This window comes from Python bivittatus, unplaced genomic scaffold (genome assembly GCF_059951505.1).
Source record: "Python bivittatus isolate LINGU-HERP-01145 unplaced genomic scaffold, Pbiv_v1 ctg000200_np1212, whole genome shotgun sequence".
Lineage (NCBI taxonomy): Eukaryota > Metazoa > Chordata > Lepidosauria > Squamata > Pythonidae > Python > Python bivittatus.
This window is the reverse complement of record NW_028277040.1, coordinates 6,521,916-6,582,863: the sequence shown is the minus strand read 5'-3', so window position 1 is coordinate 6,582,863 and position 60,948 is coordinate 6,521,916. Positions and strand designations below refer to the sequence as shown.

Sequence of the window (60,948 nt, the reverse complement as noted above, 5' to 3'; positions counted from 1 at the left end):
GGTTGCCTTTCATTTCCTCCCTATTCCGTGTAGCTGCTCTGCAGTTTCCATCAAGAAAGGCGCACACTCTTGCGTTCTCTGTTCTCTCTGCATCCTCGTGCCACAGAGTTTGCGTAACAGGAACAGTGAACTGGTTAAAATTGCAGGCGCAGGCAGCCTCTCCCTTGCCTGCTTCGGGCTTTGTCTCCCTCCGATGTGGATGAGCAGCTGATCATCTTCGGCAAGAAAACCAATTGCGGCTTTGGCTTGCCTATTCCTTTTGCCCCAAATTTCTTAGTTTGCTGCTATGCTGAGAACATCTCAGAGACTGTCTTTGAAGAGGAAAACCTTCATCTTGAATTTCCGCTGTATATTTTTGCTGCCTCCAGAGCTAAGTCTTAGCTATTTGGCATTTCTCCCAGGTATTATTTTTTCTGAGCCATCTATCTTTTCCTGCTTCTTCCAGGCACTGGCTAGAGCAGCCGTGATTTGGGTCCCTAACCTCTTAGCAGAGGATCAAGCAGATGCAACCTAGTGACTTAAGAATCTGACAGACTTAACGTGGTGTAGAAGTAAATCAGGCTCAATGGTTTCAGGGCAATGGAAATAGTATTAAAACAAAATCCTCTGGAAGGCAGGCTTGTATACACAGCAGACTATATTAAGCACCTTATACCCATAAAGGAGGCCCTGAAACTCACTTGGATTCCAGCTGTTTGCCCAGGAGCTTTGGTTCAGACTTTTAAGACCCCAAGGAGGAATGAATCTTTTCAGGATTTCAGGGGAGGGGCAATTCCCCTTCCAATTTACCTAAATGTCTTCTGTCTGATCAGTCATTTTGTGATTAAGGGATACTGATACCACAGCTGCTTCACGGGTGCTCTCACCATGAGGTATCAAGATCCCCAATGTGTTTCTGCACAAAAAGGTGCCCACACCTTCTCTAACAGAGCACCACAACATCTGGAAAAATGCATTTCTGGTTCTAGCATGGTACTTCTTATGATTCTTTGCTCATACAAAAAGATAGAGATGAGGGCAAAACAATCAGTCAGGCAAATAGGTTGACAGTAATACTGTAATGACCTCACTGCCTTATTTTCACATGAAAGCACATGGGTAATTACAATTTGCTGAATTATCTTTGCCATCCACTCCACCCTGCACTTATTTGCTCTATAATATTAAGTTTAATCTATCCCACCTTGGCTTCTAAAGCAGGCCTGTTTCTTAAGTTGCTACAAGTTCCCTTACAAAACCAAAACAGAAATACATCTATGCCTGTTTTAGAGCAGCTGCAACTTGAAAACTTTTAATATTGCCCGCTGAAACTTGATTCAAAATGATGGAAGGGAAGAGCGTTCTGGCTTTATGTTAAGGTGGGTGAGTCTGTGTAGCCCTGGCTTTTCAAGTTTTTTCTCCTGCACGAAACTCTTTCTGCATCACTTTGGTCCACTGAAGAATTGATGCACGCCCAAAGGATTCTCATGCTAAAGCCACAGGGCAGAGATCTCCGGCCTGTGTGATCAACTTTGTTTTTATACAAACCCAAAGTCTGCAAACCAGAGCCCAATGCAAGATAAAATTCTAATGTATTTGTGTTTCATGCATCTTCTCCTTCTTGCAGCTGTTAACCAGAGAGGAAGCAGAAGGCTTGTTCATCAGTTACAAAAGGCCCAACAATCTAGAAATGAATTCTGAGCTCCTGTCCTCTTCTGTCCTAGGCTCAGGTCATGTGTACAGTGGCCGAATTGGCTGGGTCCAGCCGACTGCCCTTGCTGAAGTCAGTGTTGGTATTCTCTCAGACATCCATATAATTTTATATTGCTGGGGAAGATAAGCAAAGTCAGGAAAGATGCTATAAACTGACATTTAAACTCTTGAAAACTGATTCAAGCCAGCCTAAGAAAATATCCTCTACCACTCTAATGTCTCTTAATGGAAGGACATACGACAGTCTCAGTAAAAGATAGTAAATTGTCACCGACTGGCAATTTGCCATTGTTTACAGAAACTTCTTTTACCAATTGAATTCCCTTTTGTTGTTTTGAATCATGTTTTGGGAAACCATACAGGAAGAGATAGTCCTTCAGATATCCTGATCTTAATCATGCTATGGAAACTTTTGGGGATAGGGACTATCTGTGGCTTTTGAATGGCATGCTGAGGGCTACATACGCAAAGGTTATGTGGCCAAGATAAAACTATGCTTGGTATAATTAAGTTAAATTAAATTAAATTAAGTTATCTAAATACATTTAAAAATAGTTAAGGGTGATATTGTGCTACTGGCTGGACTTCACTTATTGAGAATAAGCAACAAATAAAACATTTATATACACACGCAAGGAATGCTTGGAGGCTCCCAAACAGGGGGAAAAAATCACCCTATTGCTGGTGGTTCAAAGATTCCTTCTATCCCTCAGTAGGCTCAAAGTAGCCTTTGTGGATCAAAGTCAGGGACCAGTTTGGGTGAATTTAACCAAGGCTAAATATTGCAAACAGATGTGTTTTTTCTCGTCCTTCCCCTTGTTAGGATTGCAAGTAAATTAGTGTCTGACATGCCACTAGGATTCTTTGCTCAAAATTTCATCAAGAACCCTCTTGGTTTTTAAACGTTCTGCTTATTTTATATAAGAGACCTAAAAGTTTATCATTTTCTACCGAAGTGGGGAAGCTAGTGGGCAGTAGCTGTCTGCCTGCTTTCTCTGGGAGAATCTTCTTCCTAGGACTGGTTCCCTCTGAGACAAAAGGTTTTGTTTTTGTTTTTTGTTTTTCCTTTATCAGCTGAATTCTCTCTCAAAAGGGTCTCCATTTCCAAAGTTTGGGGTAGACCAACAGATCTTTGAACTACTTTTAGTCAATCAATAGCTGGGATGGGATCTCAAGCCACAATGGTTCAGGTTCGATTCCCCAAATTCTGATGCGTGATGAAAGCAGTCATGCCATAGCAAAGAAAATGTTATGGCTGAAATAAAAAGATAATTTATTTTTAGGACATCTCCCTCTGTCCCTGTGGACGTGACAGAAACCAGGTTCAACTTCTCTGTTTGCATAATCCCATCATACCTAAGGAATCTATTCCCTTCCAGAACAAAGCACCCCCTGCCTTTCCTTGCCAGAAAGAAAGAAGTATTGCTCATCTTAACAAAAGCAGAATGAAAAGCCCCATGCAATTGTCTAAGGCAAACCTAATAAGGAAGAGGCAATCGTTATAATTGGGCCAAATTGCAGATGTTCTATAGTCAATTCAGGGCATGTGCCTAACCCTATCAATGTTCCTCTGCTCATTAACAAGAGATGATGGCTATTTCCAGTGCTGTTTCTGTCTCCTAAAAGCATGGTTTTCCTTAACAATAAAACAGCTGTCCTCACACAATCAAACTTAACTGGGTTTTCCCTATATGATCCTGACCGCAGATCCGAGCTCTAGAATTTCCTGCTTTACAACTCCATGATAAAGGAAATTTCATCTTTCTATTGTTCACAGTTCTTCTTCTGTAAGTTGGAACCCACCCATCCTTGTCCCAGTGAAGTATGTGATCTTCCTCCTCAGTGTTGTACTCCATTTTGTCTTCTTCTATGACAAGAAAAAAATGGTCAAGATAATCTTGAAATACCATTCTTCATGGATTTAATAAAAACAAAACAAAATAAATGTCCTTCTTGTCAAGGTTGTATGGGTATGGATGAATGTGTGGATGTGTGTATGGGTAGATGGGAGGAATACAATTTAAAGGAAAAATAATGTTTTGGAAATAAGTTTCTTTCTGAACAACGTCATCAACTTTGAGAAGTTCACCTCTGGTTGGATTGCTTTGGTCTGGAGTTACTGATACTGAATAGTCCAGATGTTGCTTTTGGAATGTATTTGCGAATGCTAGCCAAACCTGCAGATTAAACCTGCAGGACAGAGCAATTTAATATTTCTTCTGCAATCCAAATTAGGTAAAGGGATATCTTAAAACAGTTTCTTGCTACTCCTTCCAAAACCAAAATGGAATTTATCATATGTTTAAAACAATGTATTCAATATTATGAATATATTAGAGGCATTTGTAGAGGGCAACTAGTGGACAGGAAGTTTGTATGCAACCCTGTGTGCCCAACCCTTTTCATTTATAAACTTCCTCCCCCTTTTAATTTTCTTTTGTATACTCTTAAGACAAAGCACTGGAAAAACAGAATGCTGTTGAATTATGGGATAACAGCTTCAAGGTTTCAGAGTGTATAAAAGTAGCATTTCCTAGCTGTCACAGTTTTTCTTCTAAGAAGCATCTTGACAGTTGTCCAACTTAGTTTTATATGTTTAGATCAGACTTGGAAGCTGAAGAAACATGTCTAAGAAGGGCAATGGCAAACTGCTTCCATAACATTACCTTGAAAATTATTTGGACTGGTCCAAGTAGTCACCAATAAGTGAGCTTGATCCAAAAGAATATTTAACATGTTTATGGCTACTTCTGAGACTTTCAAGCACACTTTTTGGACAATTAGAAGATAAAGGAAAACATCTGTTCTACAAGAAAACTTTACAAGCCTAGAGTACAATGAGTAAAAATATGTGAGACATGATCTACTTGAATTCTGCAAATAGAATATGCCCATGTACAAAGATCTAAGACCCAAAGAGATTTCTTTTTCCTCAATTATTTATGAAGAAGTACCTTATGCTGTGCAGAGAGGTAGGATTGGATGGAGATGTTGGAGTCATGCGCAAACATCCTAATTGTTATAATGAATCATGTATGAACACTATTTAAGGGGTGTGTATATGCAGGGGAGGGGTAGGCAGAAGCAGGACATCGCTTTAATACCATGCAGGGGCAAAGATTGGATGGTACCTTTGGTCAACTAACCAGTCCAATATTACCAAATATTAACCAAGAATTAACATGTTAATTCATTATAACTGTATCCCTGAACGAAAGGAATTGTATTGGTTAAAGAGAATTCCAAATATGTTCATCAACTCCCCATATCTCTAAAGGTGGTGTGGACACATTTGGAGTTCCAAGGAAGTATTGTGAATCTCTTCATAAAATGCCTGCCACTTGTACAGGCCATTCACAAAATGGCTGTCATTGGATGCAGTCCATCACAACTAGGGTTGCCACATCTGGGCTGGTTGACCACTAGATGGCAGCAGAATTCTGCTGTTAGTCACCAAAAACATCTCACAGAAAGGAAAAACGAATAATGAATGGGATAAAATAAGTAACTCCTAAGATCTTGAACAAAGGTCTGGGCCTCAGGCCATTTTTTTCTACAAAGGCTTCCTCTCAGGAAAATTTACTCAGAGAAAAGCGTGTGGCTTGATAAGTGCTCCAAAGCATTGTGATAGCTGATTTCCCTTGCCACAGCCAAGACTTCATCCAAAGCACATGCTGAATTTATTTTTTCTTCCCATTTAGATGGAAGAATGTGAATGTGTGCTTGTTGGTTTGGTTTGATGTGGTGTGTGCTTTATCTTGTTTGAGTGTAGTGTGTGTCTAATTTTGCCTTTCTTGGGGCAGAAGTGACTGTGTGGGTCACTTAAACAAATGTGTGCATTTTTCCAAGCATCGTAAGTTTGCTATCTATAAAATGGATGTTTTGTTCTGCTTTGTGAGGCTAAGGGCAGATCTGCACTTTGTGCTAAGCTGATCATCATGGACCATTCAACACTTCCTGAGTGCAGGAGAGGGTGCCATCTTTCATTCCAACCCATTGCAAAAGCACCCCATGGCCGGGTTTTCCAGCTTTGATTCAAAACTGCTGTGTTGACTGGTGCCGTCTTCAGCCTTTCAGAGCAGATGGTCTCCAGCACTTCATTCCATTCGAGTAGCAGCCACGGTTTAGTGCCTGGCACGTCCCCTTCCCTCCAGTGGCTGGTCACTGCCCTGGGCATTTTTCCTGGCCGCTAGATTGTCACATCCTCTGCTGGTTGGCAATTGTTGGTTTTTGGTTTTGTTTTAATGCTCCCACAGTTGATCCAAATATGGTCTATTAAGCCAATGAACTATCTTCAGTCCTAGAAGCTCTTGCTCCACTCAGCCCTTACCTCTAGTGGACACCCTTTCAGTTTTTGTCCATGGATGAAGCGTGCTCCCTTTGCTTTCCCATCCTCTGATCACAGTCCTTCCAAGCTTCCCTTCCCTGAATGTTTTTCTAACACAATTCAGTGGGAAATAGGAATGTTGCTATTCTGTTTCTACAAAGACGTTGTAGGAGGAGAGCCATGTTAATTTATGGTGGCAAAAAATCAGGAGTGTGGTAGCACCTTTTTGACTAACACATTTTGTAAATAGGCATAAGCTTTCATGAGCTGCAACTCACGTCATCTGATGCACAGAGCATTTAGGCTGATATAGGATTTAAACTGGGTGAGATGGAGGGGTAAGGGAGGGGAAGACGGGTTCTTTCTGCAGATGTAGGTTATATGTGAGACAGACTGCAAGCCCCTTATCAATTAACAATTGTAATGTTTTTTAAAAAATCCATTGTGTTTGCTGAGACTTTCTGAGATGGCCTGAAACCAATTTTTCACTCAATAGCTGTTAAAGTCTTCTTTTTTCCAAAACGGTCACTTCGAGGTCTGCTGTAGAGTGTCCTGGGAGGCTGAAATGCTCTGACATTACTTTGTCCTTGTTTTGGGTCCTGGTGTCAAACTGCCTATTGCTTTGATTATTGTAGCATCAAAGTAGCCATGGTACTGGAAGGGGAAAAAGGAAAAAAGGAAGGGTCTGTGTTAGTGTCAGTGGAAATCATGTGGGAAGGTTGTGTGTGTGAAGGCCTCCATACCCTTCATAATACTTTTAACAATAAGGATAAAAACCTATATGACTGATAAAAACTTAATATAGATTAAACATCATCTTAGGAAAAGCCCTTCTCAAAAGTAACCATGCTTGGTTGGCAAACTGGGAGGGTTGTTGTTTCAATTGGGCCTTCCACAGGGGTATGTCCTGTAGCAATTGTTTTGCAGGTCAGAGGGGCTGTTCTCCAGAGAAGAAGAGCTCCGTTGTTTTACCTCCAATTTTCCTGGTTCTCACTCCGCTACTCCAGAGACTGAGCAAGAGGAAGTGCGAGTGTAGGGCTGTCGTGTTTTAGAGCCACAGTAGCTATATAATGCTATGCTGGTTAAGTAGAAACTGTTGGGCATCATTGCTTATTCTCTAGATTTATCTACAGGACCTTGGTTTTTTTTTTCCCTTTCCTTACTAGGATGCATGGTCACACAGGTCAGTCTTGTGTTTCTGTACTGCATTTTTAAAATAAATTACAATGTTGCTAAGTTCTGCATGGTAGTATGCAACATTTGATGGGATCTGATTGCTGGGAAGAGTTAATAATTCAATATACATTATGACTACACTGACAATTATCTATAATTTTTAATAATTAGTGTTATGGTTTTCATGGTGTATTTTGCTTAGACATTTTTAGATACCACTGTATATTATTTTATTATACTGTAATCTATAGTATTTTACCACTTTTATTATAGTGTATAGTCAAGTTGGAACCTTTAATTGTAATTAAAATTTAATTATAATTAGTTCTATTGTGATTCGAAGATTCTAGTGTTATGGTTATCATTTAATTCCCATGTTATTACTTTGTCATTTTACAATCACTTTTTATAGCTTTAAGGAAGAGCTTGTTTCTAATGATATATTGTTAATGTTACTGTTTCTACATCTTATTTAAAAGAAAAAAAATAGGGAAATACCAAATCCACTGATTGGGAATGGAATATTCTACAGAATTCCCAAATGTTCCATTCCTATTCCATTCCATTCCATGCCGTCCCTCCTTTGGGTCATGCAATTCTTGGGGACAGTTTACCATTTTCCAGTAAATCCTCTGGACAGGAAGTCCTTTGAGGTCTTCCAAGCATAGCATTCTATGCACAACAGGCCTGTTTGGGGCTGGGCCACTTGTTGACCACCTTGAACCATTTCCAATTTGGAAGGTTGACACCCCCAAATCACCAAACTGCAGCAGGTTTAGCTTGGTCCCAAGAGAAAATGGAACAATCCAAAATTCTTTGAAATGTTGCATTCCTGAATTGTTGAGCTTTGCACATCCCTACTCTAAATTCCTCTGGCAGAGAAGGAGCTTATCTTGGACTGAGAGGTGCCAAGAAAGAAACAGGTAAAGAGTCAGAGAAGCAGCTTACTAAAACAATCCAGACGTATGTGCCTTGAATCTTTGGACTGTCCCACAACTGCTGCCTAAAAAATCCAAGATGACCCATAGCCATATTGGATTCTTTAGGCAGCAGGCAGGTCCAAGAAGTAAGGAGAAAGGAGAAGAGACAGTTGTGGGAGTGTCCAAAGCTTCAAGGCACATGGGTCTGGAGTCACATAGTAAAGATTCACATGGGTTGGCATGCTTAAATCAGCCAGGCAGGGCATCTCCCCCAGATGTGAGAAAAACCTTCAAAAATATCAACAAACATCCCAGCAAAGCATGCTGCTGGGGCTCTTAGGTCAAGGCATTTCAGTATTAAGTTCACAGACAAAGACAGCACAAAACCAAAGAGATACCAGTCTGAAGATGAGGAGATGCCAAGATTGCTCGGGGAGAAGCATTAGGAGAATCCACAGTCATGCAAGTCCAACCTTCAGGAGGTTGGGTGTAGACATCATACACAAACCAGAAGAGAATGACCTGCAGGCTTCACTAACCCCTAGGTTGGGTGAAGTATAAGAAATATCCCACTTCCGTATTTGGAGGTTAGACTCTAAAAATGCAAAATGAATAAACAAACCAGTCCAGGAATCTAAACAAAACCCTTTCCAAATCTCACACCAATTGTGGAATAGCATTGTGGCCACTAAAAAACAAACCAAGCAAAAAACTTCAGTGGAGAAGCAACCATCTTAATTTGCTGAACTTTGGAGAAACAGTGTCCTGATAATATTCTTAATGGATTCTAGAGATCACAGCATGGTGGATTTTGTATTGGTGCCCCTGCTGCGACCTCTGGAGAATGGTGATGGTGGTGGCCAACTAGCTCTGACTAAAGAGCTCTGAAAGACAGAGTTCTTGGGGAGAGAGACAAGCTGCTGTTTTGGAGAGAGAGAGAGAGATACACCCTTTAGGAGTGAGTACAAGGAAATAGAAGGATCAGTGCAGCACGTGCAGGGAACATACAAGCATCTTTACACAGCCTCTGTTCTAAATAACTGCCATGGGAGGGGGCAGGTCATCACATCAACGAGGTCCGTACCTGCTGCCTCCCTTTCTTGTAGCTCTTTTTCTCAATAACTTTTCTCCCCAAAGGAACCCTTTCCCCACTCCAAACTAAACCTCTCTCCCCACTCCACTTCCCTCTTGCTGTGAAAAAAGAAATTAACTTCTGCTGCTGCTAATTTTCACTTCACATCTTTTCGTTCCTGGGAAAGCAAAACCTGGCTTCAGCAGCAAAGTGGGACTTTCATACACTGGGACCAGGGAAATATACCTCACTCAGTACTGATATTAAACCGAATCTTGCCATGCCACACCCCCTTCAGCCTGCCAGCCCTTTCAAACCCATTTTTTTCACTTTGTCCTTACCAACTTCAGATCACAAATATTCTCAGGAGATTGCTACTCCCTACCTGCTGAATGAACATGAAATGTGAGCTGGTACGGCAGAGGGCACGACAGGCAGTCAGTCTCACCAATGAAAAATCAAAGAACGCGAGAAACATACCGGAATGTGCGTTCCACCCAGTGCACAAGTGCAGACTGAATGATGGATTTTCAGCCATCAAATTGGTGTTGACTCTTAGCGACCACAGAGATAGATTTTCTCTCTGAGAAATCTGTCCCTAACCTGGTTAGAAGTGCAGGAAAGAGGGGGAAAAGGCTGATTTCCTGTTGCACAGCAACAGTATGTTTTGTTGCTGGTAATGCACCATTTGTGGTTTGGAACTAGTGCGGTGTGATTGATGAGAGTGCTTCCAGTAGTAGATGAAGAGAAAAACCCTTATGTGGTAGGTCTGAGAATGAGGTGGGCAGCTGAAAGTCATTCCACTGTTGACAGAGGCACTTCTAAAGCTCAGTACAGAATGGAATGAGTTTTCTCCTTTGAACCAATTTACTTGTATTATTCCTATAACTCCAAAAGGCAACTATTAGGAAAATTTATCTCTTATACACCATTGTATTATACAGAATGAAAGGGTTTGATATGTCTCTCCATACACATTGATCTCTATAAGGAAAACAAATAGTACAAATTCAATCATATTATACAGTATTTGAACTACAGTAAGTTACTACCAATTATAATAGCTGGAATAAACCCTAGAGCAGATTTTTACATGTGAGGTGGTGGTAGCAAGAAGAATCTGAATACAATGTACGTTATGAATGTCTATCTCATGAACTTATTTGATGCTTGAGCATTATCTCCTGGTTGGGCAGGTTCTCAATAATTACAGACTCGAGTCAAACATGTTTAGAATTCATGTTTGATTTAGAAATATTGTCCAGTTATTCATTAGGGGTTTTGTGGATGGAGAAGGATGTAAAGAGTTTGTCCCAATAACTATGTTGCAGTAACTCAAATTTAACTTATTTTGCACTATGGAGGCATCACTCAGATCTACCAGTAGATCTGGGTGTACTTTAGTCAACTCCTGACCAAAGTGCATGTCAAGAGCTTCAGTTTGTTATTATATTTTGTGTGTGTGTGTGTGTGGTGGAGGAGAAAACTGCCCTGAAGAACAGCTTTGGTTGTACTTGTAGAATATTGACCAAAATGAGACAAAACTGATTGGTATTGTGTCCAATCAGCAGGGAATGCTGCATGTGGCATGGGTACAACTAAAGCTGTTATTTTACTATTTACTACTTATTTTACTAAAAAGCCATGATGGCAGTGGAAGCAAATATTAGTGGGCCAATCTGTTGAAAACCATGGCATGTAGAAGATTGTGATTAAAATGTAAACAGCATGAATTAACGAAGGAAAGGAAAGGAAAGGAATAAATAAATAAATAAATAAATAAATAAATAAATAATAGATAACTTCTAAGTTTGTGAAATGAAGAAAAAGATGTAACAGTTCTGAATAAATATAGTCTGCACTTTTGGAGTGGAGTTAAGTACATGCAGGAAAGTGAAGATGTAGGATAACCGTGAATGATATGTAGGTTTAATTACTAATGAAAGTGCTAAAATTCATGTTAGAAAGTATGAATGGTGTTGGTGTCATCTAGATTGTGGTAGGTGCATATGAAATAATGAATTCATTGTGTGGCGATGCTTGGACATTATGCTTCAGTGAATTGTGGTAATGAAAAAAACAGGAATGAGTTTAGGAGAAAATTGGATAACACTTGGGTCATTCAAAAAACCCAAGAATAAATGCCTCATTGACTGAAGTGACTCTTTGATGTATCTGCTTTGAAAAAAGATCTGTTGGTTTCAAATACATGGCTTGAACATAAGTCCATTATATATACACACGATAAACGAATAGATAAATGGAAAAGCTTAACATTTATCTATGATGAAAGATTGAATGAATTAGCAAAAGATACAAAGATGATGAGAGGTTCTAAATCAAAATGTGGACCATTTTTGGGTAGTGTCAAAAGCAGATCATAAACAAAAAATGAGGGAAAAAGAAAGAAGGGAGAACAACTAAAGTGAAAGCAGAATAACTGCAGGAAGAGAAGGTATGAGTTCTGTATAAAACTATGAATCTCCCAACAGAATGAATGGAAACAAGATATACAGAAAAATTTAGGTCCTGGAAGCCTCATAGAATAGTGAAAAGAATTATATTATACAGTGCTACAGAAATAAGTGATAAAGGGAAGTAGGAAAAAGGAAGTTTGTCTGAATGATAAAGTGAAAGAGACTGCAAATAAGGGGGAAAAGTGCGTATAAGAGAATTATTACTGCAGACAATGAAACCAAGAGAAGGATATTGTATAATGTGGATATAGAGGAAAAACACAGTTGACAATAATGTAGTCAAGTACTGGTTAAGATTAAAAGAGAAAATGCAGAGCAGTTCTAATGGAAATAAAACAATATTTTGGAAGTGGGTGAAAAGGGCTAAACAAAGACTTTCCAGGAGAATAAATGACAATAGAAATAAAATGATGAAATAGTTTGGGTTAAACCAAAATAGGGAATGCTGGGAGGAGTATTTTAGAGATTTGTATGGGACTGGGAGTGATATCAGAAAGAAAAAAATGGAAGTGAATGCGATAAATGTTAGTGTCCAAGAAAAACAAAAAAGATAAAAAGGAAGTATAAATACTGTGCGAATGTTGAAAAGTGATACGATTGCAGGTGTAGATTGTATAATTAGAGTGTTAAATTATGGATATATTTTCCTAAGGGACTTTGCAACTTGCTAACATGTGTGGAAGAATGTTGTTACTGTTCCCTTATACAAAAGGAAAGCTAATAAGTGAATTCAAAAATTTGTATGTGAGAGATAGTTTGTCAAGCATACCTGCGAAGGTGTTTGGCAGAATTCTAATTGAAAGGGTACAAAAGTGTCAGTGAGCAAAAGTTGGAAAATTCAGTGCACTGTTAGGCCAGGCAGAGGGTGTGCAGACCAAATTTTTGCTCTTCAGCAAAAAGTCATTAAAAACTGATGTGTGTGAGAAAGAAAGTATTCCAAATTAACTTAGAGAAAGCATATGACAGAATGAATAGGCTTGAATTATGTACATTTTGTGTTAATATGGAGATGAAGGTTACTTGCTGAATGCAATAAGGGTGGCAATGTGCAGAAAGTAAGGAAGATGATTGGATGGAAATATGCAAAAGCTATTGCCTAGGCAAAGGGGGCTGAAACATTTTTGTAGTCCAGAAACTCCAGATAATGGTTGGCCATGTCTCAGACAGACACCTCCCTAATTCACTGGAGTATAAGAAAGAGGAGGTGGTCCAGCACAGTCAGACTTGCAAGATTCTGTTATTATAGCCACTCTCAATAAAAGTAGTTTTAGCCTTACTGTGGAGTTGATTTCATGGTCTGGTCTACCTACTGGGGCTAATAGTTTGTGATGTGAAACAAGTGGAATGCTTAGCCAGTATTCAAACAAGGATGGGTGAAGTCCCCCTGGTTGTTTAACATATTTATGGATAAATGTATAAATAATGTTTGCAATGACGTTAGAGGTGTCTTGGTTGAGGATATGAATGTGTGTGTACTTTTGCAGTGAATGAGTATATGATGTAATGAGGAGTATGGCTCTGAAATTTAATAAAGCAAAGTCCAAGATAGTTGTGTTTGACAGGGAAAATGGAGTGAAATACTTCAATAGTTATACCTAAAGTATAACTATAAAGTTATACCTAACTAGAGAAAAACTAGATTAGACAGATTAATTGGTAGAATATTTACTAAAGATGGGAAAGTACAGTGCATGTGCAAATACTAGTAGAAATGTAGTAGGTCATATGTGTTGTGAGGCAAGGAATGAGTGTTGAAAGAAGCAAAACCGGCTATGTATAAGGGTGTGCTTCTGCCTACCTGGTTCTATAGAAGTGAGAGTTGGGTATATCAAGAGAAACATTAAAGTAAGTTGAGCGCACTAGGAATGAAGTACTTGAAAACTGTATGTGGAGTGGCGTAGTGAGTGTTGTTTTATAGTAGATTCCCTTTCCTTTCTGTTTATCTCTTGCCTGTAATTTCTTTTACATATTACATGCTACTTCTTTTCCTTTTCCTTTCTCTTATCTCCTTTCTTTTCTCATTATTACTTCCCACTTTTTTTCCTGCACTTTACATAATTTTGCTTTCCCCGAAAGGGAATAACATTATTTGTATGTACATCTGTAGGTCTATATGGGAGAGGCTGTCTTTCCAGTGTCCTTAATGCTTTTGAGCAGTTTCTATCATCTCAATGGGGTTTACAGAAGACCATTTCCCAAGAGACTGATTCATTATTGTTATATTCCATTACCTTCCAGTTCTATGATTTGAAGCATGTAACAAACCATCCAGTATCAGCTGTTAATGCAGTCATCCAAACCATGTCCTAGTAAAACAAAACAAAACACCCAAGCCCGAATTAAAAGATTCACATTACTTTTGTACCAGAATCATAATTCTTTGGAGAAAAGAATACCCTACTGGAGAAAAAGTGATAAAATGATGCTTCCCAACTACTGGTATGCATACCACAGAAGGGACTTAGAAGTCCTATAGATGGAACTCAGCTCAAGTCACTGCAACTTTAATTAACCCCTTTGAAATCTGCAGTAACTGGTAATAATCTAATGTTATAATATCTGTATGTGTATAAAATATCATTGGAGAATGGGCTTTTTGTTGCTCTGTTGGTGGGATTGTGGGATTCAGATTCTTTGACACAGTGATTGATGGGACTTAAGATAGAAAAGATTGAAAACCGCTGCCCCAGAACACATTCTCTGGAACATCGGCCTCCTTGCCTTGCTATGCATTGGACAGACTCTTGGGGGCGCTATTAGCTACCTAAAGGAATCATCTCATGACAGTCTCATACTGCAACTGCTTTCTTGCCTCAGCAGCCAGAGGAAAGGGGCAAGCCAGCTCTGAGTAGAGAATCCTCACAGTATTTGGAAGAGAGGCAGGACATTATCTGTGAGAGATACACAAGGGGAGAGAACCAGCAAGGCAGCAAGCTGTAGAAAATTCCTCGGGGGCTCTGGACTCCTGATTATTTGATTTCTCTGTTTGCTTCAACTGCATCACCATCTCTGCTATGTTTTGGAGTCAAATAGCCCCAAATGCTGTAAGCTTCCTATGAATTCCTTTCAAAGGAAATAAATTCTGAAAGAGTGCTGGGCTCCTTGAACTTTTCATGGTAGATAGATCTTAGGCAAATCTAACCCTTCATCATTATGATCAGGACTGTCCCCCAGAGAACTTCTAGCTATTTCTGTGGCTCTGGCTGCATTTCTTCCAGCAACCACAATCAAAGAGTCTGTGAATTCTAGGATGTATAAAATGTCCAAAGTATGGTAACCAGGGAATTTCATTCTACCAATTCCAGATCCTTATGTTGGAGACAGTGAAGTATCTCTAGAACTGTCCTGTAATAACTCTCCTGAATTATACCACTTCTCTTGACCCAGAAGAGTTATAAAACTGATTAAAGAAAGTCTTCAGTTTGAAGTGCTCATCCCCAACTTTTCCGACTGACTTAAGTTTTTTATTGTTTGGTTTTGATTTTGGTTTTGGTTTTACTATATGGAGCAAGCATTTCATTGTACAGTGTTTTGGTAATAGCAACATAGAAATTCATTCTCTTGGCTGGAATATGAAAACGCTTAATATACCAGAAATAGTTTTACTTTTAAATAGCTTCCCCATGATTTATTAATTGCTTCAATTGTAAACAAAATACCTGAAGTAGAGAATTACTACCTGTCCTGAGTGGGAAAATTTTCGTTTGTTGTATGATTTCACCGAATTGAGAAATTTCTCAAATCAAAATTTATCAAATTGAAAAAAGGGAATCAAGAAGCACTGCTTCACTTAGCTTTCCCTATAACATAAAAAAGATGATGCAAATATGATATTGTTGATTGTTATTTTTAAATTAACTTAAAGAAGGAATCAGGTATCTTTTCCTTTAAGCAAAAACATCAAAACTTGTAATCTAAAGGAAAAGCTTACTCCACTTGAAATTTATTGTGTGCGAGTCCATTGTAATGCCAAGGAGTTGCACAACTGCATTATTGTTGGATGCAAAGGTGCTATGGACAGGCTTCTGGAGTGGGTCCATAATGTAAGTTACTTACCTACTTCATTTATTGATTTACAATCAAAGATCCAGAAATAAAGAAGTAGCAGTAGTAATAAACAAAAAAACGAAATAAAAACATATTGCAAGGCACAATGAAAGAAGCAGTAAAATCAAAGGGAGATTGGAGAAAACGATCTAGTACAATTGAAATTATCCCTACAATCCTATAAAGTAATTACAGGATAGTGTTCTAAGAAGACCCCAATTCTCAACAGGCTGGTGGCCTCTGCTCTATTGCAACGAAATCTGTAGTTGCAGTAGAACAGTGTCTGAGTGAAACAATGATTTTTTCCCCCTGTTTACCTCTTTCTCTGCACTGAATTTAGCTCCGGGTCCTTACTGAGCTGACAGCGTCAAGAGTTTGTTCAGAAAATATATAACACAGTTCAGCAAGAAAAAGGGGGCAAATGTTATAAACAGGTAATGCAAATAAATGAACAAGTAGTAGAGGAGGTGCAATTATACAGTATCAACCCCCATCTCACAATCTGCACTCCAAGCTTCATATTCATTTGCTCCCCCACCAAACAGAACTTACCAGGCATACAGTATATGGCATCCCATCGGTGGGTCAATAAAACTTCCTGGAGCTGCTGCATTCTGGGATCCTAAAAACAGAGGGTTTGCCAAACAGCTAGCAGAACATCTACATTCAGCTTGGTGGGCCAAAAGTTGCATAGGTGTCCCTTCGGAAATAGGTGAGTCTTCCTTTGTCTTCAGATACTCTTATCATTCTAACTACTTTTGCATATCATCTCCCATGTTTTGGAACTCTCTAGCCCCTCATAAAGAGGGAAACACCCACTCTGAATTTTCTGATGGCTACCAAGTGCTGATTTTCTCTCCGAACAAGCATTTTCAATTGTAATGATCTGGTTCAGTCAATAACTATGAAGGAATGTGCCCCTTTCTGCTCATAAGGGAAAATTCTATGGCAGAACTGTGTGCTAGCGATTCAGAAAATCAGCACAGAAAGGACTAGTAAGAGCGTGAGAGGGAGGTGAGATGCCGAGGGTAGGGAAGAACGTAAGATGGAAGCAAAGGGCATGAAATGGGATCGCTAAGAGTGAGGAGCAACTAATGCGAGCCTTAGAAAGGAGGTGAGGTGAAGATCAGGGATTTAGGGAACAGTAGGTAGACCACAGATGGGATAAAGAAGCAGCAACAATCAGAAGATGAAGGTGTTATATAATTTTATCCAGGAGGCAGACGTCTAATCTGTCTTCCCCAGACAATTATCTCTATACTTTTTTCCCTCATACTTTAATTGCACTAAATGTACAGAAAGGAAAGCCTCCCCCCTCAAAACAAACAAACAAACAAACAAACAAAAATAATAAAAAAGGGAGGCAAAAAACATAGAAACATGTTACAGAGGAAGTCACTCAACCCAGTGTTTGACTACATCATTGAACCCTCAAACTGTAGAACCAGGTCAGCTATCCTCTGTCTGGACATCTGATCTGAATGGGATAAAAGCATTTGCTGGCTAGACATTTGTTTGTCTCCTCCATTTCCTCCTCCTCTTCTTCTTTTTAATATACTGAGATGGTCGATCTGGCATTATTATTTTGAAAGATGAATTTTGAAGGACAGTTACACAGCGGCAGAATTCGGAATAACTGTACAGCTCTTGTTTTGTTTTGCTTTCCAGCTGTAAGGCCCTCCCTGCTGCAGAAGTGCTGAGGTTCATAGACACCAATTAGACTTTAAAACAAAAAGAAATCCGAAGCAGCCCATGTGGCTTCCCACTTCTGCAACTGCAGGAGGCATACCTGTAATGTGGAGTTACATTAGAATCCAAAGATGCTGCTCTGTATTCATGAGTGTGTAATCACAAATCATGTTTTCTATGAAAAATTATTAGCATGCATGACTGAGGAAAAATGGAATTTCTGAACTCTCCTGGAGAGAATCGTAGGCTATGAGGAAACAGGTGGGGCCTTTTGGCAGGTGAAGGAACTGGGTTCAGGAGACAAGAACCTGGCACTGAATTGCAAGTTAGATGCAAAGGTTCACTCCTGATTCGTTAAAGATTGTTACATGGAGAAGTCCATCAGGGTTGGATTTGCCAATTATCATGACATTATTGATGGAAAAGCCTACCAAAGTGAAATCAGCATTTCTGCAGATCTCTCCAAATACATGACTAGAACCTGAAGACCTTCTGGGGACAGCGATGCTACAGAATTTCTGGAACTAACTGGTTAGGATTTTTACCCATTAGCTTAAACCGAGGCAGCAACCCTGTCCTTTCTGGATGTTTAGGAATATAATTCTCATCTGATGAACCAGCATGGCCAAAAATCTGGGGTAAGGGGAATTTTAATCTCAGGCATGGCTTATTCTTGGTCTAAATAATGGATAGGCAATTCACAGAGCTCCCCACCGTCCAGGCTTGGGTGTGGGCCCTAAACATATTCCTCATTTATAACTAAACACTGGTTGCTGCCAGATTTAAAGCTGCCTGGAAACATTTTCCCTGCATCATTAGAAACCAAATATTGACTAATCATGATAAAGTTCAGAAATAGTTTGGAACAGGTGTTTACTGAAATGTCTTTTTTATCTTCCCTGAAGCTCCACAGTACCAAGCCACATGCTCTTTCTTTGTTTTGAAACATACAGCTTCTTTGAAAAAAAAAATTCAGTTTTAAGGAGAAGAAAAGAACAATGGTGGCCATAGCATGTATGAAAGTCTGTTGGCTTATTGGCCAAGGCTTGCATGCCATTACTTGGACCTCTTGGGAGCATTTAGTTCCTGCTGGTGTCAAATACTTTTTGAATGTATTTGTTTATATTTTTATTTATTCCATAGCAATATTTAATATTGAGGATTGCACACATTTTTTCCTTGACGATGCCTACATTTTTACAGATGGCCTCCAGACCCCGCCCCCCCATAACTTAACTGAACTTTGGAAATGTGCCATGGAAAGACAGAGATGCAGTCATTTCTGGATAAGCCCATTTCCAATAGTGGGGCTCTTTCAGAGGGATGGAGGCTGCTTGGCCTGTTTTTATGGTGGTAGTAGCAGCTCTCTTTCCATGATGCAGATTCTTCAGAGGAGGGCAGATGAGGAAAAAAGCCTTACGTCTGGCCCATATATGGCTGGCTGAATCTCGGTGGCATTTTTCTCTCACCTGGCAGCCGTGTAAGATTCAAACTGGATATTGATCCCTGTTCTCGTTCTCAGCGGTCGAGGGCTGGCATTTCTTTCCCGCGAATGTCAGGGCAGAATACTACAGTGCTTCTGAGAGTACAGCAATCAAAGTCTAGAAAAGGCATGAATAAACAAAGATAAAATGGCAAAGTCATCAAAGAACCTGATTTCCTGTTTGCAGCAGAGTGGTTTGATACTTCTGCATTTTATATGCTACTGAGAGGAAAAGATGAGAACAACATCTGTGAAGTACCTGCTTGACCTGAGGTGTGGATTTACACTGATACCACTACAACTTTCTGCTCTGTTCTGTATGAGGTCAAGATGTCCACTATACCTTTTACCAGCATGATCGCCTGGATTGTTCTTACTGCATTTCATGTTATTCAGAACCCCAGTTCAGCAGGTAATTACCTCTCTTTCTTTCTGCCTCTTTCTCTCTCCCCCTCTTGCTCCATCTCTCTGATTCCTGTGTGGAAAATCTGTCAGGCAATTGTTAAAGAAGATTGAAACCAATGCACAGCAATTTGGGTATAAAGGATAACGTTCATTCATCCAGATGGAGTTCCAACCTTCCCCCCACCAACCCACACATCTAAGATTGGGCTGCCCTGTTACAAAAATAATGGGGGATTTGAAATAAGATGCCATCTGTGGGAATTACTGTAATAAATGATTTATAACAAGGTTTGTTTTTATAATGGTTGAAGTACATGAATGCTTCTCTTTTCTTTCCTTTTGGCTGAAGCTGACCAAATCTTGGCCCAAAAGCTGTCCAGATGAAACACCTCTAGTCATTACAAAATTGGGGCTCTTAGTTTCTTGGAGAAGGAGCAAGGTACTACTGGAATAAATGTGGACCTCATTGTCCTGCTTGGCATATGAGGGTTCTTTTCTTCTCTTGTTAAGAATATATATATATATTTATCTAATGGCTCTCAATTTTTCATATAGTCCCACCAATCACACTATCAGAGAACTTGGGTTCTAGTAATGATGGAAGCAAAATGCCAATTCTTTTCAGGAGAAAGAAGTACATGCACAGGCATTCCATTATTACTATTATATATCATTTATGGAAATTTTAAGGATTTAATTAAATGTTCAGTGATTTACCCTGCATCGCATCTAGACTGAATCCCACCTGTGTGTATACATAGCATTGGTTGAGAACCACCATTCTATTCCATTGATATATCTTATTTTATCTTATCCGGAACGTTGAAAGTTAAAGTTACATAAAACAGTATTTGCTAAATCAGTGTTTTTCCATTGTTGAATTTATTTTGACAAAGCTGTAATTAGAGAAAGGGCTTTAGAAGAGATTTTTTTTTTTTTACAGTTTTGGCACACCCTATACCCCTCTTTATATTTCTCTTATAATTAATAATTCTATCTGTATTTATTATTTTTAAATTATATTTCTTAAGTGCTCATCTGCTTGCACTTTTTATTCCTTCCCAAGGGCTGGTGATGTTCACCTTGCTTCAACAAAATCAGCAGCAAATAGTTAAGATGTCCTAAATGAATAATAATAGTCTTACAGAGAAACAGGCTTGTAACTTTAACATTAACCAGCTTGCAGTAGTTTCACAAAATAATATTCATAATGGTAAATAAGTCTTCTCTAGTCTGTTGGAGGCACCAACATGGCTATCATGTAATAAGCACACTGGAAAACTACCAGACTGGAGAAGGCTATAAGAAACAAGAGCGAATGCTTTTACTGATGATGTTGACAGAGCCAGGTCCACTGTAACAAGGTGGATGTTGCACTGAACCTTGTGCCAAGATTTAGATCTCAGTACATATTATCAGATAGACAGTTTAATTTTTCTGACTGCGAAACTGAACTTACCTCTCACTAGTCTTTGGATATCTCCTTTACAAAGAAGAAGGTTAGACATCCTAAATCTCATGAAGAATATAAGTATTTATCTTTATGGGTCAAATCAAGGTCTATCTACTTGACTGACCTATTTTCAATAACTGTTTGTGGGTAGGATGCCGCCAACCTTCTACAAAAGAGATGAATGTCCTCTGTGGTATGTTCCCAGCACCTATTACTCGGTGTAGTTCAGGGAAAGGGCAGTTCATTATCTCTGCTCTACCATCTGTTAAGTCTAAATTGCCCTCCACCAAGCTGGCATTTGACTTGCTGGTGAAAACAAGCAGGCATCCTTTAGTTATCTTTTCCTTAGCAGGGCAAATGGCAACTTAGAAGAACAATTTCAACGAGGAAAATGGTTTGGTTCAAAAAGTACCTACCATATTCCTATTCAGTAGTCACTGGCTCAGTTGGGGCCCTATCAGCACTCAAAAACCATAACCTTCCTTGGCACATCCATTCCCTATGAGCAATCCACTGCATTTCCCCTCTTGCCTATAGAGCCTGATTGACTGTCTCTTTTAGGGTTATTTCATTATCTTTGCTTGCTTGTTAAATCAAGAAGGACTCTTTGAGGAATTTTTTACAATAAATAATGATGCACATCGTTATAGTCAAGTTGAAGACCCCAGCTTATGACACTCCTTCCTTGCCCTTTTGCTACTTCACTTCCTTAAATATGTGGCAGATTATTAACAGCATAGGTTCAGAGACAGACAAGGGCTTCGTTGTCTGGATAGCAGTCAAAAATAGTTTAGTCTTTATTGGGGATGGGGGAATTTGTTGTCCATTCGGTTTCCCACAAATTCCTAAGTTCAGTTTGTTACATTCCATATTAGTTTGAGAATATTTTTAAGTAGTTGCAATTAAAATTTATTAGTATTTTTGTGCACATCTTTTGAAATACATTTTTGTTATAAATGTATTTTTATACTTGTGTACAGTTTTGGCAAATAATTTTCTCCTCTAATGCATTTTATACATCATTATCATGAATATATACTTTGTGTGTGTGTGTGTGCCTTCAAGTCAGTTTTGACTCTTGGTAACTGCCTGGACAAGTCCCTGCAGATTTTGGCAAGATTTTGGAAGTGGTTTGCCATTGCCTGCTTCCTAGGGCTGAGAGAGAGTGACTGGCCCAAGGTCACCCAGATGGCTTCATGTCTAAGAAGGGACTAGAACTCCTGGTCTCCCAGTTTCTAGCCTGATGCCTTAACCACTACACCACACTGATTCTCTCAATATATACATGCCGTACATTTCTCTAATACATGATTACGACTGGTAAACTGCACCACAGTATTCAGAGACGTGTACTGTATGTTTGAAAGGATGATGACCTTTGGGTTGTACAGTCATCTGAAAATGTGAAATTAGGTAAATTTATATTCAGATGTGTCTGGCTGTTAACCAGTAACAGGTGCTGGGATTCCATGATACTCCTGTTGAAAGATAGGTTGTCTGTTGTACGCTAGGTACAAAGAAAAGTGTGGCACTATAGCTCCAAACCCTACAGTGATGTGTCACATAGTCACCAGCTAGGCTTGAGGTCTTTTCTTTATTGCCATTTCAAGTCCTTAAAAGCCTAATGGCTGGCTCTCCCATTAAGAACCTATCCAGAGGTGAAGCCAACCAGGGATGGTCCGCTGTATCAGAGGTCCACCTTTCTGGCTTCCAGGAGAGAACCTTCTCCTGTATTGCTCTCTGAAAATGAAACACACTCTCCTGGGAGTTGTCTTTGAGCCTATTCTCTCCATGTTCAGGAAATTGGTAAAAGCATCTCTCTTTTGCTGGGCTTTTAATAGTTGATTTTCAACATTCATTGTATGGTTTTAGTCTTTTGTAATGAATTTTTAAAATGTGTAAAACATATATTAAATAAATAATTATTTTAAAAATCCAAATTAAATGCTTTTCTACTAGGCCCTGCTCCCTGTATGTTAGACCAACATTGTTGTCTTCAATAACCTGATTTTAACTTTCATTAAGATAACAGAACTTCTTTATCTACCTCTACCTCTGCCCCCCTCCCATCTACCCTTTATGACTATTCTATTGTGGAAAGTAGACTGATGAAAAAGTGGGGAAAATGGAAACAAAACCTTCATCAGAGAATACTTCCCACATTATTTGTGGAAATATTACCAATGTAAACAAAATTAAGCAAAAAAAAAAAAAAAGAGGGAGGAAGAGGAATTTTTTGTTTGTTTGTTCTTTAGCAAGATATTTGGAAAGCAAACAGAATATGCACTAGGAGGTGAGGGACATGACTTTACATAATTAGGTTTCTTCTGGCCCAGATCTTTAACTGTGAGATAAAGCCTAAGGTGAATAACCAGCAAGTCATGGTCAGAAAGCATTGCAATTAAGCTGAATCAAATAGAACAAAAAATGGTAAGAAAGGGAAGCCAATATAACATTCCATGTCTCAGTTCAGCAGAAGCCAGGCTGTATTTAATTAAAGAAGAACTTGGTGAACGGCATACTAGGAGTTGCTTAATCTACTCCCAGTTTATAGATTATCTACATGCACCAGTGAATCCCATCCTTGACTCTGGGCATACAACAAGGCCCCATCCCCTAGGTACAACATGTTGCACTGGTGATGCCTGCAAAGGGATAACTCCTTGGATTAGGCGAACAAGAACCTTGTGTTCAATGTGCAGATGTCCAGGAGATGGAGCTAGTGGAGGGTGGCAGATGGGGAACAGGACCAGAATCACTGCTCCATTCCTCTTTGTCCATATATATCTCGTGCTGTAGAGGTTCCTGCAGACATCAGGGAGTTTTAAGCAAGATGGACTTATGCAAGGCTACTGCTTACCTGTTACTTTATGGAATAGCATGATTTGCATTATTTCCCTCTGAAGTGCTTAAATTATGAAAAAGCCTTGAATGGATGACCTATAAAAAGCTAGATGCCAGTGAATGGCCAGTTAGCTAAAGCTGCTGCACTGATAACGAAAACAGCAATATATTTTGACAAAGAATGAACTTTGATAACTTCATTCAAGAAGGATCACAAAGGCACTTTTAAGGAAGAATGTACTGCTACCTAAAACAAATAAAAATTAACAGGTGGCTGGTGTGGGTCTTCCGGGCTGTGTGGCCGTGTTCTGGAAGTTTTGTTTCCTAACGTTTCCCCAGCACCTGTGACTGGGATCTTCAGAGTGCAGGAGCACAGACAGGAGCAGTTCTCTCTGTGCCCAGGGTGATGTGGCCCTTTTGTGGGTATTTATAGAGATTGTTCGATAACAATTCAATAGAAGAAAAAACCCTGCCTAATCCCCAGGAAGATACACACAGATTCTAACACCAAAACAAGCAGCCACTCAGTAACCCCCCCAACCCCAACTTCCCCCCCCCTCAGATCTCTATAAATACCCACAAAAGGGTCACATCACCCTGGGCACAGAGAGAACTGCTCCTGTCTGTGCTCCTGCACTCTGAAGATCCCGGTCACAGGTGCTGGCGAAACGTTAGGAAACAAAACTTCCAGAACACGGCCACACAGCCCGGAAGACCCACACCAGCCATCGTATGCCGGCCATGAACGCCTTCGACAATACAAAAATCAACAGGTTTATGAGCCTGCTTTTGATTTGAACATACTTTTATATATGAATAAGATGATTGCTACAGATTTGCTTAGGCAAGAAAGTAATGAAGCAATGTTTAATTAATGCTCATTCATAAAATGAGCTTATTTTTAATGTGAAATCAGTGCACAAAAATTTGGTTTATATTATGTGCATCCTTAAATGGAACTCACGCATCTTATAATACGACATTTAAGGCTTTAATTCTCAATGGATTAGAATGGGTTTACACTCTTGAAAACAATTAAGAAAGTTATCAGAATGAATAACTTTACAGTAATTTGGTTACTTGTTTGTAATGTTGCATCTCATAACCTGGCATTGTTGGCTGGCTCACAGCAATGCCATGATTTTGCATACACCCCAAAGGATTTCTGACAGACTCAAATATAATTGACTACCTTTGTGAAGATGACTGAAAATAATCCTGAAATTCATAGTATGGCCATTTTTATCTTGCTTTCTAGCCGTCCAGTAGATGATCCCTAAGCCTTTTGTGCAACTCCTCAAGCTCTCTCACCAAAGTTGTCACCCAATGGCCTCAGTGCAGACGTGTGCCCCTGAACTGCAGGGAGGGGGTGCAGGAAAGAAGTAAATCTCTCCTGTTGCAAGGACCCCTTCTTCTGACTTAGCAGCAGTGATCTTTATTGTACACCGCCCGGAGTCACATTTTGTGAGATGGGTGGCTATATAAATAGGATTAATTAATTAAATAAATAAATAAATAAATAAATAAATAAATAAATAAATAGCACTCTGCCTGCAATGCCTGTTCACCGGCATTTTATTTCAGACTTTACGTAAGAGGGTCTCAAGTCACCTGTAGATGAAGAGGTGTTTGGGGGTAGAACCTGAAAGGTTCTTGGTTTCTGACTTCTTAGTTTCTGCTGCTGCTGCTGCTGTTGCTGCCACCTTGAAGATCATGAGATCTTGTGTGTAACTCTAACCCTTTCCACTCCAAGGGCTGGCTTCCCTGCTCCTCATTTTCTAGGCCAAGCCAGAGGACAAACAAGCATTCAGGTGCCTCTCCGTCCACTCCTTGCTTCTTTTGCTATGACAGATGTGGGGAAGATGGAAGTTGCAGCACAGGCACATTCTATGTGAACAGGCCTGCTCATATAGCTCAGGCAACTCCACTTTTTAAGGCTCCTCCTAATGTTAATGAAAATAAATTATGACAACATACAAAAAATGGAGAAAGCTTGCCCTTTCCTCTCAGTAAAAAGACTACTGTGCCCAGATCTGAGATTATCGCTTCAGGTCCTAGTCATACAGCTTCTCAATCCCCCGTCCCCTCTGGTTCTGTAGAGGGGGAGGAACTTTTTTGCCCACCTGGTTTATTCCTTGAAAATTTGAGTTTCTCAATTCTTTCAGGGCAATGGTGGAACCCAACCAATTTGGCTAAATATCCATATGTTTTTAAAGTGTGATCCCAAACTATGTGGGGCTCTCTGCGGGGTCTGCTGGATCTAGCCGTCCTTCTAGGACAGTTTAACCATGTGGTTTAACATAGTTCTTGCAACATTCAACACCTCCAAGGAACTTACATCACCTGTTTGATGGTGTCTATAATTCACTGGTATAAGAAGGAGTGAGGATCATGAACCTAGCTGATTTTTGTTTAGGAAGGTTCTATTAATGGCTGCAAATTAAACTAAAAATTAACACCCTATTTCTGGGCAATTTACCCTTGGATACTAGTTGAGAGGGGAGGAGGGAGAATGAAAGCCAACTACTAAAGCCTTGATGCCCTTGGGATCTTCCTGGAGATACCTTGATGGCCATTAGTGGAAACCAGGGCTTTTCTAATGCAAGGATTTTGAACATCACAATTGCAGCAGTTTTCTCCACTCCACTTTGGTGACAAACTTTTTGATGTTTTACTGAAGGTGAATAGAAAGATCAGCACATTAGTATAACCAATGCTTCTTACATGCATGAGAAGAAGAGGCTTTTTCATTTGGGCAGCTTTGCATCGGGAACATGCTGGATTTTAGGAGCACAGGCAGTATTGAAAGCCTTGGTGATACTGAGATCTCAAAACCTGCCAAGTACTTCCAGTAGTAGAGAAAACTGAAGCTCAAGTTTGAACAGTTGGGTTTTTGGTGTTCTTTGAGTTTAGCTATCTTCTTGCAGATATTTCATTACCTAGCATGGCACGTGCATCTGGAAGTCAAGGAAAGAAAGCCCAGTCTTGTCCCCTTCCAGAGGTATTGTCAACCCTATAGGGCAGAACAGACTAAGAAACCAATGCCATGTACGTCTAGTATTACTTTTATTAGGATAGCTATAGTACTAGAATCTTGCATGTCTGAATGTGCTTCCCCCTTCCCTCACTTTATCTTTGTGTGAATTAGAGAGAGGCCTGTCTGAGATGTTTATGCAATGGGTTTCTTGGAATAGGCTCGAACTGCGCTTGTCTGGTTTTTGCCTTGGTAGAGACTCTTCCTCCTATCCTTCAAGGCCATTCCTTCTTCCCTCTATAGGTATGAACCAGTTGGGAGAAATCTGGCTCCTGACTCAGTTCTATCTCTTGGAGTGGGGGCAGGGGCGGGGGCAGCTTGCTGATGGCCTTATTCATGTGAGCTAGTATTTCAGAGCTACTCTGATAACATCTATGGTCATTGTCCATGGTCTGCCACGGACCGCACATTTTTAGAATAGATGCAAAACAACCAAGTTGAATTTCAGACAGCCCTGCATCTGCTTCTGTTATGCAATTGGGATGGCTCTCATTTTTAATTCTTCAAAAAAAAAGAAAAAGAAGAGGTACACTATAATCAAACACAGGGATAACATATTAATTAATATAATTAAGGCTGAAATCCTATAATGTTTAGGAGCAACTTGTTTTGTGAAATACAGCAGTGTGTCTCTTTGAAAAAATTACAGTGAAAGGGAGCCATCCCCAAATAATTTTGCTAAGATGTCGTCTGCTCTCCATGCCAGCCTACTTATTCAATTGTTTCTCCCTACCAACAGCAGAAACCATTTCAGAGCAACAGAGATTCCTACACAAAACTGTGCACGAAAATGCCAAGGTGCCTTGTGACTTCCCAGTTCACAGAGAAACTATTACAAAGTTAAATGCCTACCTGCTGAGAGGAGTAGAAAGAGAAACACTTTATGAAGTAAATTGGAACAACTCCAAAACTGAGGTCAAGATAAACAGCTCTGAATACAAGTTCGACATCACTATTGCAAACAAAGAATATTATGCAGTGTTTCACTTGAGGAACTTGCAGATCAGTGACACAGACAGTTACATCTGCAAGATTGACGTGATTGACCCACCACCATATGGAACCAACAGCAGCAGGACTTTAATTTATGTGAAAGGTAAAATCCTGAAGTTCATTTCTAATTGGTCAGCTAGACATATAACCCTTATTAACTATAGGCCTGCCCATATTTAAATTGTTGCTTAAGCTGGCTTCTTTGATTTCAGAGCCAAAGACCCCTGATTTAGATGGCTGCCCCTGCACTGAGCCATTGCCTGCCACAGCCACCCCACTGCAATGCTGTTTGCCAGCAACTGGTGGTTAAGAAACAGGTCCTAGACAGGAGTTCAGCAACTATTTTCCTTCAAAGTCTAGGTGATGCTTTTGAGCAAAACATTTGAAAATAGCATAACAATAAACCAGGCCGTTTGAATTTCAGTTAGTTGTGCATCCAGTTAATTTGTCTTCTGGCATTTGTGGAAGATGACATACCTAAATGAATGTGAAAGGATACTTTGTTTTGAAGTGACTGAGCTCACTGTGTTCCTGTCAATCCTCAGATCTTCCGCAGTCTCAAGAAAAGGCAGATTACTTGAACGTGGCAACAGGGATTCCACTTGGATTTTTTGTTTTGTACAGTGTGATAATCACAGCAGCCGTTTGCTACTGTTGGGTAAGAAATCATTCTTTCTCACTATGTTATCTACATTTAGTACTACTCAGATGTAGCCAGTGAGAAAAATATTACCCGAGGGAATGTAAAACTTTCCCACCTCTGTACGCGTGTGATATAATGGAGCAATGCACCTGCCAACATTTTGGATTTCCCTTGGGACTACGTTTATGGGGGCTCTCATGGTGGGGTTGTGTACTGGAAATATTACTATTAAATCGAGTCCCCTCAACTTATAGACAGACGAGCAAGCAAGCAAATTAAAAAACAAACAAACCATTATCTGCCTTTTATACGGTCCATATTTCTCTTCCCTTGCTTGGAGTCTGGCTCTAACTAAAGCTCAGGGCAATCAGCATTGCCTAGCAAGTATATCTGCATTTGCGGGCATCACACTGCTGGAATGGAACAAGGATGCCCATGAAGTGCCTGTGATAAACCAGATGGCACATCTCTGGGAGGCTGATTGTGCTTGACTTTTGAGCAATGCGTTGGGAGGCCTCTCCAAAAAGCAGCTGGGACCAGGAAGAAGGAAGAAGGACTTGCTTGGCAGGGGAGATACCTTGATCGTGATTATGTGATCGGTGACAGTTGCATCATGACATATGGTATGAATACCTAAATCATATCATTTGCAGACGAGATCATGAAGCAGAGGTCATCATTTGCCCTCCTGTGGTCCCATGCTCTTCCTTTAAAAAACAAAACAAAAACTTTAAAGCTTTTTACCAGTGTCACCCCTTGGCCCTATTAAAAATTACATGGTTTCAACTTTTGGAGAGTCAGGGAAGTCTCACTGAATTTGTTAGGAAGTTGCACATGGCCCTGGGGATTGTACCCCCTGCGTGTAACCAAATGCATGTTATTGATATGTTAAAGCATACTTTTCTGAAATTCATGTGTGCCCATTTATAAAGACAGAGGCAATCTCTTCTGGCTCCTATTGCACATATTATAACGAAGCCAGACTGGAAAAAGTGTAAGTTACTTCTTCATCTGCCTGATAACCAGTAACAGAAACCTTGCTCCCTCATTCATCTTACACACCTTCCCATAAGGAGCTACACAAGGTTCTCCTTCATAAAAGATTTCATGGTATGAAGAAGAGATGCACATTAGCCTTCCATTTATTTGACATGACATGAAGGTGAAACCTCATTTATCTTGCTTGTGGGAAGACGTGTCAGGTGGGATTCTACTTCCTCTTTCACTGAGTATTCAGAAGGACGATATACAAATCAATATTTCATTGGTCCTAGTAGTGATGTTCAATGAAATGTTCATTCCTTGAATGACAGATTCTTCCCATTGCCTCCTTATTGTTTTTCATGCAGCTGAAAAGCAAGAAAAATAGGGTCCTTCAGAAGGACTATTTTAACATGATGCCCTGGCAATCTAATGGACCAAGGAAAAGGCCCCCCCAGCTTGGTGTTCCAGTAAGGAACTACACTGCATACCGTTCATGGGAACCTTGATGAATAACTTCTCTATGGTGGAAATAAGAACAGCCTAGCCACAGCAAAGTGAGACTGTTTTCGAAGAGACATATCTTGCTGTTCTTAGATCTGTGAAGGACAAAAGCTCTTTGTAAGCAACGTTTCAAGTTGGGTAGGAAAGAAGAAATTAGCAACATTACGTTGGAAACAGGGGGAGGTGAGATCACCCCCCCCCTTTTAAGCAAATGATGGTTCCAACTGCATTTCTGATCTTTCTACTTTTGTCTTAACAGAAGGTTTATAAAGATCACATTCAAACTCTGGCAAAGAGCAGAGGTAAAAAATCTGTCATCTTTCATATCAAAGAGAAAATGCTGAATTTATGGATTAAACATACACTTAAGAAACAAGAAGCATCCAGCTTGGTGGGATTGGGACTATAAAGAACAGTTTTCTATTGGAAATGAAGGGTGGGATTAGCTGGAAAGGTTTGCAATGCTGTGCAGAGCAGCCCCATTTCTTTTTATGAACAAATGATGCTTTCTGCTAAAACAATTAACCTGAAAATCATTTCTGGAAGACTTGAAGGACTAGTGGAAAATGCTGCCAATATTTTCAGTGATGTACAGATCTCCATTGATGTACTTGTATAAGCAAGATGCTGACAAAGAATTGGAGAAGCGGTAGTGAATAATTAGTGTAAGTAATTTATTGGTTATCCAAATGGTTCCAGTTCCCGCTGTAAGTAGGAGTACTTTTCTTTCTTGATATCAGATATCAGCTGAGTACCAAAATGCTGGTATGCACATAGTTCTATGATTATAGCAAAGATTAAAAGTGTTATTACTTTGCCTGATTCTATTTCCCCAGTTAATTCAATGGGCATGTAGATTCAAACCCATCTTCAACCCCTGGATAGCTTTGTGTGAGTCTCAGCCCAATTACCTCACAGAATTGTTGTAGGACAGGTGTGCAAAACATGTGGCCAGAAGCCAGACTTTCTGCATCCCTCAGAGCAGATGGAGCCATCATCAGCAACCTTATTATGGTCATTCAAGCAGAAATGGCACACTGGAATTGTTTAACATATTACAAACCTATGGATGTGTAAGTCTCCCTTTCTGTTATAAGCCAGCAATAAAATATATCAAATGACTTAAATCCTGACATCTCTCTGTCATACTAAGCTTATATACAAGTCATAACAGATACTCATTACTGAAAGTTATACAAATTATTTAGTAGATCAGAAATAAACCTCTGAGGAGTTGACTAAATGTTATCTTATAGAATTGGCTGACGCACAAGATTTGGCAATTCTTTAAAGATCACTCAGGAGGTATATAATGCATTCCCCATCCTAGTTTAGCATATTCATAATAACAGACATAATGTAAATAGATTATGTTTTTTTCTATGAAAGGAACAGTGCAGCAATATATGTTCTACTGACTCAGTCTCCCACCACAAGATCAAAAATACCACTCATACAGGATTTTCAAAACTCGTCTTGCCAAAATTGCTTATGGAATAGTATTAAATCTGCCAGAATAAACTTTTTTGTTGTTGTGGAATGCTGATATATGACAAACTGATATGAAACTGCTCTTAACATTCAATAGAAGGAGTATTGGGGGTGTGTGTGACACTTGAGTGTTTATAGATCAAAATCTTGACATTGCTCTTTAATCACTTCCTTGGACTTCTTTAGATCTAAAATGGTCATAACTTCTGGTGAAAAACCACAATGATGGAGTTTTTTCCAACAGGGCTATTTTCAAGCTATCTTTCAAGCAATCTTCCAGAACTAGTGGAATTAGCTCAAGTGGGGAAAAAATAGGTTTAGCCAAAGATTAAAATAGCATAAACGTGATCTGGCCTCATTGTCACTAATCATGTTTCTAACTCCAAAGTGGCATTAGCCATACATTTGGGAATGGGCTAAATTGATTGCAGACATTTAAACTGAACAGTCTCTAATGGACCATAGTCTTTAATAGTGTAGGCTGAAGTACCATATTTTAGCAGCTCTAAAATACCATAGGAATAACTTAACCATCTTCTTCCCCACCACATTTTTGGAGAGCAGTGGCCATTCTTCAGCAAGTTTTTGACAAGTATTTAAATTTTTTTTTTTCACTTTTTGACCTCCCCTCCTCCCCATTTTCCCATCTTTGGGAATTTAGGGGAAAGTTCTGGAGCAAATAGGTCCAAAGACTTGAAACATCCATTTTACCCCTTCAGATGTTCATCCTGTCTCCCATATAGGCCCTTGCCCTGTCTTCTTTTAAGAGAGATGCTACCCTCGAACCAACAAATGCTTCCTCTGTATTATGCAATGATGTGAATACTAATATCAAACAAAGTCCATCTAGCATTCATATTCCCTGATTTAACCCTATATCAAAATTTCATGCCTGAAAAAATGTATGGTGCTGGAGGCTGTGCACTAACTCTGGTAGTTATGCTTAGAAGACAGAGTTGAATTGGTGATGCTGCATTTCAAAAAGTTACATCAAGGACATGTATTGGTCAAGAAGTAAAAGTAGAGTTCTTTAAGTAAAAATAGATGTTTGCACAATGTTAACAGTTATATGAATTAGGGGAAGAGATGTAGAAAGAATGTGTATGTTATGAGATATTCTTGAAGTCACATTTCCAAATTTTCTACAATTAAAAAGTATGTGGAAAAAAGATTGGATTGTAGTACTGACCTACTAACACCAACAGTGAAGTGAGAAAGTTTAGTATTATCCTAAATTTGAATCAGCTTATTTTGAATTGCAAGAATCTTAGTAAATGATTAGCTGAAAACAGGCCATGCCTGTGTCCTCTAGACAATGTTTCCATTATGGGCTTATCCTGTATTTTAAATGTACTGCCAGTAACACTTTGTATACTTAATAAGATAATTCATTGCTAATCCAATCGCTCAGACTTTAAGCTGTACATTTCTGTACACTGCATAAAGGAATGGTTTCTGTCCAGAGCACTGCACCTCTTTTGTGATAGTAGCGTGAGAGTGGTGAAGTGAAATCCAGAAAGTTCTTAGTTTCAGTTGGGTTGGATCATTACTGTCTCATTATTATTGCTAGAACATCACTTGCAGGAAGACACTGAAATATATGTAAAAAGATAAGCCTGAAGTAACTTATTCTGCAGACCAACCAACTGAACTCAACAATGGAATTGTATTGCTATATTGATGCAGTCTTACCTCTCCCACTATGTATTTGTAGCCTGCTATACAGAGACTGGATCAACAGCCATGTTGTCCAACAGACTTTTAATGCACCGTTGGCACAAGCTGCATTCAGCACCTTTGAGCCAAGATTAAACAGGAATAAGGCCCAATCTCTACAGTAAAATAGTTAATACAGAATTAGTGTAACATGATTAAAAAGCTACAAAGGCTTTCCTGCTTCCATTCATTCTGTATTATAATGGATACATAAGCAACTTGCTCTGTAATTTGTTATGGAGAAGTCTCTAAGAAGAGCAATTTCACGCCAGAAGGTTGTGCTGGTGTTTTTACATGAAGATCAATAATAAAGTCAGTCAACGACTGACATAATTTTACTGGAGAGACAGCAGGCTCCAGAAGCTTCTTCTTTCACCACCACCACCATCATCATCATCACCATCATCATCATCATCAACATCATCATCATCATCTCAATAAAGTGGGCCTGGACATTCCCTTAAGTCCATCTTCAGCATAAACATATTTTACTATGCCTACTGCAAGGCAATTTCTTCTACATAGCAAAAGAAAAGTGAGAATGCAACATTTTTCATAGCACTTTGGGGAAAACAACAGCTTTTAATGGTTATTGTGTTCCCACAGTCTAATTCATTATTTAGATCCCATATGCATTTCCCAATTCACTTTGCATGATTTTTTTTCATATTTCTTACTTGATCAATATACTATCCCAAATAGTTGCCTCACTTAATCACTGTCATGTGCTTGCTCATGTGTGTCCGTCCGTGTGTTCTTAATATAAAGTTTCTCCCTCAGAGCAACGGATCTTCCCTATGAACCTGCTGTCTCTTGAGACCATTTTTGCCTGCCTCTTTGTAGTTCTAACAACACTTGAGAGATGTTTTTTGGGAGAGGGCCTTTTGGTGGCTCCACCTCAATTTTGGAACCCACCTCTGAGAGTGGCCCATCTCTGTTCCTCACTAAGAGCTCTCTAGAAGTTGATCAAGATACTGCTTTTTAGGAGTGCTTTCAATGGATAATCTTGTGGCCATTTTTATGGGGTTGTTGTTTTAACATATTAAATGTTCTGTCAGTACTGTGGTGTGTGTTTGCTGCTGTTTTGTTGTATTATATTTCTGAGTTGGCGCTAATGTTGTGAATGATTTATGTCTCTGGAGGGCAGGTAGGTTATAAATATTTTTAATAAAATAAATGACACATTCATTACTATCCCCCCCTTTGCTCTATAAGGAGCAAGACCTCACAGCTCTTTCAGCACTGATTTCATTCTAGTTTTCTCAAGACGCTTTACAAGAGCCACGTGGACGCTGTAAGAACCATGTGGTTTCATTCAGAGATCAGCCTTACAAGAAAGCCAAATTCTTTTTTGACTCTAGCAAGAAAAACACTTACTTAATCATGCTCTTTATCAAACATTTCTGACTTGGCAGACGCAACTGAGTTTGAAAATTAAAGGAAAGGGCTTGAGGAAGTATGTTCCCATGTTGACACACTTCTATTTCTATCCCATGTTGCCTCTGATTAAACAGGACTTGAAACTACAAGAACTGGCCAAACTGGCCTGTTCATGCGAGACAATAGTGGTATGAATGTAATTATCATGGGCAGCAGTTCCTCTTCCAAGCTGCCTTCAGTTCTCTTATGTACCTTTGGCAATATCATTAAATGGAAAAGGGGTTATTCTATCGTGCCCAGCTAGGTGGCAGCCTCTATTCCAGTGTCTCTCAACCTTAAGCAATTTTAAGATGAGTGGACTTCAACTCCCAGAAGAGTTGGCTGGGGAATTCTGGGAGTTGAAGTCCTCTCATCTTAAAATGGCTAAGGCTGAGAAACACAGCTCTATTCAGACTTGGCTGATCTTGTAAAGCTTGGCTGATCTTGTAAAGCTGGACTGGGAAGTAAAAAAATACCCTGGAAGAAGAGAATAACAACTTTCTTCTGTACTGTTGTCAAGAAGACTTCATCCACCATGAGCTGAGCTAGACATGAAGGAGATTTTTACTGCAGTGTGTATTTTGTATTGTTTCTTCACTCAAAGAAGTAGAAACACATTTTTCTTTTCAATTTGATATCAAACCAATTATTTGTTGAAGGGTAAAACAATCCCTTTACTTTGGACACTTGGAATCATTGCTGTCACTGTTGAGATGAGTATACATGTTGCATTGGTACCTTGGTGGATTTTTTTCTTCATTTATGTGTATATGTGAGTGACAATTGCTGTATGAATAATGTACCCATGACATACATTTGAAGGAAAGCAGACTGAGCAGACTATTACAGAATATTGTTGATTTACTTACTAGGGAGCCAGTTTGGTGTAGTGGTTAAAGCGTCAGACTAGAAACCAGGAGACCATGAGTTCTTGTGCCCATCTGAGGCACGAAGCCAGCTGGGGTATCTTGGGCCAGTCACTCTCTCTCAGCCCTAGGAAGGAGGCAAGGGCAAACCACTTCCGAAAAACCTTGCTAAGAAAACTGCAGGCAGTCAGCAGGAGTCAACACTGACTTGAAGGCACATATGTACGTAGACTTGGTTTAACTGTTTTTTAGGAACAGAAATGAGAGTAACTGCTGAGATTAAATGAGAAAAGATAGAATTTTATCCTAGGTAAATTCTTCAGCCTAAACTGATTGGCAGCTTAGCAATCAGTGGAAAACCTGAGATAGTTATATCCTGCACACATCTGAAGCTAGAAGGTGTTAACAACCATTATGATAAAATATAAGAAAACAGAAAACTGCTTACATATTATTTTTTTTAAATTGCTGCTTTTTGCAATCTCCTTTTCGATAAACTAATGGAAGTGTTCAATTATTTTAATAAATACATAGATACAGTATATACATATACTGTATCCTTATGCCAAGTTTGAAGTTGGCCTACTTAGCTGAATATTTGCTACCATACAGCAGACGCTATAGATTACTGCTACTGCTTAATCAAAACATGCACTAAAAACCTTAAAACACACATTATAGTTCCGTATGGACAGGTCTGTCTTTTTGTAGACAGGAATATTTACCAAATTTATTCAACTGCATTCTGTACAAATAATAAAAAAGTACACATAAATACTAGTACATGTCTATTTCTTCCATTGAACATTGTTCCATTTTGGGGTATTATTCTTCTGCACATTTTTGCAACTTTTTTTTTCATTCAACACTGAACGTTTGAGCATTGCTAACACATCTGAAAAACATTTTACCTTAATATATACATGTTGTGCTTACTTTTCTAAATCACAGAATATTCTTTAAAGTATACATATCGACATGCATATAAAATTCAGTTTATTTTGGATGTGTCAAACTGATTTATTTGTATACAGTGCTGCGGGAACAAGTTTCTTAGTGTCCCTCCAGTGTTTGGCAACCGAGCCTCTCTAGATCTTATTGGCTCTTTCTGATTAAAGGTGTTGACGGCTTAAGCGGACATCAGCATGAAGCTCATGTTCTCTATTGAGCTCTGAAATAAAGACAAAGAAGCCTTCATCCTGTCCATGAATTCTACCATATGGGAGACTTTGAATAATTGCCTTCCTCTTGAATGCGTTTCTCCTTGCAGCACAGGCTCCAATATTTGCTCTTTGTGCCTGACTCTGCTCAGCCTGTAAGTAAATAAGTACCATCCTGAGTTTCTTCTCCTGCAAAAGGAAGGGGATGGTCTGGAGAAGGTGGCCCTAGACATGCAACCTTTGACGTAGGAGGTGGGCCCACTGTTCTATCCATGTACTCTCTTCCATGTCTCTTTCCCTGGAAGCCACAATGCTGCTTACCAGTCAGTTCCATGCCTGCCCCAAATAAGCTGTTCAAGAACACTCTCAGTGGCAGATGGTGGCAGCCACCTTGGTGCTCTCCCTCAGAGGCACCTACTCCAGAGAGCTGTAGGCTTTCATCAGTCAAATGAAGAGCCTGCTCCAGGGAGCCGATTAGGAGGGCAAACAATAGAATTCTATTGGGGCTTCTCATCATTCCTCGTTCCAGCCCATTTCCAAAGTGGCAGCTTCACTCCATTCAATGGTAGGGTGAGCCTGGCCGTCAAAAGCTGCTCTGAAGTTTCCACAAAACAGCAACGTATCATTAAGCACGTGGGTATTACTGTACTGTAGTAAAGCTGTTCCTCCCAAGAATTGGCAGCAACTGCTCCAAAGTTCATATAATAGAAAATGATTAAACAGAATGTAGTTTGCTTCTGCCTTAAGCTAACAATGATATAAAATAAGAGTTATATTTCCAACAGTTCCTTTTTATGCAACCTGAGTGTATGTCAGTATGCTGCCTATATCTCATAGCTGATGGGATGTGGGCAACAAGATGTTGGCTTATCTAGCAGTCTCAAAGTTAGAGATCCTAGCTTGTAGAGAATAGCATGAGCATGCTTGGGCCAACATTGGTTGGCCTTGTGGGAGACTGGCCAAACTGTGCCCAAACTGCACTGTCCTTTTTCCCTGTCTCTGGGAAGCCCCATACTTATAGGCATGTAAAGGCAATGGAAGTTTTCCTCCATTACTTTTACATACATATTACACATGGTTGTCTATCCTAGTGGTAGCCAGAAAGTGCAAAAGAAATGGATGCAGAAGAGGAGGAAGAAAATGGCAAGAGCTCACGAGACCGACACCAGGTTGAGGAGAGAGGGTCATCTTTGTTCTGCAGTGAGTGTTTTACCCAGTGCTATCCTTCCTCTGGTTCTGGTTTGCTGAAGAGAGGAAAATGAGGAATTGCCCTTGCCTTTGCCTAGTTCTGTGGCTGTCGTTAGCCATGTTGCATTCCTAAAATGATAAAATGGATCAGACATAGTATCAACAAGTGACGTGCTGGTTCACCTTGGAGATTACAGTGTTAAACCTGGAGTCCAGATAGAGGGGGCTTAAAACACAAATTCCCCATATCAAACCCAGAGAGGTGAGTGTAAGTTTGGTGGGTGTGCATATCTGTCACAAGAGAACCAGAAAATGTTTTTAAAATGAAGAAGACCCCTTTGCAAGAAATGTGGATAATATCAGCCTAAGGGCATCATTGCAGTTAAATTGGTCCTTTCCTTCCTGAAATGATGCTGCCCCTATTTTGATCAGCCTGAGAGTCCAGCATGAATGCCCTCTACCTCCCACAGAGGTTCAAAAGCTCTGAAAATCTCACTCAGGTACCAATGAATTTCTGAACGAGAGAGAATTCACATGTGGTTTCTGGGGTGAACCCTGCCGGTGGCTACCATGTTGTGCACTCTTCCACAATACACATTGGTTTAAGCAGGTTTCAGAAACGAAGGAGAAGTGGTGGTGGTGGGGAGGCCCACTGAGGTTACAGCAGCTATGATCAGAAGCTTTCAAGTGGGAAAGAAAAAGACCATCAACAAGGAAATAGGGCATAGATATTTTAAAACTCTTGCTCTTTCTAAATTATGTGTTAAAACGTTGACCTACCTTTGCTGTGCCTTCTTTTTTGAATGTGAATAAGGAATTTACAGCAATCCTATTGAATACAGTGGGACTTGTACCCAGGCAATCATGATATCTCACAGAAAGACACACTTACATTCTTGCATTTTTGTTTCTTGCTTAGTCATTTAAAAGCCTTTGGCAAATGGCCATTATCTCAAGATTTAGGCTCAAATTGCAGAAAAGGCAGATACTACTCTAATACCTGGGTGGACAACATAGGGGTCACACAGGGTTCAGGAACATAGTTCAGGGGCATTCATTCATATGCATGCACATGTGACCCCTTCTCTCCCTCCCCCTTTTAACTATCACGCTCACCCACATTTATTATGTTGTTTTGCTCAAGTTCACACACATACCCCACCCTTCCAATGATTCACCACTGGGTTTCTGCCACTACTAAGTGATCAACAGGCTCTCAAAGACCAGCATTCATGGCAATAGGAATTGGCGAGTGTTAAGTGGTGCATGTCAGGTCAGATGATTTAAGGTCAACAGCCAGTGGACGTTATTCATTCCTCAAGGTGTGACAATACAGGAAGGGTTATGTTCCTCTGCTACGGGAAAGAGTAGTGACTCATTTTCCTTTCACTAGCCTCCCTATTTTCTGTGATTCTGAAGGGCTGTAGAATCCAGCCCAGTTTAAGAGACTCAAGGCCTATCAGCTCCCATCAATTCAGACTGCTTTTTTCTCTCCTACGTAATATAAGGTGCTTTCGGTTTTTTTAAACCTCAACACCATTACATCGTTGGAAGTAACACCCACGTTTCCTTTCACTGCTGAAGGTGATATCAGGAGTGATCTCTTCGGAGGTTTATGGTGCCTCATATAATCTGCAGAAATCATCAGCACTACATAAAGCCACAACAGTAGGAAAACAACAGAAGTTGTACTGTGTATGGCTAACTGACATTTTCCTGCAACTCCTGTTTACATAATTTATCTGCTTGAGGAAGTTTCTGTTTGCCCGTCTCTAAAAATGAGAGTACCACAGCTGAAGGAATATAAAACTGTTTTTCTTTGTTACACTGTTGTCAGCCCAAGAAAGTAATTTAACCTAATAGAGTCATCAGTTTAGAGATGCTGCTATATTTACATGAACAATCTAGATATCAGGGCAGTTTGGTCAAAGGGGAAACATGCAACTTACCATTCTCAAACGTGAAAGGTCGGTTGACCAAATTTTGTTTTCAATAACCAGTTGGTAACTTGGTCTTCTCCAGATGGTCTGCATTTGAATGCACATCATGCTTATCCCAGTACGGATAACCCCTTTGTCGACAGGTGATCACAGAACCGATAGACAGCAAATTGAGGAAGGCTCGTATGTATCATATCATAAAACCACAGAAGAATGCACCAATGTATGAATTAAGAATAAGAACCACCCAGAGTTGCTGGGAGCGTGGTGGCATATACATTTAATAAATTATAATTATTAAATTATTATTATTAAGAATAGGTGGGTCAGTCTATTTCCGTTTTGTGTTAGTTGCACAAGTCTATTCCATACAATTCCTTGCATTCTTGTCTGTTTTTTTTTAAACCCTTACGTATAAGTACATATCTGCACATATCTCTTTAAATGTATTTTCTCTGCCAAATACACATTTGTAAATGTATTTTTGGGGGGAGCTCAAGGCACAGCAGAAAAGAAATATGGATATGGGGGAGGCTCGTTATGTGCAACCCTGATTTCTAAGTGGTTTCATGTTCTCATCCTTTATATGAACATCTGAACAGTGCCTATACTGCACTGAGGTATTCTTCCTTTTTATTGTTTGAGGTATTCTATTTTTTACTTCACTGTGAAATAGAAATGGTTCTTGAAATAACACAATCATGGGAAGGAAGCTGTATCACGTGGACATCATCCAATAGGCACCAATGCAGTCAACAAGACTGTAGCAACGCAAACAGCCACAATGCCAGTATTAGAATACTTTTAAGAAACAAAATGCTGAGGTTTATGATTACTGTTAGAGAGAGTGGGGAATAGACTTCCCTGCAACAAATGAATATTACAACTCTGTACTTAGCTTGCTGGAAGCTGGGGAACTAATCTCTCATTTAGAACAGACAATGACAATGAGGTTTGAAATCTTATGTGTTAAATTGCTGAGGAAGGGAGAGAATTGGACATGGGTGTGCAACAGGAAAGTGAAAGGCACAACTGGAAGGGTCCTGAGCATATACAGTTATAGTTGGACAGATATAGTTGACCCATGCTGGCTAGGGGATTCTGGGAGTTGAAGTCCACATGTCTTAAAGTTGCCAAGGTTGAGAAACACTGGTCTGAGCTACAGCCCTGTTTTGTTCAGGGATGATTGTGACCAACGATAAGTGGAAGAAATTATGTGAGTGGTTGCAGAGCTAATATAGTGGATTTTTTTTTTTAAAGAAGAGGATTTTTCCCCCCAAAGCATTTTGGAATGCATTCTTTTAACATGTAAATTAATGGTTTAGTTTTCATGGCATCTTACTGTTCTTTCTTTTTCTCTCAGACAAATGGAATATGTTACACTGTTAGTATTTCTTTTAAGACTAAATCTGAAGTCCAAGTGACCTGTTTTTTCTTCTTGGGTTACTGGGTCTTTTGGTTTACTTAAGATGTTTTGGAGGGCTTGAGTTGGTTTGTGTGCTACAGAGATGCCATGTGGTTGTAATAGTCTGTTGGTTGTTTCAGAAACAGGAGTCATCTACAACATACAGTGTGAGGACTGTAACAACCACTATGTAGGACAGACAGGCAGAAGGCTTGCAGAGCGCATCCATGAACACCAACTAGCAGTCAGAAGACGTGATGAAAACTCCTTAATCTCACAACACATGGACAGACTTAACCATAGTTTCAATTGGGAAACTGTTAGCATCTTAGGCCAAGCTAAATCCAAAGTTGTGAGGGCATTCCTGGAAGCTTGGTATTCAGACAAGGCAGCCATCAACTGGCACATAGAGATAAACAACATCTACACACTATTCAGAAGAGACAATAGAAAGGAAAACCAAAGACCAGAACATCTCCTCACCAGCAATCATCACCCAGATAATTAAGGATTAACACCAAGATTATCACCAGACCTACAATCAAGCAGTAAACAATACCCTAATCAAGGAACCACCTGTCAGAACCTGCATCACCCAACTGTTGTTGTTTTCCAATGTATTGCATTCGTTGGGAGTTGGATTGATTTGTTTCTGCCACTTGTACCTTGGGGGGGGGGGTGGCTGTTAATGGATGTAATGGGAGTTGGGAAGCAGCTTAACCATATATGGGCAACTTAGACTGGCTTGATTGCCGGCCAGGCAGCTGGGGCCCAAAGAGCCCGGAAGAGGCTTGGGGAGGAAGGAGAGAGGTCAACAACGGTGAAGAGGAGTCACGACGCCAGGCAATAAGGGGAGGGGGGATAAATAGAGGGAGGTTTACCCAAGGCGTTAGTTTTAGCAATGTTCTGTTTACAAGCTACATGTACCTCTTAATAAAGAAGTATTTATCTGACCCAAGCCTGGTTGGGTGAGAATGCTTCAGAACTGAGAGTTGGACATCGTGGACTTGACACCACCAGAGAAAAAACAAAGCAAAACAATACAGAACACCACCAACACAGGCAGGGCAAGGCACTGTATATAAACAGAGAGCAAACCCCATCCCATTCTAGCACTGAAGATGATACCTAGCTGGGTAACAAAACGTTTGCAAGAAAACAACCAAGCTCAGAGAACCCCAAGGGCTCCACTTAGAAGTTTGTTAGGAGCAATAAAGAAACTATTACCGTACAGATGACTGAGATGAGATTCTTACTCATAATCTTAGCTTAGGTGCTGTATCAGATTCCAAATTAGGATGGATGAATCCACCAGTTCTGCATCTGGGAACACGGTATTTTCTGCTTTGCTTTCTGCAGCTTTGATACACATTAGTGCAATCTATCTACAGTGGGGCAAAAAAGTATTTAGTCAGCCACCAATTGTGCAAGTTCTCCCACTTAAAAAGATGAGAGAGGCCTGTAATTTTCATCATAGGTATACCTCAACTATGAGAGACAAAATGGGGGGAAAAATCCAGAAAATCACATTGTCTGATTTTTAAAGAATTTATTTGCAAACCATGGTGGGAAATAAGTATTTGGTCACCTACAAACAAGCAAGATGTCTGGCTCTCACAGCCCTGTAACTACTTCTTTAAGAGGCTCCTCTGTCCTCCACTTGTTACCTGTAGTAATGGCACCTGTTTGACCTTGTTATCAGTATAAAAGACACCTGTCCACAACCTCAAACAGTCACACTCCAAGCTCCACTATGGCCAAGACCAAAGAGCTGTCGAAGGACACCAGAAACAAAATTGTAGACCTGCACCAGGCTGGGAAGACTGAATCTGTAATAGGCAAGCAGCTTGGTGTGAAGAAATCAACTGTGGGAGCAATAATTAGAAAATGGAAGACATACAAGACCACTGATAATCTCCCTTGATCTGGGGCTCCACGCAAGATCTCACCCCATGGGGTCAAAATGATCACAAGAACGGTGAGCAAAAATCCCAGAACCACATGGGGGGACCTAGTGAATGACCTGCAGAGAGCTGGGACCAAAGTAACAAAGGCTACCATCAGTAACACACTACGCTGCCAGGGACTCAAATCCTGCAGTGCCAGATGTGTCCCCCTGCTTAAGCCAGTACATGTCCGGGCCTGTCTGAAGTTTGCTAGAGAGCATTTGGATGATCCAGAAGAGGATTGGGAGAATGTCATATGGTCAGATGAAACCAAAGTAGAACGTTTTGGTCTAAACTCAACTCGTTGTGTTTGGAGGAGAGAGAATACCGAGTTGCATCCAAAGAACACCATACCTCCTGTGAAGCATGGGGGTGGAAACATCGTGCTTTGGGGCTGTTTTTCTGCAAAGGCGAAAAACATCAGGACGACTGATCCGTGTAAAGGAAAGAATGAATGGGGCCATGTATCGTGAGAGTTTGAATGAACACCTCCTTCCATCAGCAAGGGCATTGAAGATGAAACGTGGCTGGGTCTTTCAGCATGACAATGATCCCAAACACACCGCCCGGGCAACGAAGGTGTGGCTTCGTAAGAAGCATTTCAAGGTCCTGGAGTGGCCTAGCCAGTCTCCAGATCTCAACCCCTTGGAAAACCTTTGGAGGGAGTTGAAAGTCCGTGTTGCCCAGCGACAGCCCCAAAACATCACTGCTCTAGAGGAGATCTGCATGGAGGAATGGGCCAAAATACCAGCAACAGTGGGTGAAAACCTTGTGAAGACTTCCAGAAAACATTTGACCTCTGTCATTGCCAACAAAGGATATATAACAAAGTATTGAGAAGAACTTTTCATATTGACCAAATACTTATTTTCCACCATGGTTTGCAAATAAATTCTTTAAAAATCAGACAATGTGATTTTCTGGATTTTTTTCCCCATTTTGTGTCTCATAGTTGAGGTATACCTATGATGAAAATTACAGGCCTCTCTCATCTTTTTAAGTGGGAGAACTTGCACAATTGGTGGCTCACTAAATACTTTTTTACCCCACTGTATGCTTTTTTTCCAATCTTATTTGCAAATTACACCCCCCCCCCCACGTTTTGTGGAAAATTGCATCTGTATAAATAAGTAAAAAGTTGTGTGAACCACCATGTGCTTCTAGTTGGACAAGCATTTCTACATATTTACAGAACTTTCCCCAATATACAAAGAAAATAGAAAGGAAGGGGAAGGAGAAAGGGAGTAGCAGAAAGAAGAAAAAAGGATGATCTTTCCCACTTTTCATTTCTGCTTCTGCCCTCTCCTCTATTGGTAAGGGCTTCCAGTATATTACCCCTAAAAATACAACCTGGGACAGAAAGCAATTACCCATACACAGATGTATAGTGTCTGTGGAAAAATACAACCTTCTTCCATAAACTATTAATTCAAATTTGCAGGTCTTTCACGAAGAAAAACATTGTTTTCATATTGTTCTTATAATATGAATGTGGAATGAATAAATGAGTCTAACATCATTGGAATAATTATTTTCTATTTGCCAGACATGTTTATGCAAGAGTTGAAGAATCTGAATATGTCAGTGCCAGTCAAAGTGGCGACATATGAGGATCTGCATATTCTTGGAGATGGAATAAAAATGATACATTGGACATGATACATGAACACATGGGTCTAATTCTGAAAGTTCAGTTTCATGCAAGGGTTCCTGTTTTGTTCTCCTCAAGAGTTTAACAGTAGACCTCTACACTCATGTCAGACTAGACTCCAGATGTTCTGCAGCTGCTGCACCTGTGCTGGGATGATCATATCTGAGCTCAGGAGGAGAGACAAAAATCATTACAAAGTATTAAAATGCTGGTTCACTATTTCAGAGCGCTACAGAAAGGTAGACATTGTGCATGCAAAAAATGGCTGTATTTAGTTTTCTTTCTCTATAAATTCCAGAATGGAAAAAGACGTTTTCAAAGTACCTGACTTGTATAGGCATACAGTTGTTTTTGGAACCATCCACCAGTCAAATGCTTGTTCACGCATCCTTCCCTGCCTATTGGGATTTTTCCACACCTCCTTGAAGTGTTACAGTGGGTATGTTCTCCAAGGTGTTTTCCCAGTTTTTCACCATGAGATGCCAATCATATCCTTGGACAGAATATGCTATGGGAACAGTTCACATTTGGTCCCAGTCACAGGGCCAAGCTAGCTATGTTTATTGTTATCTTTTAAAAAAGACGTTCCCTCAAACAACTTGTATTAAAAGGTAGGATGAAAACCCTTTCATATTCAGATTCTTCAACTCTTGCATAAACATGTCTGGCAAATAGAAAATAATTATTCCAATGATGCAATTTACCTACCTAGGATAATCAACAAATACCTGCCACTTTGGTGTGAGACAAACAATTTTTATTGTGTTTTTATTGTATTCGTACTGTATTTTAATTAATATTTATTTTTGGTTTTTACTGTAAACCACCCAGAGTCACTTCCTAATAAGATAGGTGGTGACCAAATTTGAAATATAAATATAAAATTCTTAGAAAAGTGGAAGGAAGGATACTTGAGCCCAGTTGTGGTTCCCCATCATTAGATGGCAGCAAGGAGATAGGGCCACTTCAATCATGCCTTGTCATTTGATGATTTTCTTTTATGTGGCATGTCAACTGGTAATCTGGTAGGACTAAGTGCCATATCACATTATAACTTCTGTTTTGTCATGGCAAAAAGATAGGAGAGGCAATGACAAGGGGAGCAGGGCTCTTGTTTTTCTTCTCCTCTTTCCCCAAAGTGGTACTTTAAACCCAATTTGAAACCATGGTCATGTTGCACAGCTGATGGGATGTAACTACAGACTGAAGAGGATTAGGACAATAAGTCGGCAATTCCACAGTGCTGCTCATGTTGCCAGTCTGCTTCAACTGTTCTGCTGACATTTATCAGCCAACAGACTGTTCTCTGTTGTCTACTGTGGCTGCCTTGGCAGTGATATAGCTGGTCTTCTGTCAGCATAAAGGGCTTCCCCTGAGTCTTAGAGCAGCCCAGCTGGCATAGAACTGTGCTTTTCTACATGACTTCAAAATTACTTGTAACTTGGTTTCAATACATAAGTTCTTATTAAGCATAAAAAGGCTTTGGCATAATACTTCTTAATTTGATCCTGCTTGTATATGAATGAGGTGAATAACAACATCACACCTCTACCTACCAAGTCATCTCCAAGACATTTTAAATTTTTTTTCCAGTTATAAATACACTGAAGTTTTTTTTAAAAAAAACTCCTCCTTCTTCTTCTTCTTCTTCTTCTTCTTCTTCTTCTTCTTCTTCTTCTTCTTCTTCTTCTTCTTCTTCTTCTTCTTCTTCTGCTTCTTCTTCTTCTTCTTCTCCTCCTCCTCCTCCTCCTCCTCCTCCTCCTCATCTGCAGGCCTTTAGGAAAAACTATAATTATGCTTTTTTAGTGTTTGTGATAGTATCCAATAGTCAGGACTCTTAAAAAGTGTTCTGCTTAAAGATATGATCCCAATTTTGGAAGATCTTTAATATTTCTACATATAAAGTCAAGGAGCTTTGAACCTTTGTCACTGCTATGTATAACCCTAGCCCTAATTGAGATACGACACAAGAAGGGGCATCTCAGAAAGACAGTAATGGTGTAATCCCTGGTGGCATCAATGCAAGAGTTTGGAGCATCGATTTGGGATCCTGGAATGTAATAAGGTTGCTTTGCCACATTTTGGAAAAGTATAATACAGACCACAGTATCTGAGATTGAGTTTTCCTTCTTGCATCTGGATAAGTCCGGAGACATTTAGGGAAAAGTTACCAAGCACCCAGAACATGCCTACCGGTTTTTTTTGTTTTTGTTTTTACCGTGGTTTGACAAAATGAATAGACAAGGTTTAAGCCTGTTGAGAAAAGGGCTTACAGAGACTTGTCAGGGAAAGGGGAAAGGAAAAAGACAAGCTATTTGTCAAATAATGTGATATTACAGTAAAGAGTACATGTTATTTTTATGCTCCTAAATAAAACAGATTCCAGTTTAATCCTTGCCATCCCAATGGAAAGATTTGTGTATGAAGAAGTCAGTTATGGTTGCCATGATACTTATTCCAAGAGCAACCATTTTTTTTAAGGGTCTTTCTCTGTTATACTAGCTGGTCAAGGTCTTTGGGGGGAAGCTGGCCTCAGTTCAGAATATTTAGGGATCAAGAATAGGTTCATACTAGTGGAAGGAGTTACCTGAGTTTAGCTGTGTCCAAAATATTGAGAAGTTGCAAATACATGGGGGTATCATGAATGGAAAAGGGGAATTAACAAGACTTTAAAGTAGTAAAAGAACTATGTCCCTTCTGACAAGGCTTTCATTTGCCAAGGAATAATCACTCAGCAATGCCTTAAACAATATAGGGATGCTTTTTGGACAATACTGTTTTCTCATAATGGTATTCCATAGATTTTGTAATCTCTAAAATTGGTAGCAATTTGTAGAAATCCATCTGATATTGTTTTAAAACACATTGGGTATTAGTTATCAGATAGAAATAAGGAAGGAAATAAAGACTATATTCTAGGATCATGGGGATCCTCCCTCCCTCCCTCCCTCCCTCCCTTCCTTCCTTCCTTCCTTCCTTCCTTCCTTCCTTCCTTCCTTCCTTCCTTCCTTCCTTCCTTCCTTCCTTCCTTCCTTCCTTCCTTCCTTCCTTCCTTCCTTCCTTCCTCAAATTTGAATGCCTGAATAGTTGTTCTAATCCATCTGGGATACAACCAAACTACAGGGTCTATTCAAATTAGGAATTAAAAAATAATGGCACACTACCCCACTAAACATATCCAGGAAATTCCAAGTGTTCTGAAAGTCTAAATTGCTGTAGCCTTTAACATTTCTAAGGTCACCTAAGAATACAGTCGATTGAGCCATGTTTTTGACTTACTGTTCTAAGATGCAAAAGGTTGAAATAGCCCTAGCTGGTAGTGATAAGCAAGTTCCTGCAATTCATTTGATTTTCAAAGGTCTCATAAGAGTATGCAGGATACAGTCAGAATCCCTAGGACACCTTAAAATGACAACATTCCTTGACAGCACTGATGTCATTAAGGGTAGCACCACCTCGTTACCATTCTCACCAATACAAATTCCAAAATAGGATTCAGTTAAAATCTTCAACAATTCTGTTAAAATTTCTATCCAGCAATAAAGAAGCAGCTAATTCTTTATTCCATCATTAAAAAATAAATAAACTTCAGTCAAAGATGATAGCTTTAAATTTATCACAATTTCCACTTGTACTTGAAAAACCCAGCAAATTGGAAATTAAGCATTTTGCTGAGCCTTGCTCTTGGCGACTGCCTGGACTGGCCCTGCAGTTTTCTTGGCCAGGTTTTTCAGAAGTAGTTTGCCACTGTCTCCCTCCCAGGGCTGAGAGAGAGGGACTGGCCCAAGGTCACCCAGCTGGCTTTGTGCCTCGGGCAGGACTAGAACTCCAAGTCTCCCGGTCTCTAGCCTGATGCTTTAATCCAGTGTTTCTCAACCTTGACAATTTGAAGATGTATGGACTTCAACTCTCAGAATTCCCCAGCCAGCATGCTGGCTGGGGAATTCTGGGAGTTGAAGTCCATACATCTTCAAACCGCCAAGGTTGAGAAACACTGCCTTAGCCAGTTGACCACACTGGCTCTCAGTACAAGGGCTGCAGTTTTGCAAACACACTCCCCCTCTTGACAGCTGTGGCTTTTCCTCTTCCACCTATTGTGGAGATCGTTGTCTCACTGATCTATTAATTAGTGTTTAGTTGTTACTGACAGCCAGATTCTATGCATGTTAAAAACCCAACTGTCTGTGGGGTCTTACTTCCAAGGATCTCTGTCAGGCTGCTTTCAAAGGTGGCTTTTATTGGAAAAACTGCAATATCTGTAAGATCCTCTTGTGAGCCTTTCCCTGTCACCGAGCTGAACTCTTTCCACAGAAAACTAGACCACTTTGAAATTTGCTCTTATCTTTGCCCATCCCTGTCCTGCTCCTATTGCCTTTGTTTCTAGTCACTGCCAGTCACCTGACTTCCCTCCAAGTTAATGGGTGACCAAGCCGAACCAATTTTATACTCCTTGATGGTGCTGTAGAACAGCATCAGAATAAGGGGGAAAATACAATTTTAATACCACCCCCACAGTTAAGGATGGCTACAGCTTGTCTTATTCATGGGCTGGGGATGAGATGAAGCAATGGGATATGGCAGAAAATTGCGCTGCCAGGGCAAGTGAGAATGGAGAGGGGCTCTCTGTTTTGCACTCCATGTTTTCTGACTTTTCTCATACTACTAAAAATCAGTTGGGAAGGGGCAACATGAGAGAAATATATCAACTTTGGGTTGGGAGCACTGGAGCTGTCTATCTGGAAGAATCCAGGAAATGCAGCAAATTTCTTACTTCTGAAGAAAAAGAAGTTTTTCCACTCAGTACTTTGACAAATAATATGGACTGGTTATGCACCTCTGTATTGCTATTATTTCAGTGCCAATGTGTACACGTATTATGCAGCCAGGGTTCGCCATCTGTTGGTGACAAGTGTGCCTTGCATTTTAAAAATTCTTGACATTTGTTCCCCATCTCTGGCACTTTCTTCATTGGAGCCTATCAAAGCAAGGCTTTAAGTTGTATTCTGGATTCACCAGGCATCAACTGGTTTGTGATAGTTAAGTTTTAAAGACATATGCTTTGAAGAACGTTTTTCATCATTACTCATCTTTGTGAGGTTGTTGCCTTTCTTGACCCTCAACTGATGGATTTATGTTTCAACCAATTATCCAGATGTTTTCTCACTGCAGATTCATTGCGTTTACCAACACACTTTATTGCACCCTTCCATGTCTCTTTCCTCAGTAGCAGAAATCATAAAGATTCATATTGTAGTCATAAATGATGAGTGATTTCTTTTACTGCTATCCTGCTTTTTCACCTGAAGAGTCTATGCAACTGGAAATTGAATGCTGTCACAATACTGGCAGCAGAATGGCATCCTCTGTGATGTTTCTGAAGAAGAGAAACATCAGCAAGCCAGTTTCTGAAGAAGAGGGCAAACCAGCTTGGGGGATTCAGTGGGAACACCAGGGGTCCCACTGCCATGTTGCTTGCTTCGCCATCCTCTGGGAAGCAATGGAGGGGCAAAACAGGCTGCTGTCCAAAGAGCTGGCAAGGGGTGGCAGAGCGCCAGGGATGTTCTCCAATCGCACCTTCCACCTTCATGATGCCATGAGGCAAGGTGAGGGCTCTTTGGAAGCTAGGTGTGCTATGACATGATATGGGGAAGAGCCTACAGCCCCAAAGAGAGGGAAAGTCAAGTGTCTCTATATCTTGTGTAAAGACTGGTAGTATTTGATATAAATGAAATTGTCTTGTGAAATCTAGAAGCATTTGCAACTGCAGGAGGGCTGAGTTCTTCAATCAATCAATTTTTTTAGGTCCTTTCTATTACAACACTTCTTCCCATCAAATGTACTTTCCTGTTTTTTAAGTTTCTATTTCATTTCTTTGAGATCTTCCTGAGGAATAAAGTCATGTCTTTTTTATTTTATGCCATTTTGCATCATTCAGCTTTCAGTTTTAATGGAAAAATGTAGATTTCAGTAATTTGAATATTGTTATTGAAACTTTCAGTAACGTAATGACTGTATAAGCAATGCCTCCAGCCACTGAGTGGAGCTGTTCTGTATCCTGCCTGCTGAATGAAGTTTCTAGCCCCTGTCTTCTCAGCTGTTGTAGAGAAATTTAGTAAAGAACACACCTATTTGGGGGCTTGAATTGTGGATTTAATCTTCAGGTTTCTCATTAATTCAGGCAAGTATTAAAATACCAATGAAAAAATGTCTAGGATTGTAGCTTGCAGGAACTTACATAAAAAAGAAAATGCCCAGTACGAGTTCCAAGGTAGAAAACAAACACTATTCTATGTTTCCATTGTTACATTTAAAAGATGGATTAATGCTACCAGATCTGAACTGCAAACTTCCAGGTGGCCACTGGGTGGCAGCACACTGGGAATTGTCTCTGTTGGTGGCCATTTACTGGTCATCTGGATTTTTGCAGGCCAGATTTATTAGGCTAATGTGGAAAGTTTTATTAAGAGGGCATGTTTAATATATTGTAGTGGTTCTAGTATATAGAAGGAGATGGTTGCATTATAAACATCTTAGCTTCACAAACACTGATTAAGCCTGATTAATTAATTATTCAGTTCCAGTTGTAGCCAATTCTATAACAAACGTTCAGGAAATAAAATTTATTTATACATTTATTTTATAAAATAAAATATTAAAAATTGCTCACCCTCTCCACACATTTCAAAAGGCAACCTAAATAAAGATGTTTCTATCACTATGGATATTTAAATATAGTATATTAAAATGTTTAAGTAGGATTTAAAGTCTGTTTTGTTTTAAAACTATTCATAACAATATCCTTTTTATTAACAATATTGATATTAAAAAGAAATCAAAATTTAATACGAGTAACCATGATAAACCCCTGCATACACAATGTTCTATGTGAATCATGATTGTTTTATGAACTACTTATTTTAAAGGGGCTTTTTTGTACAAAGAATGAACCACAGGTTATGGTTGGGGATAAAAACTGGGCTTCAGTTTTAAGACTTGTAAGGCTGCAAACCTACACTCACTCAAGTATATGTGTTTGTAAGGCTGCATTTTCAGCATGCAGAAATTATCAGACTAAGGACAATTCCACATGGCAGCTTAAGTTGTAAATCTCTTGTGCTACTGTTCCTGAAGCCAATTTACAAATTCCAGTCCAGATTGCAGTGGTTTGGCAACTTAGTCTTGGCCACCACTGTCTTGATGGGTCATTACTCTACTTCTTGACCTTTCCTTCTGTGCAGAGAAGGTAGCCTTACTGGGTGGCCCCTGTGTTTGTCAGGGTCTCTCTTCTCCTTTTAGGAATTGTTCCATCCTCCCTATTCTTCTCTTTTGCTTTCCCAGATGTTTGGGCACCTGGATGCCTTCACACCCTGTTCCCACATTCTCTTCTTTGACACTAATGGCAACCCTGTATCGCTGCCCCCTTAGTGTACCCTTGTTGCTTTGATGCTACAGTGATCAAAGCAAAGGAGACAAGTTGTTCTTTTGTTCCACTGTGAATTCATAGAAACTTTGTGGCAACGAAGAACTGGTGGTTCAACTTCATAGAAGCAAAAAAGTAGCATTTATTGAAACTTTGTAGCTTTGTTCCTACTATCTGTGTTGAAACTTAATTTTTTTTTGGTTGTTGTTTAAAAAGGAAGTGGAACTGTTTCACTGCAATGACCATAGTGTGGGAAAGAAAGGAAAATGTTTCTCTCAGCCTGGGTAGAAACTAAAAGGGTGACCATTGGGAGATGTTAGGATGGAACAAAGTATACTGAAAGAAGAGATGGGGAAAACATGTTGGCCAGGAGTCTTTACTGGGCTTCATAATCTTTATAGTTGTAAGAACTGCGGTACTCAGTTCCCAACGAAAGCAACTCCCATTGAAACCAGTGCAGGTTCAAAGAAAAGTTCATTTATTGGAAAGTAGTGTACAGCTCTAAAGCACAGCTGGAACTGAGTCCTGCGCGTGCCAAAACCCAATTTTACTTCATTCCCATTTCTCACACACACACACACCCTTTTGCCTTTGAATCTCTTCTGCGCATGTTGACAAAGTCCTTGGGTTCCCAGGTTGGTTCGACCTTGGAAGTCCTGGGCACCAGATAACCACCCGTTCTTCTCCCCCCCTGCTACTGTGATGGCAGAAACTAAGCAAGCAAAGTAGCAGTGCTGGATTGCAGGTTCTGACAATAGTCCGTTGTTGGATCAGCTAAAAGGAAAAGAAAAAAAAAAAAGGAAGCTGCTGACCGAGAACATAGCAGCCCAGCAGCCCAGGATGAAATGAAATGAAATGGCCATATAGGGCAGCCACCAGCTGCTGGAGCAGAGGGGCCATATCAAGCACTACAGCCAGTTGGAGCTGGGGATGTTGCTGGATTGGAATGAGGCATGGTGAACCCACCACTTGGAAGGGCTTAAAATAACTTAGGATGGAAAACAGCACTTCAGAAGCATTACTGAAGCAACATGGGCAAGGGGTGCATTTGAAGTTGCCCAGGAATGGGTATCATTGATTCCTGAACACAGAAAATAGTAGTGGCCCATATTGGCAATGAGGCAAGCAACAAGTATGGATCTGTACTTTCAGTGCAGAAATGCAGTTCTGAATCCCACTTTGGCCATGAAATCAGCTGTACTTGAACCAATCAATTTCTCTTTTCTCAGGTGAATGTAATCATATCCCAGGGTTGCTGCAACAATAAAATGGAAGGATGGAAGAAATAACTTTATTTTTACACCCAAATTCAGTTCTTTCACATGCTCTGCAAGAGCTCATCTTAGAGTTACATTCACCACCTGATCTTTCTTCAAGTCCAAGTTACTGAATTAAAGCTTTGTGTGTGGCAAGATTAACAGCACCAAGGTTCTGCTGATTTTTGGGAAAGATGCCTACTGTTATTGACTATGATCACCAATATATAACTTAAGTAGACAATTAAATATATATAAAATATATTATATAAAATATATAGTAGAGCGGCTGGATAGCGTAGTGGTTAGTGTAAGGTTTGCCCCGTTCGACAGAGAAACTCCCGTGACACGTGTGGTTCACAAAAGAGGTTTACTCATGCGTAACGTAGCAGTCACAAGCAAAGCCAGGACTGGCTTGGTACATTTACATTACTCCTTTATAGTTGTCTCAATCCCCCCGCGGGCCCCGTTGCTAGGTTACATATTACAAATTAGATTGCAGATTGCCCCCTGTAATCCCCCCCTTCCACTGGAATGGCAGGTTCAGCCCAGTTCTCTTGTTTCTTTGATTGTTGCATGGTCGTGGCCTTCTGTTGCCTTCGTTGGGGCTTCTGTCGCGCGCCCAGCCGGGAGCATCCCCTCGCGCGCTGATCTCTTCCTCAATTCTCTCTCCTTTGTCTATAGCGCCCGCGGCCCTCTGGCGTTAACACAACGCATCCGCTCCAGATTAGTGAAGTGGCGCCAGGGGGCCCATTCATTAGCTTGAGGTTTCGCATTTCCTCTTTCTGCGCTAGCGCTCGAGCGGTGAAATTGACTAAAGCGTGGCTGGGCAAGTTCCTAGGTGTGCAGTGCCAGCTGAACCTGACAGTTAGAACACCGCCTTTGATGCAGGAGACTGGGGTTCAAATCCCAGCTGGTACCTACCGTACCAGTAGGGGTCCTTGGGCAAAGACCCCCTAACGCTTCACCTGCTTATCTCAAAATATGAGAGTGACACGAACTAAGAGAGTCATGCCGGCTCAGATGTCGCCCGGATTAACAAGGTCCGTGTCAGATGTTGGGGAACCAGGACAATCTGATGTTAAGTGGGCTACTGGAACAAACCATACATGGACGAGACAAGAGAACTTGGAAATGATGGAATGCTACTACAACAGCAGACCTAATGAGAGGGGATATATGAAACATATGAGGGAACTATGGATAGACAGAAGGCCTACATCCACACTAACTGAGAAACAACTAGTTACCCAGCGCTTCAACATAGCGAAGAGGAAGCTGCTCTCACAACTTGAGATAGACCAACTCCACATTACAACCCGGACTCAAGCAGACCTGGAAGAACAAGCAGATGTGCAGTCAACACCTGAAGCTGGAATGTCACTGCCACCCCTTCCATTATAGAGCACAGTAGCTGATATGAGGCATAAGATCATGGATAAACTAGCTACAGTCAACCCTCGAGTCCGATTACCAAGGCTCAGTGGAGAAGTACCATCAGATAGTATGCTAGAAGATGCCAACAGAGCCCTCCAGACAATCCCTACTTCCACCATAACTGAAACCAATGAATTGGTATATGCTACAGCCACCGTAATCCTGGAAATGCTTGGCTACACGATCAAGAAGAACAGCAGTACATACGCACCCTGGAAAATGAGATTGGAGGGTAAGATCAAGACAACTTGGAGAGAAGTCAGTCAGCTGGTGGAACTACAGAAGCGTGTGGAGATTAAGGATAAGACTCGGCTACTGAAAAAATACATGGGCCTGACTCTATCTGAAGCCCTAGAGACTGCTAAACAAAGGCTCACAGCAGTGGCTACCAGGCTAAGGAGATACACTAGAGAAGCAGAGGCCAAGAAGATAAATGCCCTGTTCTCCAAAGAACCATCCAAAGTGTACTCCCAACTGCAGTGCAACCACAGAGTAACAGCTGAGCCACCAGCAGCGGAAACTAAACAGTACTGGAAGAACATATGGGAGAAAGAGAAGACGCATAACACCAGTGCAAAGTGGCTGCAGGACCTGAAAGCAGACCACAGCAATCTCCCAGAACAGGAACCAGTCACCATCACAGTAGCAGACATCCAACAGCGGGTCAAGAACATGAAAAGCTGGACAGCACCTGGCCCGGACATGATCCACACCTACTGGCTAAAGAAACTAACAGCAGTGCATGAACGCCTAGCAGCACAGATGAACCAACTGCTAGCCGCAGGCTCCCACCCAGACTGGCTAACACAAGGAAGGACAGTGCTGATCATGAAAGACCCTCACAAAGGAACAGCACCATCCAACTACCGCCAATAACCTGCCTCCCACAACATGGAAAGTTCTATCAGGCATCATAGCTGCCAAGCTACAAGACCATATGGGCCAGTACATGAGCACAGCTCAGAAGGGCATTGGGAACAACACCAGAGGCTCAAAACACCAGTTGCTCACAGATAGGGCAGTCGCCTGAGACTCAAGGTCTAGGCAGACCAATCTGCGCAGAACCCTCAAACTCCCCGGCCTCTGGTAGAGGACCCGAGATTGAGGAAGACACGTACCACCCATAGGGGTGAGAGGGGAATTTTATATATATAATTTATATATAATATAAAATTCCCCTCTCACCCCTATGGGTGGTACGTGTCTTCCTCAGTCTCGGGTCTGGTGTTGTTCCCAATATATATATAAAATATATAACTTAAGTAGGCTGTGGTATATGAAAAACATCAGACTGGAAAAGAAATGTTGATCTACAGGCCTTTTCTCAGGAAGCCTGAAGTTCTTACCCATGACTGGAGATCATCAATTGCTGCTCTTAGCCTTAACTAGACATCTCTGACAGCCAATAATCAGTCAGATTGAGCAGCTTCTACAGGCAGCTAATTCAAGGAATCTCCCCCTATACATGCTTGTGTGATAATCTCATTAAGTTTATAGGACTTATTTCTTAGATACATACAAGTAAGACTGCAATGTCTTACTGAAATCAATACAACTTCAGTGGCACACTGTTGTATTAATATTTCACATTTCCTGGTTTTTTAAAATCCTAAATGAAATCCAAGACATAAACTGCTGAATATAAACCAATGCTGTGCTTGTTGTGATAGTCAAAACGTATGCCCTTTCTAGAGGAAATGTTTAAGAAAAAAACTATGAACAAGTAATGTCACTAATCAAATAATAAATGATTACATGTAAAAGCCAGTATGATTAAAACTGAGGAAAATATGTGCTTTAAATGCAACAATATATATTTATATAATTTTGATACTAATAATTCTTAAAATTAATCCATTTATGTCTATTGATCAATTTCCCAGTTCAAGGAATAGTGTCTGTAAACCCAACCATATCAGAAGACCCATTCTGAGAAATATTCCATGTTTTATTTGAGTCACTTGGCCAGCCTAAGAAAATTATTTCTAGATTCAGTGGGAAAGACCAAAGATTTACTCTATTCCTTCACAAACTGGCCTAGTCTAACCTCTCCCCTATGGAAATTAATATGCTCCTCTTCCTTAGATCTAATGCTCTGGAGCTCAAAGCCTATTAACATTCAACTGCCCAGCCTTGCAACTCTACGGGAAAAAAAGTCAAATGATTCCATTGGTTTAACTATGATGCTAGTACAGTTAGTCCCACATAATGTTTTTCTCTTCAAATGTCTAGTCTTAGATTATGTGCCCAAGAAAACCACCAGCAATGCTGCACCAAAGCTCAGAATGATTTAAGCTACAGTAAACCTAAACGAAGACAAAAAGGAGGCATTGCCCAACAGGGTGACCTCTAGATCTGTTGGGGTTCTAGCTCCCAGAATATGGAGCTAGGGTAGGGTCCAGGTTAAGAAAGACTTCTTTAAGCTTTTTTAAAGAAAAATTCTTAAATAACCTGGTACTGTAATCTGACTTTGAAAAGAACAAATGATTTCCTTTACAACATCAGAAAAAGGAGGTATTCATCTATTATGTCAGCACCAAGCAAGAATCCCCATGGTCCTATAAAGATGTCTTAATCTTTAAGATATCAAATTTCTGGTTGTTCTATTATTTGGAGTGCATCATAAATCTCTCTCTCTCTCTTTCTCTCATGGAAGCCCTCAAAAAATTCAGTTTCAGTTTGATAAGAATGTTTCAAAATGAGACATTTAGATAAAAAGTGATGACAAAGCCATATTGTTCATGCACTCCATCAAGATGATGGCTTCCCGAGCTTCAAGACCTGTAATCTAAGCCAGAGCTCTGTACTTCGCCAGAGTATCCAGTTGCTAGAGGGATCCACTCACTTCAAGGAAACTGAAATCTTAATTATTTCACAAGAGAAAATAAATCAGTTTCCAAGTACTTCTCTTACAGCATTACTCTTGATCCAGTCCTTGTGTCCTAACTTCAAATGAGGGGTCACAGTAAAGAGAAGACAGGAACATACCCCCAACTTCCCGTATATCTGTTTGGTCTACAACTTTCCTGCATTGGTATTGGGAGGAAAAGGTTTGAAGAGGGCTTCCATGCCTGAGCACAACACCTCTGTCCCCTTTCCCACTTTAGCTCTCCAATGAGTTGTATGAGCATCTGCATAGTGTGATGACTTCAGAGATACGTGTCCTGTGTGCATATGCTAGACCAGTGTTTCTCAACCTTGGCAACTTTAAGATGCCTGGCTTCTGGGAGTTGAAGTCCAGGCATCTTAAAGTTGCCAAGGTTGAGAAACACTGGCCTAGACTGTAAGTGTGTACGGACTAAGACCTTGTCTTGTTCAACTCTTGACTTTCCTGCATTCAGTAGAAAAGCATGAAAAGAGTTGGCTACTGAATATAGTTTAGAATTTCCCATGCGATTGGGGGACTCTGCCCAATTAGAAGTCTTGACTGCTCAGAGGATAGTAGCAACGTCAACACGGGAAGCCAGGTATGGAGCTGGTGGTGATACAGCTTGATACTTTCAGGCTTTGGTCATAATGACTACATGGGAACTCCCTGTTAGATTACCAGAGTTCATCTAAAAACTGTTCCTATGTGCCCCCTCAACAATTCTGCAGGAAAGACATTTAAATATTTTATATCATTGACATATTGCCCCAGTTATAATAAAAACAAGCACACATCAACATTGGAAGGATTGTGAGGACAAAGGCCACTTCAGTAACATTCGGGGTAGAGTATTTCAGGAAATTGCACTAATTATGAACAAAACAGCAGAGAAAACATTGCACTTTGTCAATATTTTCCGGTAAGAATACACATTTGAAAAGTGAGGCACTACTAATTTTTAATTAATGGCTGCTAGATAAATAATAGCAAATACACCTAGAAGGGGCATCTAAGAAAGATTAGCTTGATAAAGTATGGCCTATTGCCTTCATGGAAAAAAAAATCAAATAGTTTGGAATCAGCTGAAGAAAATAAGGGATATAATTATTGGTTATTCTGTATTGTATGATTTTATAAACATTCTAAAATGAAAACTTTAGCAAACCACCTACATCACATTATCTGTAATTTTGTAGCTATACCAATAATATTAACACTACCCTTGTTTTGTATGAGGTTAAAGATGTATTGATTTGCATTTGTAAAATATTATCGTTTGTACAGCAGTTCTAAAATTAAAAAAATAGCTTTGAAGCATATAAATAACTTTGCTTCTTTCTCAATAATCCAGCTCCCAACTTCACCCTATGTTTTACAACTGCTTTCACGTTCCTAATATGGTAGAATAAAGAGCAGCCCATTTTTTAAAATGAATATATGGAATTTTGTATTTTGGTTTCAGTTCAGTCTAGTTTACTGACTAATTCAATACATTTATGCATGCATTCATCTAATTTACATCAGGGCATCCTCATGACTAATGTATTTTGTAGTATATTTTGTTGATTAGTCATTTGACCATATCAAAGCATAGGCATCAGCCAAAGTAAAATACAATAAAATGGAATAAAGTGAGGTACCCTCATAACTAAAAGAATTTGCCTGCGCTGCCAAGATCTTCAGCACACCGCAGTGGAAAAAGTCAATATATTTTGAAAATTAAAGAATAAATTGAGCACCAGCCAGGCCACAAACCCCTGGTTATAGCCTCTTTTAAGAAATAAGAAGAAAGGATGCCATAATGTCCAACTCCAGTTTCAGTGGATCATGGCCCCTTTGTCATGTCTCCTCGTTATCTGCTTTTGGAATATTAGTGGTGGGAAAGGAGTAGCTCAGCTCTAGCTGCACTCCTGAGGAAGAACAGCCTGGGTTATTGCCTTCTTGCCTTTTCAATTCTGTGGGAAACTGCAAAATCAAGAGCTCTGCCTCACGAGAGTAGCCTTAATTCTTAGAAATTAAACGATGAGAACTGCAGAACTGAAGACCGATCAGGAAGTGCCAAAACCAAGCTGGATCCTCAGCAGCACTCATCTGAATGCATTTTGGGTTGAAAGCAGGCAGAAACCAGCAGCGAAACCTCTGAAAGCTCAACCTGTGTAGAAAGATGACTTTAGGAAGAAGTATCAGAGCTCACGTGATGTCTGAGTGGCAGGTTTCATGACTTCTTAACATTTTCCTCTATTCCCTGGTCTGACAGTTTGACAGAAAATACACCTTGCTGGACAGACAGGCAGCAATCTGATTATGTTTCAGCTAGGCATTCATCATCCCAATATAGGGCAGCAGTTGCCACTGATAGAATTAATCCAGATTCTCTTGGTTAGCTATCTCGGCTATCTCTTCAGTGTTCACTGAGCCTTCCTCAGTCCAGCACCCTTTGTCCATCACATCTGGGAGTTATCAACTTGGAGAAGGCTGCTTTTTAGTAGAAGGATGTCTTGTCTTTCCCCTCTGCTCTCCTCACCTCCTTAGACCACAACTCTTCTGTGCCATACTGCATGTGTGCTTCTCACACCTTTATTGACACTTGCCTATGCATTAGTTCATACAGATATGATGACAAGCATTCTCCGCAGAAAGGAAGAAGGATATAGCCCATTTTATAAAGTGGCAATGAGCAACAAGGGCTAAAAACTTGCATAGTGGAGTTGCTAGTGCATTCAGAATTTCCATGCTTCCCTAGGAGTGAGAGAGAGAGAGAGAAAGACTTGGGACAGGCAGAGAGGACTTCATTTCTATAACTGTAACCAACCTGCTGCTGAGTTCAGTGGGCTATTGAGGTTGACAAGACGAGACTGTGTTTATGGTAGTCTCCTTCAACCTGGTGTCCTCTGGGAGTTGAAGTTCAAAACATCTGGAGGGCAACAGGAGGGGCAGAATGACTGTAACCACTCCAAAATGTACCAGCAACAGTGTAGTTTATGGCTGTGTGGACTTTGTGGCTTTGCAGCTTCACAAAGTATTAACTTACTACAATGGCAAGAAATACTTCAATTTCAAAGCTTGAGAAAAGAGATTTAAATCATATTTCCATCTTCTAAATTCAGCTATTCTTAGTTCGTAATTCATAAAGCTTCAAGCTTCACACTATCCAAAGAATGCACTTTAATTAAGTTTCCTGGTAGTGTCTATAACTACAATCACTCAACTTGTGATTCTAAAGTTTAACACAGTCCCCTCAGTCATATATTGTGACCTATCTTAATAGCCATTATCTTTTCCTAGTCCTAAGTAGGCATTAACAGGGGCAGTTTATTAAGCCTTTGATGAACTAGCATACATTTCTGATGAGTTTTAATCTATTTAGCACATTAGATGTTTTAAAGCACAGTCTCAGGATACTCAACAGTAATTTGCTGCTATGTAAAACCTACTGACTTAGCT

At 40.1% G+C, this 60,948-nt stretch overlaps 1 protein-coding gene across 2 annotated transcripts; it reads left to right on the top strand.

Annotated features, from left to right (window-relative positions):
* Positions 1 to 18,881: 18,881 nt before the first annotated feature.
* On the top strand, positions 18,882 to 32,138 carry CD28 (CD28 molecule). 2 transcript variants are annotated; one of them, XM_025175466.2, is made up of 4 exons: positions 18,882 to 19,295; positions 27,362 to 27,715; positions 28,158 to 28,270; positions 29,605 to 32,138. In XM_025175466.2, the coding sequence occupies exons 1-4, from the start codon at positions 19,214 to 19,216 to the stop codon at positions 29,743 to 29,745; spliced, it is 690 nt and encodes a 229-aa protein (XP_025031234.1). In that variant the 5' UTR covers positions 18,882 to 19,213; the 3' UTR covers positions 29,746 to 32,138. The 2 variants fall into 2 exon arrangements, with proteins under 2 accessions (XP_025031234.1, XP_025031233.1); XM_025175465.2 differs by having other exon boundaries at positions 27,359 to 27,715.
* The last annotated feature ends 28,810 nt before the right edge of the window (positions 32,139 to 60,948 follow it).

Excerpts from the sequence above, each read along its gene's own strand:
- CD28 (XM_025175465.2), top strand. The coding sequence starts at position 19,214 with ATGTCCACTATACCTTTTACCAGCATGATCGCCTGGATTGTTCTTACT. Across the intron at positions 19,296-27,358 it reads TCAGAACCCCAGTTCAGCAG|CAGAAACCATTTCAGAGCAA; the intron begins GTAATTACCTCT and ends CCCTACCAACAG. Across the intron at positions 28,271-29,604 it reads CAGCCGTTTGCTACTGTTGG|CTGAAAAGCAAGAAAAATAG; the intron begins GTAAGAAATCAT and ends TTTTTCATGCAG.